We start from the raw sequence: 72,089 nt of genomic DNA, 5'->3' as shown, positions 1-72,089 counted from the left end.
TATTAGATGCGTGTCGGGTAAGTGGGCTTTTGGTCTCTTGACATGCAGTCTAGTACTGGACTTTCATTTTGAGTGATTCACCTTTACCCTTTTTACACTTTGGCCCTTAGGGAGGTCTGGAGCGCCTCACGGAGATGGCAATGAGGTTAGTGACCGGTAGATTTAGCATTTAACGACTTCATTACTTGAGAAGATCCTTTTACTGACATGTATTTTCTGCATTAATTTATAGATGCATTGTTGAAAAAAATGTTGTGTCGAGCGTAGGAATATATGTACTCCATGGCCCTGAAGAAGGATATGATTACCTGAAATGCGTTGGAAATATTTTTACCATCATTGGAGTGTGTTAGGAGATACACAAACATTTGTGACTAATTGTTTCATGTACAGATTTCTTTTGATGAAGACGGAAAAAAGCATATGAACACACAACAGTGTATTGTAGTTTCTTTTTTTTGGATTATTTATATTTCTTTCGAGTTATGTTTGTGATGTAAATGCTAGGTTGGCATTCAAAATCCAGTTCTAATAATACTTGTTTATATGGAACCTGGACCTGTGTGTGAAATTTATTACAGACAGGGCAATTTAGCTGTATTCAAATGTTAATTATCTTCATTATTGAATGTGACAATACTAGGCTACTTAAATTCTTATCACAAAATAGTTTTTGGACAAATTACAATGGTTTAGCCTATAGGCTTCAACAATTACAATTGTGAGGGTATCGATACACCGGGGGTTCATACCTTCTAGGAGTGCATTCAGGGGTGCTGGTTGGCAACAACCAGCTATTGGGTTGATTGTCTGTTTTCCGGTCTCAGGTGGCATTGAGACCTCTTTCCCCCACATGCACCTGAAGTATTAAAGATTGCTCATCTGAAAGATGAATTGCCAATTATACTTTAACCAATCGGTCTGTAACATGTAGTGCCCCCCACCCTTTGCTTTTACCCTATACTGCGTTCTATTTAACCTGGAGTAGTGTGGTGGGGTTCCGTATTGGCGTCATCATGTAGGTGCTCAGAGGGTAGGCACTGTCCCCTGGGGAGGTGATAATGGTTGTCATTAGTTGGGTTTCTGTATTTGTCTGTGTGTTACATGCATGCATGTGCACAGGCATTTGTACTCTCCAATGAGCCACGTGTTCCCATGCCTCCAAGTTTCCAAGTCCCGGTCTAGGGCTTACATTCTGAATATAAAACTGTCATGGGTGGACCCGGGATAGTTTGCATAGACAGAGGTGATGATTCCCTAGGCATTGCATACCATCTGCACGTTGATGGAATGCCAGTGCTTGCGGTTGCGATAAATATGCTCAGTGCCCCTAGGTTGACATAAGGCCAAATGGGTTCAATCAATGGCACCAAGCACTTTGGGGAAGTGTGCCACCCCGTTAAAATCCTGGACCACGGCCTGCCTTTCTGCGCGTGTTCTGGGCATGTTTATGTGCCTGTGGACTGAGGGGTGTGCAGACATGCTTCCAGTGTGCTGGTGTGCTTCAGAGTCCCGTTCCTCATCCAGGAGTGCCAGGGCCCAGAGAGATGGTGTGGAGACAATCTTTACATTTGGTGAACAAAGAGGCTTAAGATGATATTTCTTCAAGTCCAAAGAATCTGGACTGGACATACATGCACATGCATGCTCTGGGGCCTGGGAGCGGGGCGTGGTGGGAGCAAACTGCAGCTGCTCACACACCATTAAGGGAAGGGATCTCCCAGACCTGGTAGCATGGGTGGGCACCTGAGGATTGGGAAAGCTATTTGTGGGGTACCCCCTTTGGAAAAAAGTTGAGACACCCCCCCTGAAATTTATTTTGGGGTACCCCCTTTGTAAAAGAGTTGTGGTACCCCCCTTGAAAAGGTTTTTTGAGGAACCCCTCTAAACATTTTGGGGAACCCCCCTTATGAAAATGTTTTTGAGGGACCCCTCTTAGAAAATGTATTTTGGATTACGTTTTAAAGGTTTTTTGAAAAATCTTTAAAGTCACTTTTGGGAGACCACTCTTAGAAAAATGATTTTTTTTTGTTATTGTTTGAACAGCTTTCAGAAACAACTTTAATCGCTTGTGGGGGACACCCATTAGAATTTTTTTTGGGGGGGCAATCAATGTTTTTTCAGTGTTAATATAGTAGGGGTAGAAGAAGTAAAGGGATGTCGGATGATCAACTCGAGACAATGACTGTCGAGTTTAAGTGGGAAAATACCTTGAGACGAGGAGCATCGAGTTATTAAAAAATGTACTTGAGACGAGGAGCATCAAGCAATTAAGGGCTGTGAGAGGAGGAACGTCACAGTAGAGTAGGCCCAGTTTCGTGCATTTTAAAGAACGGTCAGAAGGAATCGCACCTGGAGCCCTATGTACGGGTGACATACGTGATGAACTCTGTTTAAAAACAGGTTTAAAGAGTTTGATTCACATCACAATTGGGATATTTATTAGGGGCAGAAGAGAGCCTTGATGAGCATAGGCGATGGATGATATATATGTGTCTGGCCAGTATTTTTATGTTTGTCACAAAATTGTATGTATGTGTTGTATTTTGTGTTCTTTGTGTGCACTGTACATTTGTTCATGATTTGGGATTAAGAAAAATGCATTTTTATTGAATCTGAAAAAATTGGCATCAAGCCACAAATTAAAAGTGATCAATTATGGAGAAAATAAGAGATACATTTAAACTATGGATAGAAATCCACAGGTGTGCATTGTTTAAAAATGTGGCAAACGCAATGTTAAGTGAGAGAAAGTAGAGAATATGTGAAAAAGTGGCCATCTTTGAACTTGTGTAAAAACTAAAATCCTGTAAATACATTGTTAATTCTTGTATTTGCCAAAAGTAGACAAGCTGAGCTGCTTAATTAACCTCACACAACACAAATCTGCACTAGCTTTGTTAGGAACAAAGAGCAGATAAGACTTGTCAACATTTTTTAAAAAACTGAGCAAGGCGTTGTAATTATGCCAGAGCATTCCTTTCTTGCTTAAAGAAAGGAATGGAGATACATACAGGGCTTAAAGGTAACTCTTGTGGAAAAGAGATTTATTTTTGGAAGTGCGTAGCTTGACAGTTGGCCAAGATAAGATCCACACTAATGACCTTCGTATTTAGATGAGATAATTGATGTTCTCAGCGAACGGTCTTTTGAATGGAATGTGGTTCAGACTGTGTGCAACACAGTGCTTAAGAATTACAGAAGCGTTTTTTGAATTATTAGAGGTTGACTAATTATGTGGTTAAACAATGATGGAAGTATCATGTTGTTTGAACATTTTTACATTAACTGTGTCTCATTGTGAGGACAGTGTTTGGTTACAGCCAACGTAGATAATTTATTTTCACAGCAAACAATCTTTTGAGCAGAATGTGATTTAGACTGTGTACGCACGGCAGATATGACAGTGAATAAAATGATACAGAAACATATGTCAGGAAGGCTATTGTCTGAAAACGGAGCAAGTTAACTCTGTAAGTGTTTGCGATGTTGAAAAAGCTGATGTTTTAAATTAAAGGGCTGGAAAGCTTGGTTTGCTTTATATTGTCAGAACATTGTTTTAGACGTGTGTGGGCTGTGTCCCAAATATGAGAGAAGTATTTTTGGTCATGTTAACTAGCTGAACATAAATGCTTTTTTAAAAAGTGCATTTTGAGAAAAGCCCACAGGTTAGTTTGTTTTATGTGTAGCAAAGAAAATTGTGCAAATTAGAAAAAAATGAGGCATTTATTTGTGCGAACAAAAATTGGTTTTTATTTGCACCATGACTGGGAGGTAAGAATAGATAAATATTGCACTGCAAGGGTATCATAAAGTGTAAAGACATGCAAAGTTAAAACAGTGCATTGAATATATTTGAAATACAGTAGACAGGTGTCAAGTGAGGGGGTACCATATATTATGTCTACAAATTTTGAAGACATTTGGAGATAAAATCGGGAAGAATTTATATAAAATCACACAAGTTGAGAGGAGTGTAGCCGAGATTTGAAATCTGTTTTTGTGTGCAAAATGCAGCAAAAAGCATGCCAAAATGTTAGTGAAGGTCATTGGATTAAGCACAGCAAATATCTATTGGAAGGGAAAAGGATAAATGGATCAATAAGCCATTTTTGCTAGGTGACAAAATGTGATAAATATATGTGGGAATGAAATCTTTATATTTTAAGCATAAGGGAAGCAGTGAATATTGAAAGAAAGCATGCAGTAGAATGCACATGAGAAGGAGTGCATACAGATGCATACAAATGGAAAGACATTCATGCAGATGTATGTAATGGGAGATGTATGTAGATGCACTGACATGAGAAAAAAACAGACACACCCACGCACACATGAAGACACATGTACAAAGGTACACATGATTTTATGGAAGTGTAGGTAATCTGTGCACCATGGACAATGCATTTAAGAATGCACACGCACACATGCAAGCAAACACCTATGAATGGACAGAATGTTTTTTTTTAACAGTTAAAATGATAGCTGGCATAGAGAATAGCTGCATATTTTTATTTAGGTGGTCTATCTCCAATGCATATTTTTATTTAGAAATACTGAGATTCTTGCAGTAGGCAAGTGAAAATGCGGAACAGCAATTATCTTTTACTGCGGTCAGTCATAAGTAAAGACTGGTGTAAGTAGAGATGAAAGCATTGTGGGAACACGTGGGAGTGGTGCTGAAATTGCAGGAGAAGAATGTAGCAGTATCGTACATTCTGGGCGGTCTTGAGGAAAAGTTAAAATTGACTAATGATAAAGAAAGTTGGGAATGCAGCACTTAGTATGTGTATTGCGGGCAAATAAGTATTAAGCAGGCTTTTGTAAACAATAGCTTGCACCCATGCAGATGTGGCAGAGCGCACAGTGTACACAGGAATAGAGCCTTGTCTATGGACAGGGTGATTTAAAATGAAGACTAGATTGACAAGCGTGACATTAGTTGGGGACAAAAATATGTCCAATCAAGGAGGGATAAACCATTCAAGAGAAGAGAGTTGCTAGTACATATCATCCCTAGGGGAGAGGTGTTCTTAGACAGACAAAGCAGTAAGGTGGTCGGATTTAGGCCTTCCTATATCTTGGGCATCAGGATCATTGATGAGGCTAAATCAACCTCAAAAAGCAATCCCATGGGGGGACTGTCATGATCACTGCTTCCAAGGAGCCAGGACCAGCCCAACGTCCTTGGAAGCAGGCCCCTAACCCTAATCCTAGGCACCAGCCGGTCCCCACGGGGACCTTTTGGACCTTGTCCTGGCGCCGGTGGCACCAGGCTCATCAGAATCATCGGTCCCGGTACTGGAAGCGCCGGGCTCATAATATGTGTGCAGATGTTTGGGTGGACTTACCTGCAGCAGACCATGCTGCTTACTTACCAGCCACTTAAAAGTCCTCTGTAAACAGGAACTACTTTCTTACCTGGGTGGGGCAGCTCCATTCCCTGGATTCAGCATGGGAAAAGCTTCTGGAACTGGAACTCTTTTCTTACCTAGGCGGGGCCATGGAGGAAGAAGCCTCATCACTCCAAGGCTATTTAAACCACACCCGATGGATGAAACTTGCTTCGCGTTATTCTGCATCTGCAGCAGAACGCTCACCGATTCTGTTCCAGCCTTTCTTCTTCAATCTGCAAGAATCATACTCACCATTCCAGTATCCAGTCGACAGCAGCATCTGCAGAGACAAGAAACAGCAGGTTAGCAAGGCAGTCTTAACTCGCAGTGCTTACTCACCTGATCCATCGGCTGCGTTCATTTCGGCACGCTGTACTTTCGCCTGTGAAGACAAAAGCATTGTCATTACTTACCGGCACTCCGTGAACTCTGGAATTCTCACGCTGCATCGCCGCCTGCGGAGATAAAAGCATTGTATTTACTTACGGGCCTTCCGCGGACTCCGGCGCTGCAAACAAGCTTCTGAAAGACAAAAGGAGAGACATTAGACAGGTATTTACTTACGCCCCTCGCGCTCTTCACAATAGAACGCCTGCAAATACTCCGGTGCCTCTTCAGCACGAACTACGCTGCAAGGGAAAGAACAGCTAGCGTGCTTGCATTTACTCACGCATTTCCAGGCGCTTTATTTCATCTTCCTCACGAGTCCTGCAAGCAAAAGGGGAGAAAAGCATCATACGAAGTCCTGTTCAATGTTAACGTGCCTTGCACCTAAAGACTCTAAAGACTATAAAGACTAAAAAGGTGTCTGGAAACTCACCGCTCGTGCGATTAACGATGGTAAAGGTCCTCTGAGTCCAAGAGGCCTATGTTTCACCAGTGAAGGAACTGGCAACAGCGCCCTGCATCAGACGCAGATGGAGAGTCCAGCATTCACCTATCTAAGGTGAGCACGTTGACCTGGGGGCCCTACGGAGAAGCTTGGGAGAGAGAGGAAGAGAGACATTAAACAACCCAGACCATTAACCCCTATATTCTTTCATCTGCAGAAACCTCACCCTACGAGTCCGTCACACAGTGCGAAGAGGTTCAACCCCAGAAGCCCATCGAGTCCTGCACATCACCTTTCGAGTCACAGACACCTTTCTGCCATGACCTGCGCCTCCGTGGGAATCAGGTGAGCGTTACAGGGACTCACCACCTTATATGTGCAGGTTAAGGTTGCAGTTAGGCAGAAGGCGATGCAGAGCCATTGTCCCCGTTATGAGCTAACAGACAATGGTAGATGAGATGAATATGAGTTCAAGATTTCACAGCTTCCTTTGTTCGAAAAAGGAGGGGCACAATAGGAGACCTCCTTTAAATTGGATGTGCGGTATGTCAGAGCATCTTGCACGCATCTGTAGAAGCCATGGATTTGTGCAAGACATGGGCAATTCTCAAGAGGGGCACTGCACGCCCCCGAGTGTATAGCTAAAAAATCAAGGAGGGGTTTTAATGAATGAGAGAAGGAACATTCAGTAGATTCCAATTCAAAGATGCTCAAACTATATTGAGGAATTTCCTTTTTTGACATATGCAAATGGAACTGATATGATAAATGTGCACATGCAGAGACTCATATTAGGGTGGGCCTCATGCTCATCACAGGGAGATTTTTGGACCCAGTAATAAGGGGTCACTCCACCTTCAACTAAAAATGACAGCCGTCGAGTATTCCATTATGAGGGTTGACAGTACGGTGATGAGATGATTTTATGATGTAATGTATTAAACATGTAGTGGTTTTTCTGATAAGGATAATTGAGGATGTTTATTTAAGACTATAAATGTCGTTTTTTACCAGTCTCTTGAGGAGAGTGTGTTATGATGAACGGTTTGTTATATTTGTAACGGGCACTTGCCAAAGTTTTGAGGAAAGAAGTGGATAACAGAAGCCTAAGCATGATGATGTTGTTTAGGTGATTAAGGAAAAGCGTGTTTTGTTTTGGGAATGCACCACTTGAATGTGGGTGCGTCCATAATGGCATGTGCAGGGCAAAAGGCCAAATGAGATGTTTCTTGAAGAAACCAGTGTTTTTTTATTGTTGTAGCAAAAGCACAGTATTGTAGATAACGGTGTGCAGTCATAATGTCGACATCAATAATGTCGACAGTCAAAATGTCGACAAATTAATGTCGAAAAACAATAATGTCGACAAACAAAAATGTCGACATTTTTCGATATTTTTTCGAAATTTAATTTAGTGTATGCATAAATAAATAAATAAATATATATATGATGTGTTGAGTATGAGGGGTGGTTGGGGGGATGTGGGGGGGGTGGCAGGGGGGTGTTGGGTGAGGGGGGGTTGGGGGGGACCCCCCCATAGTAAATACAATTTTTATTTATTTAATTATTGAATAAATAAATAAATAAATAAATAATTGGTCTGTGTTGAGTATGAGGGGTGAAAGGGTGGTTGGGGGGGTGTGGGGGGGTGGCAGGGGGGTGTTGGGTGAGGGGGGGTTGGGGGGGACCCCCCCCCATAGTAAATGATCCTTTTTTAGGTTATTTATTTATTGAATAAATAAATAAATAAATAAATAAATAATTGGTATGTGTTGAGTATGAGGGGTGAAAGGGTGGTTGGGGGGTGTGGGGGGGGGGGTGGCAGGGGGGTGTTGGGTGAGGTGTTGATAGTTTTAAGGGTTTATAGTCATAATGTCAAAAAAAAAAAATGTCGACATTTTTTTTTCGAAAAAATGACTTTTTACATTATAAGTATAGGATGTCGACATTATTATTTTCGACATTTTTCTTTCGACATTTTTGTCTGTCGACATTTTTTTTTCGACATTATGACTATAAACCAGAGATAACTGTGTTACTTAGTGGAGAAATGGTGAGAGTATTGATGAATTACTCTCAGGCCACAGATAAGAGGGGGAACAGATGACCTCCATAAAATTGGAAGCAGCCATAGAGAACAACACCAATGAAGGTTGAAGGCTAAAGTGTTGAAAAAATTGTGCTGTGTAATATAAAAGAAATGATGTAACTAATAAAGAACAAAGAAAGGGGTATGGTTGACCAACATTGAGTTAACTATACCAAAAAAGCTGTGTACAGGGACAATTCAAAAGAATATGCGAGGGTAAGTAAAATACAATTATTTTAAGTGCATGTAATAATATTGATTTATGTTACAGATGAAAATCATGGGCCTTGCGGGAACATAGGAGGAATGCCTGCATGGCCTTAATAGGGGAAGAGACAGTATATTATGACACAGGTAAGTGTTAGTGTTTAGTGTTTAGTGTTTAGTTAGTGTTAGGCCCATAGTGTCTTCAATTATGTAGCCATTTTTACCCAGGATAGGTGCAATTGGGGGTAAATAAGAGTAGCATATAGATTAAAGTATGGCCACTTCAGACAACGCAGGACATAGAAGACGTCAAATGAAAGGTGGGTAACCTTTTATACATTTTAATAGTTGGTAGGATGCCAACAAGGGTAGGGTTTAAACATATATAGAAAAATGTTTAGAAATGGTAAACGATGTCTTATGTTACAATATGAAGGCACGTAGTCCGAATTGGTGCCATAGTCTAGACAATCAGGGGTAGACTAGATTAGTGTAGTGGGGTAAGGATGAGATAATGTGCAGCAAAAAGGTTATATTTTGTCTCATCAGCATGAAAACAAAGCACAGAAGAAAATGAACATGGTCCAACGCTATCGAATGGAAAATGACGAAGGAAAGGTGAATCATTTACAGCAGAGCAGGAAGCATTTACAGCAGAGCAGGAAGCATTTTAAGCATTGCACGACGCACATGCAGCAAAGCAGAGAAAAATACTAAGTATTAGCCCTAGCGTTATACAGGGTTAATGAGAAGTATAATCATATGTGCACCAATAGGTTAGGGACAGCCCATGAGTTAAATGGCTTGAAAAAAGTTAGAAACAAATCTAGAAAAAAATCATTGTTAGCAGTAAGGAGAACGTTTAGGTCAGGAAGAAACTTGACCTCCTTGCCAGTACCCAAATTAAGTTTGTCTCTATTTTGATTCTCAACAGAGAACAGGGATCCACGTGAAATGAAGTCCTCTTCTTCTACAGATGTGCGTAGGAGATGGGAAGACGACGACATGCCTTTTTTAGAATTATTGTTTAAATGTTGTGAGCACCTCTACATCTGAGAATGTCGATCCTGAGGGACAATGAACAAGTCCCCTGAAGGGACAGAGATAATGTGAATAAAAAGAAAGCCCTGAAAACATAAGGGCATAAATAGGAAAGACAAATGTATTGATTGCCTAAAAATATAGACACAACTGAATATGTTTATTGTAAACAAACCAGGTCACAGCAATTAGACAAGCATGCAATAAAGTAAAGGTGAAGAAGTACAAAAAAAGGAGAGAACTAGTAGCTTTGGTATACAAAGAACCAAAATGTTTAAATTTAGTCTTTCTAGGAGGCAGGGATGTTCAAAAAGTATTGTCTAAATGAAGTATGTTTAGAAGGCAGGAGAATTTTGTCAGGACAATTAAAAAGGTTTTTAAGGGGTTGGGTTGAAAGAATAAATGTGTGATGATAGAGACATATTTATTTTTCACGAGATTGAAAGCAACTGACCCTGTAAGTAGAGAGAAATCACTGAGGAACCCAACCAAAATGCCCAGAAAAGTCACCATTGTTCGTAATTTGTTTCTGCAAGACTCCCCCTTCCTTGTGTTATCTAGCTAAATGCCCCCTCTTGTTACTTTTAAATGGAAATGTGAATTATGAATACAAGTGCGCTGTGAAAAAGAAAAAAAAGATACACTAAAATTTGACATGATTGGCCTTTGTATTAAAGGGCCCAAGGACTTGCTGCAAGGCAACCCAAAAAAGGACAAAAGATGGTCCGTGGATGCCAAACCGAGATGAGTCGGTTGGAAGATGTACCAGAGAAAAGAAAAAACAGAACTTTGAAAAAATGGAAAATCGGCATGGGGAAGAGAATGGAGGCAAGGAAAAATGTCTTGGGGTGGGAGTGATGGAATAAATGTGTAGTATAAGTCACATGTATGCACTGTATGGAGAAAGGGCTGGTGGGTTACCTCAAGGAGTGACTGTCTCTTAAAAATCTCATAGTGGCTGCAAAATTATCTGAGGCATATAGTTAGTTTAAAGTTAATTGGGCAAAGGAGGTGGGGCTCAGATAAAAGTAAATAAAGGTAGTTTTTAGGGACACATTTATGTTTAGACTAGGAGAGTATAATGTATTAGTACTGACGTTGTAGAAATGTGTTAGGATACCTCTCTGGTTGAAGTAAATTGTCTTTTTAAAAAATGGGTGATTAAATCAGAGATGTGTAGGTACATTGAAAATTGAGGAGGGTGGACGTGGGTGTAGTGATATGTATTGAGTAGATGACTAAATACAATTCAGAGGGGTCAGTATTCAGGAGCTTGTTAAACCCCCGATGCCCCTCAAACTGAATGCATTGGAGATAGACCACCTTCCTCTCAAATCAAATGCTGTTTGTGCTGGCCGTGCTGCAGGAGACCGGATCTGTACAGCTGAAGATGATCATAGTGCCAGTACAGAGGAATTAGGAACTGGAGTTGGACCCCACCCTCGCCTGTCATCAGCAGCACAAAACGGGTAAGGAGGCGATATGAATATTACTTAACTACTACGTAGAAAGACACTCTGTGGTGCAAGCGACTTGAGCATGAGACTGTGGGGCTGTGCCCTTTGATCGTGCTCACAACAGCTAAGTGCCAATAATGACAGATTCAAATGAAGGCACATCCTTGGACTCCATCACAACCATTGATGGCAAAATGAGACAAAGCTAAACCATATGAGGACGAAAGACACCCTCAGATGCACGCAGAAGAATAATGCAACCACATCATATGAGAACCCAGGACCATATGCTTCAAGAGAAAAGTACAACTGTTCCCTTCCTTCCCATCCTAGCGACCGTCCCACGGCTTGTCCCGATACCCAGTTGATAGCCAAGGATCTAGGAGAAGAGATCGAAGATGAGGCAAGAGGGGGAATAAGAGCCAATCAGAGTTTTACATCAATCATCGTGATCTCAGACACACTAGATGGACAGCTCAAATTAACGCCTAAAGAGTGTGAAAAACGAGAATGCTGGCCTCGAGCAGCACTACCGACCACGTCAGAAAGTGCTCATACAATGCTAAACATTAGTCCTCTACCCCGAGATGAAGAACCGACACAGAACAAGCTGGACAAGATGCCCGCACACAACGACCTGCATATAACGGACATAGAAGATCTGAGAAGAGACAAGATAAGGTCTGATGCTAAGGTATACTTTCCCCATGTTCAAGTCGAAATAAAACCAATTAATCAACATATTGATCCTCATGAGATCCAAACAGGTAAGACAGAACTGACAATAAAAAGGAAGGAGAAGGTTAGGAAAGCGAGAGATCTTTGGATGAAACTACAAGATAAAATATGATTAAAAGAGACGCAAAAATCCAACGATGGAATCCTACAACCCACTTGGGTTGCGCGTCTTTCATTAGACATAACAGAACTGAACTCAATAATGAGTCCCCATGAAAAATCTAAGGAATTGATGTACAAACAAAGTGAAGATAAGAAGGTGCCTCATTGTCACCCATCAACACCAGCATATAAGCAGCTAAATCAGAATTTTTCATTCACAATTAAAGATTCACTACGCGATCTGGAAAGAAAAGCTGATTAACTAGTAAGACCCCAAAAAGAAGATGGATCCATAACATATGAGCAAAGACAACAGGCCATTTCGAATAGCCCAGAATTCAATCCATTGATGGACGCAATTGGGGATCATCCATGCACATGACTCCCAAAAATAATGCTAGAACTGCAAAATCTCTTGATAACCACGACTTCCCAATCATTGATACCATACCTTAAACTCCATGAGGTGAACGTTGATGCAATAAAAGATCGGGTGACTTTGATAGCGCTCATGCACACCAAACAGATTTGTATTGAAAATGTTATCATACAAATACAACAGCGACTTGAAGAAGAGGCTGAGACAAGCCGTAACTGGCAAATGAGACTGGCTGATATCGACAGTGCAGATCGAGCAGAGAGACTAAATGCCACAACAGCACTGATGTCATTAATGAAAGAGATGTATAAAATCATAAATAAATTGACCGAATCACAAAAGTCCAACAAACATGATCAACACCAAGAACAAAGACATCCAAACAATGAGATACGGAAGAATAAACCAGATAGTCACCAACAATTGGATGGTTCACAAAGACAGACACAGGCTGAGCTCCAATCATAGACCTTCCAAATATTCACAAAGCAAACTATTTTAAAACCTCCGACAAAGACAAAGAACAATGGGAAAAAGACAACAAAGCGGAACAATGGTTCACGTGCCTTTTTAAGGAAACTTGCTCTACCGCAAAATATACATAAGGCAAAGACGCAACAGACGAATCGAGGCGTTATACAACCTCAGCAGCCAGATCACAGACACTCAAAAATAAGTGTAAACGAGACGCAAAAAGAGGAAGATGTCAGAATACAAGCAGAATGAATGGACCTCTCAATATATGAAGTAGAGACTGATTCAGACGTATGGGCACAAGGACAAGAAATCACTGACACAGAAATGATCGTATTGGATCAATATCCTGAAAAGCAGGCATCAGGGGAGGAAACTACAATGCTGACATGTGAAGAACTCTCGGACAATGAGCTAGAGTGCCTTGAGACTTCACCAAGGGTAAGATCTAATGAAAGAAATCTACACCATCGAGAAATGAGAAGGAAATCAAAAGAGACGGAAACACCTTCAAAGCTCAATAATAAAAGCATTATTAATTCATGAAGAGAGACTCTTTGCTTATCTTCACTTAAGAACGCCAACCTTTATATATCCCACAAAGGTACAAGAAAAATATTTGATAACATTGAGTCAATCAAACCAAGCAAAATCCCCGGTGATCTTAAACCGAACCACTACACTACGATTATTAGGGGCTTTCCAAGAACTAAAACACATATGAACACAAGATATCAAATTGGTTACATTTATAGATGAAGAACTTCTTGACACAACATAAATCGAACTAACAATCAAGAGTGCAATGCTAGAAATTCTAAAAATTGCTAACCAATTTGAATGCATAGGATTTAGATGTATTACGAAATCGCCCTCATAAAAGTTATTTAAAAGATCAGCGAACTACGGCAGGTATAATGCCGATTTTATAACAAACTGCACGGATCGAAATTTCAAAATGGCATCCGCAGCGTGGTGACGTTCATTATGCTAACGCGCGGATGATGTCATCACGCTGCGGCACGCAAATAAATAGCGGCCATCTTGGCTTACTAAATGAGCAGCTCCAGCCTTCTGAAACTGAATCCAGTGCCATTCGATGATAGGTGAAATCCAGGTATTTGAATCTGCAACTCTAATAACATTAGACTTTAGGATTCAACTCCTAGAACCTTCATTTGTACAGTTAAAATGATGCTAGGACTCTAAGTTACAACAAACAAAGAGCCCTGGCAGCATTAGTCTAATTTCTGAAACCAACAGCCATAAATCCATTTTAAACTGTAGGTTTTCTGTTACTACCAACAGGGACTGCTCATTATTATATATGAAGGACATTCTTCAATAAGATTAGAATTCTTTCTGCACAGAAATCAAGTTGATCTATCTACAGAAATAACTAACAAGAATTGACGAGTAAGAACCACCTTTTGCTTTATTTTTGAATCTTTATATAGATACACATACATACTGGTTATATTTTGAAGAATGCACATGATAACTAATAGATTGGTTACACATATAACTGGAATACAAATTTGAAGCATATTATGAATATGCATACTAAAACTATGTTGTTGATCAAAAACCAACTAAAATCATGTCTTGAAAACTATACTTTTCATTTTTTTGTTCACAATGCTATGTATATATATTTTTTGTGCAGATAATTTTTCAATCACAGCTCACTTCCTGAAGAACCACTGCTCTCTAGGTGGGGAAACACATGACGAAGGTCTAAAAATATGACAATTACTTTTTTGTTTAATTTCATCTGTGAAAAGAACAGACTTTCTAATAATTGACATCAAATAAATATCTTTTTTGGAGCGCCTGTCAAACAGTGTTTGAACCCTTTCTTTTTGGGATTTAGATGTATAAAGGACCAGAAACTTTCACTAAAACACATGTAAGCTCGGATGAACCAAATATCAGAATTCAGAGGATCTTCTATCATGAATGAACAGCGAGAAGTATCTATACAGACTGCATAGACACTGAGGTTTCCTATCTATCTACAAAAGAGAAATGCAAAAGGAATCAGAGCTATAGGTCAAGAACGGGAGGATGTAACTGTCCTTACAGGAATACAGGTGCAAAACCCATTACCCAACACCAATAACAATTAATAGGGGCCAAACAACACAAGATTAAATTGGTCTCGTAGAATACAAGAAGCTTTGAACACCTATTTGAACAGACACACTCAAACCTAGTAGATAGCGATATAATATGCCTACAGGAGACGTGGATGTCACAGCCTCCCGTTTGTGAAGAATATAATGTCTTTATTAATCCAGCCGACGTACAACAAAAAGGGAGACCTTCCTCAGGACAACTGATGCTTATGTAGATAGATTTGCCATGGGTATCAATTGAATCAAGAAATGTGAACCAATGGATCCAATATACATTAGTGCAAAGAGAAGATGGACTGTTTGCCCTAACAAATCAGCCTAGAGATATTCCCACTTTGGTTGTATTCAATTTATATTGGAACACTGCAGCGATCAATAAATTGACCTTTATTGACAATGTGATGACAGAGCTGGATGGGATAATTGAAACATACAACAAGATTGATATAGTGATCTGTGGTGATCTGTACATCCACTTAATGGATCAAAATTGCAATCCCAAAGAACACCATCTTTTAACAGGCAAAGAGAAATTGTGGATCAAAGAAATGGAGAAGAGTAACCTCAGCATTGCAGGTAACTTCCGCAACCAAAAAGAAAAAAAATCCAGACATGGACACAGCACTCACCAGAGGCTATCTTGGATTACATTTTCACATCTTCAAATATACAGAAAACCCAAAGAAAGATGGAAATTATCCAAACTCCTCATAGTGACCATCATATGCTAACCCTGAATTGGATGAGACAAGGAATGATCAGACATAAGCAAACCTTACCATCTTTAGAATTTAAAACGCAGCAAATGAGATTAAGAATGACCCCGTGCCAGATGGACGTCTTGGTAGGAGACCTTCAACACTCTGAGAAAAACTCAATGGGGAAGCTAATATACCAATGGCTACTAGCCCCCTACCAGAGAGGAAAGAATAAGGGACGATCCCTAAGCACCTTCACAAACATCAGTATGACCCACAAATTAAGGAAAAAAAAGAGAACTAAGGATAGCATGCAGACTACTACATAGAAACAATAATCCAACAAATCGACAGGTAACCAAAATAAAGAAAATCGATGTCGGAACTGGATAAAGATGCATCAAAGTACACCATTACAGAATGATGCAGAACTCATGTTTAACTGCCACAATAACAGAAATACAAGTGACCTCTGGGCCATTTTGAATGCCCCGTATACGATACAGAACCATCTTGTACAAAATGTGATAGAAAAACATTGGATAGAGTATTTCACTGACCTATATGGCAAAAGGCCTAATGCAGTGGATGGCACCCAACCAAGTACAACAAAGTGGTATATCTCCAGGTCAAAAGAGCACATCATGCAAATGATTACCAAGCTCAAAACGTAACGGGCACCTGGGCCTGACGGCCTGACAAATGAAGATATCAAGAAATCCCCAGAGGTGTGGGCAGCTATTATGGTTCAATTCTTATCCATGATAAATGAACATAACAAAATACCATCAACATGGAGATCGGCAACCTTAATCCCGATCTACAAGCAAGGACCAAAAGAAAATCCGGCAAACTACAGGTGTATAGCCTTGCAAGATCCTCTCAGAAAAATCTTTGCCACCATATTGTTAAGAGATCTAACTGCATGGGCTATCGAAGAAAAACACTTTACAAAGAGACAAACAGGCTTTGTCCCACAAGTCAGTACAAATGTGAACCTCTTCCTTCCAAATCTGGTTAAACAAGAAGCAATGCTCAAAAAATCAACAGTGTGGATGGCATTCGTGGACCTCCAACTAGCTTTTGACACCATAAATTGTTAGCTTTTGGAAAATGTTCCTTTGATCCAATTACAACCTTCTATAAAAGTAAAGTGATCCCAGCACTTGTGTATGGATGCGAAACTTTGATAAAATTGCAACCAACGATTTGGCCAAAACTAGAGACCATCTTCTGGATCAAAATAATGAATTTACCATCGAGCTTTCCTATTGCATGAATATGGTTCGAATTGGCAATCCAGTCGATAAAGTTGATAGTAGTATGGAAAGAATTGAGCCTATATCGCAAGATCATTTTAAACAAAAGGATCCCAGCAATGGAAATACTGAGATCAACAAACAAAGCGACATGTGTTAAAATTCTACATGACTGGAACCATGAGATGATGAAACTCCTTGAACAATAATAAATCACAACAGAGATGCTGATCCAACGGCCACAAACCGTAAAGAAAAAACTGAAGTGGAATAATTGGACCAAGACAATCGCTGTGAAAACAACATATAAAGAAAACCTGTCCTGCGACATAGAAGTAAGAGCTATTACACAACTACTGGCGTATCTGAAGCTCTTTCCAGATGCAAGAATACGAGCTCTTTATATGAAGTTCTGCCTCAACCTACTCCCTACTAGATCAAGATTGACGATAATCAACCAGCAAGAGCATGAGAACCAAGAATGTAGGTTCTGTAAATGTGAAGGAACCATTGAAACTCTACCGCACATCGTTATGGTATGTCCAAAACTACAGGAAGAAAGAGCACTCTGTAGATCATATTTCAATATCAGCAACAAAATACTCAGCCCAGAAGATCGATGGGCACAAATACTTTTGGGTCAAGATAAAAAGCAGATATTTCTAATCATACATTTTTGGGAAAAGATCATGAAATTAGCAATAAACTGAACCTATAATCCCTAACTGACAAATTGTGAAAATATCTAAGTATGGTTTTCAGAGAAATATGGATAAGTGAAATATTATAAGAAATGTTCATGAAATGAAAAGTTTATGTATATACAAAACATTTTTTTTTTAAATGCTGTTCACTTGTTCGGTTGATCAATGATTTTAATATTGTAAAAAAATAAGTAATGTAGTGCTGTTTAGAAATGCACTTTGAAAGGAGATCTATTTTATGAGATCAGAATGCCTTCCAAAGTGGAGAATATATAAGGTAGTGCATGTTTATGATAAATTATCAAACAATCTAGATTTGAAATTGAGTAGGGACTAAGCTAGGGGCAAACATAGGTTTGCCAGGCACTTCATAACTGATCAGCCATTTTGGGGGAGGGACAAAGTCAGGCAAACTCTGAGATAATGCTGGGCATACAAATAGTGGATTTATGTAAAACCATGCTGCAATGAAGAAAGAATTACCTCATGGTAGTTCAGTGAGAATTCAGTAGTCAAGGACATGGTGTCTGGGCTTCCTCTCTCTAATCTTGACAGTGACGAGCCATGGGAGCGAGGTATCATTCAAAAGAAGATAGCAAGTTGTGCATGCAGCTGTTTCAGTTAGCAGAGAGGGCACAGCGGATGCCCATATCTGGGCTTCTGGGACAGGAAACCATGATGCTGTTGCTAAAACTATCTTAGGATTGATGTCAGTAATGTTCCCAATTTAAAGGTCAGATACATTTCACCCAATACTAATCAGTTGCAGGCGTAAGTGTGATATGTGAGCTTAGTGAATTGACAGCTCAGTCAGCCGACACTAGAGGAGGAAGGGGCTTGTCTTGGAGTTCCTCAGCCTATGACAATGTTCTGCATCATAGATAGGGAGCTGAGCCAACCAAGAAGGGTATATAAGAAGGGATATTTTATAACTTTTGAGGGAGTTGTTATGTTTTGTTATGTTATTTTGCACTTATATAGCGTCTTATATACCATTGGTATGGTCTGAAGGCACTGGTAGGTTGAACGCCCTTGGGAACCAAAGTTCAGGTCAGTAGAGAGAGTAGTGACTGTCAAAAAGTGCGTGTGAGCACCGGGTATGTGTGCAGCTCATGCAGTATTCGTGTAATAGCTGCTACTTAGTGGTAGGTGTGGTGGTTGAGAGATCAGGAGAATGTGTTCGTTCTGGCAGGATTTATCCAGAACGGATGTGGCTGCGTTATGCCTGAGGAGAACGCCTGGCTGGGGGTGTGAAACCAGCAGTGTTTACATAGAATGATGTGGAGTACTCGGAGGATGTTGGTATGAGAACAGTTATACCGAATGGTGTCATAGTATCTCTGTGTTCTAGTTGAGTGGTGATGTAAAGGAGAGAGTAAGCGTGGTGGTGTGATATGATGGGTTATATGCTCTTTCAAACGTTCTCTGCATTCCAAACCAGACTATATACGTCATGCGATTCTATGCGCTCCAGGCACTCGTTCGCTCCAGGTACTCGTCTGCTTTATGCCCACACACGTACTATGCATTCATCTGTTTCACGCACTCACCCCCTCTACGCACTCACCCCCTCTATGCACTCACCCCCTCTGAGCACTCACACCCTCTGCGCACTCACCTCCTCTGCGAATTCACCCCCTCTGCGAACTCACCCCCTCTGCGAACTCACCCCCTCTGTGCACTCACCACCTCTGCGCACTCACCCCATCTTCGCACTCGTCCCCTCTACGCACTCGTCCCCTCTACGTTGCAGAGATGTCTTGGCGTGCTGTAAACTGTGTCCTGCCGTGCTGAAAAAGAATCAAACTCATGTCTTTGAAAATCCTGCTTCCAGTGTCCTGATGTGTTTCAGAGTCCCTTTCCTCATCCATCCAGGAGTGCCAGGGCCCAAAGAGATAGTGTTGAGACAATCTTTACAACAGCATCAAATCACTGTGCGCTTTTCAGCACCAGGTGGGTGTCGAATCAGAGTGGCAGTGCTAGATCCCATGATGCAGCAGTATACAGCAGTGCCATACACCTGTAAGTCAAATAGCTGGGGCAGCGGGCAATGTCAGGGTCATGAAACTCAGCAGCCTTGGGTACAGAGAATCGACACTAGCTTTTGGAAGTGAATAGCTTGGCAAGACTGTTACAGTGGGTCTTGTAGCTGCATGTGACTGAGCTCAAAAAAGCTGGAAACTAGGTGGGGTTGTCAATTTGGAAATAATGGGAAGCTTGGCGGGTCTCAGATGTGGAGACGGCAGAGCTTAAACATCAGCATCAAGTGAACCTGGAGATGCAAAGAGGGTGAGCATTGAGGACAAGATTGATTCTGGCAGTTCCATCGCAGCATCCTGGACTGTGTCAAAAGTGCTCAAACTGGTGTTGAGACAGTTTGGCAAACAGGGAGGACCTGAGGTCACTTCCTTGATTTTGCAATTACTGTGATTCCCAATTCAGGGGCTCTAGGACAAGGTGAGTCCTTCTTACTCTTCACTTCCAGTCCAGGGAGTTTTGCTGGCACCTGCAGGAATTCCTTCACCTCCAGTGTTTCCAATGCAACTAGCAGAGTGGCAGGCCTTATTCCACAGCAGTCGGTCCACAAATTCTTTGAGGATGCTTAGGGGAAATATCTATCCTCTGCCTTGGATGCAATCTGTCTTCAACTCACCCCTGGAATACTTGAGAATGGAATTAATTCCCAAAAGTGGTCCAATGAATTCTTCGGTACCTGTTGAATCTTCAAGATGAAGCAAGGAAGGAGTGTGAAACCCCTTCCATAAAATGGTAAAATGCTACAGAGGAATGGACAAAAGCAAAGCAAGCTTGCTGTAAGGAGTTAAATCCCTGTCACTGTAATTATAATTATAATTACAATTATAATTATAATTGGTTATCAATAATGTGCATAATACCCAGAGGTTTCTAAGCACAGACACGTGGATCAAACCTATGTTGCTCCACATCGCCATGCTTCCAAGGCGATCTCATTGCCCCTGAGCAATCCAAATGGGAAAACAGGTGACCCATGCATCCTTGCATCACTTATTTCACAGGAAATGCAGAGGACAAGAATGAAGGAGCGCCCCCTCAGAAAGTAAAGATGGCAAACAATACTCAGTAACTCTCTTCCATCCCTGGCTACTCTGACCCTGTCCCTTTCCAGAGCCAGCAACTTCAAAATCCCTTTGGTGTTCAACACCCTGCTATGAGGCTGCCCTTTTTTGTTATGTGTGTCGCTTTGAAGAGTGGCTACCAGGAGCTCTCCTGATGAGAGATCCTGGGGTTAAGGGAATGGGCTACGCTTCACCCAAGAAAATAAAAGGAGCAGAGCTACTTTTGCTATGTGTCTCACTTGCTGATGTTTGAAGTGGAGACAGGCAGTCTAGCATAGCCTTCACATAGCAGATGTGAACTCAGGGGATTGACACTTGTATGATACCAATTTAATGTGGCTTTAATATGTGCAGACTCTGATCAGTCACCATATGTGAGGAATTGCCATCTGGCAAGGGTGCAAAGCCCTGGCTTTTTTTATTTTTACTTCATAAAATGATGTGGGTGATTCCTTCTCCAAGCGATACATCTGCTAACCAGATCCCCTTTGTCGCAACTCCATGTCAAAATCAATATTGCACTTTTTCCCCGATGTATCAGTAGTCTGATCCACAGAACCAGCTCTGCTCGTGGTGCAGAGCATGTTCAAAGGTCACACTCGACCGCTGTAGTGTCAGCAAAGTCACTGACACACATAGGTGACATTTAAGATTTGCCCTCTGCACCCAAACTACAATGATCGTAGGTAACCCATGCTGGTGGCAGGGTAACCTCTAAGAATGAGATATGACTGAGTTTAGGAATGGTACACTGCGATACATATGATCGTGGCCACCACATCCCAACTGATATTGCACATGTGTCAGCTCCTGTAAGTCAGCTCTGCTGTGAAAGTGTTTGTGTATTGGGTCAGATGTGCTGATACTGCCACACTGCACTACAAAAACCTTGAGGACCCAGACTCTCTTCGATTCTCTTTGTGAGGGCCGGTAAACCCATCCCCCAGAGACAGCTGCACATCATGCAGTTGTCCTGGGAACAGGTACCCATTCAGAAAGAGCCTCCTCACATAAGGGTGCTGCATATCCAAAGGTTGTTGTTGTCAGTAGGAGGGAAGGGGGCGGCAGAAGGATAGGACTGCTATGAACACTAGAAGAAGCCTGCCACCATCTTGTTTCTCACTGTCTCTCTTTCCCTTTCCTGTCTCCTCCACTTCCTCTGGAGGAAACCACTTTGGGTGTAGGATCAAAAGGGATAAAACCACACCCGCAAGGAGCAGGGTTTGGTCCCCTAGAGCAGACTAGCTTTAGACCAATTACCTGAGGACTTGTGCCTTTAAAAGGAGTCTCACACTGCTTCAGCAGAATTCACTCAGTTCCTCAAGGATCCTTTAAGGCCAAAGAGACTTTCTGAACATTCTACCCTGGACTTCCTTGGGATAGTTGCAGTGTCCATAGCGCTCCATCAGAGGTGAAGAATGACCCGTCCAAGACAGAAAGAAAATCTGTGCCCTAACCACTCCCATGGAACATCGTCAGTGACTCGTGCTGTGGACCAGGACCATCCATTCTGCAATTGATCTTCTGTGCCAGAAGAGCAGACCCTGAACTGAAGTATCGTGTCCTTGAGTCCTTTGCGAAAGCCTCACAGCAACAAAGGACCAGAATAGCTGAAGCTCCCAGTTTTATCGCACTGACACAATGGCTCCAGGTTCCCTGCATCCTGAACAATAGGGAAGGTGCGGTTGCTGGTGTCTGCGTTCCTCCCACCAGTAGAACTTTTCAACTTCATCTGAACCAGCTCAACACTGCATTTTGTCCTCACAGAGCACACCACCCAAAGTGTCTGCTCAATGCCGGAATCCATACAGAATCCCTTGAGGGTCACTTGTCGCTTTTGACCAAGGGTTACAACCATGGCTCAGCCCAGCTATCACGAGAACTGCTGCCTCATTGACTCCACATCGGTACACCATTGATCACAAATTCAATGACCATCACCCGACGACTCGAACCGCTGGAGCATCACTCACTGACATCTCCCAGAGGTCAAAGCCAAACTCAGCCTGGCCAACTGTGAAGCATTCTTGGGACCACTCTGACTGGCATAATTGAACTGCCGCCATTCGACTGCACAGAGCACTAGCATTCGGCCCTACTCTATGCCTGCTTGCTGACAGTGCCTCCACAATCCGATGTCCAGTCAAAGGGTCGAATGAAAAGGACCGAAATACAATTGGTTCTAGTCAAAAAGACTTAAAACAAAAAAATCAAATGCTTTTTTAAAAATGTTTTTTTTGTTTGCTTGGTATAGATAAAATGTGTTGTGTTTGGCCAAAAAACAGGGGTTGGGGGTGGACTCCCCCCCCCCAAAAAAAAAACATTTACATTCAATTTTTTTGTTTTAGGTCCTTTTGACTCAAACCAATTGTATTTCGGTCCTTTTGATTCGACCCTTTCACCTATAACCCACAATACTACATTCCTAACTGAGCCTGATCAGCTGGCATCAACGTTCAGATATGGGTCAGATGTGTCAGCCTGCCAAGAACTGAATCAAGCTACTGTGACACTGAACTGTGCCCATGGTCCACTTGGGCCCTAGAGATTGGTTAGGTCACGATTGCTCCTGTTTTCAACCCAATATCCTTTTTATGGTAGTACCGTACCTACCAGCTCCAGAACTACAATCAGAGAGCTACTTTCTCCAGTCCGTTGCATCTTTCCTGTTCTTTCCTTTGGGGTGGGTGGCCATAGTGGAGAACACATATTGAGAGAGGACAAACAAATGGCAAATGTCAGTCCATACCTTCACCAAGTGATCTTTCGTCAAATGTTACATCATTAGACAGTGTCAGTCTTTTTAGTTAACAAACACTACTTTGCTCTCTGGAACCTTTAATTTGAGTCTCTTCATTATGAAAACTAAAAAGGGACAGAGGGTGGAGGAAGACGGCAGTGGGGGGACCCGGCCACCAGGAGGCATGGAACACGGGCTTTCATTAGAGGTGCAAGCCCATGTTCCTTGCCATCTGATTAGCTGGCAGCCCCCAACAGGGTTCTAATTATGGTGATAAGCGCAGTGCAGATGCATGCTAACATAAACATGGATTATTTACGTTTGACTGCATTGACCATGCAGTGACCTCTTTGAATGAGCAGGTGTGTGTGGGGTAGACTGATTGCAACTATAACGGTTAAATGGCAGAAGGCTAGAGGAACGTCAGACATGAGTATTATTGACACACAGTGCACCATCAACATAAGAAAACAACCTTTGAGAATGCTAAGAGTTTGTGTAGGCATGTGAACGGCACTTGCCAGGCACTGCCACAGTGGTATTAACTGGCCCTGGTGGTAGCAGGTGCAAAATGGTTTGAGTACCTGGGCATCTAATATCAGTGCCTGGCAAATACCTAATACTTATGCACAAGCCAAAACTGTTGACCTTCCCAATGCTTGTTTTTAATAGAACTTCAATAAAGGACACACATAGTGTTTATAAATCGAGGGACTGAAGGCAGATCTGTTTGGGATTCATTACAAGTTTGCAGGAATCCTGGCGGTAAATCCGCCAGGATACCGGCAAACTGTATTACCATTACCGGCACTCGGTCCGGTGGTATTACTGCCAGATTACGAGTGCTGGCAGCGGTTGTAAATCCCCATTCCATTTAAACCCATTCGATTCCATGGGATGATTTGCCGGTATTACTGGCACATGTAATAATGGTGCTGGTAATACTGGCGATTTTTGCCAGTAAGGCACCTGACATACCTCCAGCTCTTTGCACTAGATTTGCAACTAAATGTAAACAATTCTAGTGCTAAATTATGGCAAAATAAATGAATAATAAAAACAAGCCTAAATTCCAGTGTTCAATAGCAAAAGAATGTTTAGAAATAGTTCAATCTTTTGGATATTAGAGGTGAAAATTAATTCAAGGAGAACAGAACAAGACAGTCATGATCGGATGGTGAAGAAATCTCAATTGAATACCTCTGAAACTTTGGTGTTTGATAGGAAGTTTGGTAAATTTTCAGCAATACCAATGATTAAATACCATCACCAGATAGTGGTACCGCATCTTTTGCATGGAGTGGAATTGGGTATTCTGTCAGATAGCTGGGGTAGAATTGAGTCAGTGATATGGAAAAGGCTGCTTCCCCCTCAAAGGGGGACGCTGATATCAGTAATCAGACAAGAGGTGGGCTTAGTGCCTCCTATGGAATAGCCTCCCCCTCCCTCTGTGTCTTGAGAAGGACCTTCTTAAGTTCCGTAAGCACCTCAAGACTTTCCTCTTTTCCTCCTCCTTCTCTTTTTCCTCCTCTGCTCATCTTACAGTTGCTGTGATTGGTGTCTTGGTCCTTTATGTATCCTGGGGGCCCCTGACCACTCACGCCAAATCTCTCCAGCTTCTGTCTACCTTCAGCACTTGCCTCGGCACACCCTCCGCACTGGAGACACACACTTTCCCATCCAATGCGGCTCCTGGCTGCATAGCACTTACCATACCTTGCATTTCATCTGTGGCTCACCCTCAAGCACGGACATCCCAGCACCTACCCAACTGCCCTTTCCTTGCTGCACTTACATGTTCTGAATACTCACAAGGCATAGTAGGTTCGGCCGTCCCTCCTCCACTGTATTTTGTATATTTCAATTGTACTGCAATCCCATCTTTCTCCCTGTTACCCTGTGGGAACTTTGAAATGGAATGTATTTGCTGTATAAGCACCTAACAAGCAAACAATAAGCTAAACTAAACTAAACTATTTTGAGCTTTGTATATCATGCAATAAGTCTTTTATTTCTGTGATGAGTAAGTTAACATCCCTTATTGGTTCAAATAGTTTAAATACCCTCTTGCCACCTCCTGTTGGGGAGATGGATTTAGCTACTTTGCATTTTGTCATTTCCCCGGGTTATAGGGTGATGTACCTTTTATGTTTGTATACCCAGTGACCCTATATTACTCCACTAATATGCCAATGATACTCACTTAGGCATCAACATGAATCTTATTCAAGAGATATCATGCCCAGAGACGTTTTTATGGGAGGGCAAGAGGGGCACTTGCACAGGGCCCTCACCTTGAAGGGGGGCCCCACAAGGCTAGCTGATCTCAAGAAGCAAGATTCTATTCTATTATTCACCAGTCTTAAATAGCACACATCAGGATATTTTATGGGGTGCTGCTGAAGCTCTAAACCCATTGCCTTTCTGTTTTGGCAAGTACATTCTGCCTTGATCAATTCATCATGTATTGCTTTCTGTGTTCACTGTGTTATACATAGTTTGTGTCTTCCTTACAGCACAACTCTGTAGCATTATTTCCTTCCTGTGGGAATTATGTTGATTATGTGCAATAGGCAATGGTGAAATGCATATTGATAAATTGAGTGCCACAATGGTTCAGAAGTTAGCTGTGAAACACCCATTGCAAAGATATGTGTTCATATGCAAAGTTAGAATATCACATTCCAGCAAGGCTGGCTAAGACTTTCCTATGTCTGAAGTTTATAAACCTGCCTGCATATGTACTTGGTTTTGCAGAGCAATATCTGCTATTATCAGCAATGTACCTGCACCAGATATGGGTTGCTATGAAAACGAACATATCATCCGAATGGTGAAGGTCTAGAAATAGGTTTATTCAGATGGGGTGTTGTAAAACCTAGTCAATTGCCTCCAACGATGGTATAAACTGTTAGTCCAAGAGGTGAATAAGTATCCAAATTCAAGACTATGGAACAAAAGCATTCATACTTGTATCCTGAATATGCCAGCAGACGATACAGTGATCCTGGTCAAATCATCTAATATATCTTACATTACTGTGCTGTCTTCTGTGAGGTTTGCCTTCTTGCATGCTGCTGGTATCGATTAGCCCATTACTTGATCTTTCTTCTTATGTAGGCAATTTGGGTGGAAGTGTTGGTAGACAGAAGAGAGCGAACCATATGTTGCAGTCCTCAGGCAAGCATATTTTAAGGTCTGCTTGTTTGACACAAAAAACGGTTTGCTTTTTGGTAAAAGTCAAACCTTTTTACGCACATTTATAAATGAAAATGTCTCAAGCCATTGTTTTGGAAGTATTTAAAGCTTTAAAATACAAATAACAAACCCAGATTAAATTTGTTAAATCACATCGATTGGTATGCTGGTTCTTATATACTTCCCTCGATGATGGAGAGAATGAAGCTAGAATCATTCCCATTTTTCATAACAACCTTCTATAATATATTGTGTAAAAATGGTCCTGTTTAGTAATGTGATTTGGGTATTTTCCAAGTCTGTTTTTTTATAAAATGAGATTGTTTTAGTTCATGGTAAGAACTGGAAAAGAAAGTGTTCAAATGCAGAAATTGCAGAGTTGGCACAAATCCCAGCTTCACCCCTTCACTCCTTAACCAATGTGTGATCCTGGGCATCTCATTTAATCTTGTATTGCCTAACCTCTCAATATTGCCAGTCCCTAAACCTTTAAAAATTGTCAGCCCTTCAGAGTGATTACCTTTTCATGGTATGATCTTCATAAAAGTCTTATTCATGGTTTCAATGTGTTAATAGTGATTCTAAGTGATCCGACCGCGGCTGATTTAGCCGCGGCCGGCAAGTTCGCATGAGAAAGGTGCTAACTACCAAAAGTTTGCACCTTTCTCATACGAATACACTTACATACTACGGGGGCTGCAGGGGTTTCCTCCACAACTCCTGCTCACTATACTATAAAGTATAGTGAGTGGGGTGTTGACGGGGACACCCCTGCAGCCCCCGTTTTTGTATTTCTTTATTTATGCGGGTGTGCTCCGGGGGGTGTCCTCGCAACACCCTGCTCACTATACCACACAGGATAGTGAGCGGGGTGTTTCGGGGGACACCCCCGCAGCCCCCGCAGTCTTTTTTTTATTTTTACTTACCTGCAATGCTACCACCAAAGGTTCAAACTTTTGGTGTTCAAACCTTTGTTGGAAGCATTTTTCGGTCGTATTGTACAGTCGGACCATTCTTTTCGGTCCAATCGTACAATACCTTAATAGTGAGCATATTTATATTGCACACCACAGGCATGTGTCCCATTGATATCTAATGGCAACACTATTTGAGAACCATATCCTACTTCTAATCTCAGCATGGCTGGTAGCTTTTAATCTGCCTCTACTATCTATGCTACGGTGTGTGTAGCATTCTCCTTCCTTCCAATTGGCGGTCTCTATCCATGCATGAGCAGTTTTGCATTCTGTGAGGCAGCTAATGTGAGTTCTCTGTCTATTATGGGCTACATGTACCTGTTTCCATACGGTCCTTCCTTAATACTACAGTCTCCATACCTTCCTGGATGTTATTGATAAGAAAAGTATCCTGTATGCACCCCCTGCCTCTCCAGCACTATCTGAAATGTCGTTAGGCCTAGTACGATCGTCGCTTGTTTTCTTCCTCTCCCTCCTTTCTCCTCCCCTCTCCCTCACCTCGTGTAATTCTCCGGCTCTACCAGAAATGTCGTCAGGCCAAGAACAGTAGTCGCCTGTCTTTTCCCTTTTCCCTCCTATCTGTGTCTTGGCACTTGCACTATCTGAAATGTCGCTGGGCCACGTAAGATAGTTAATTAAACATTCTTGTTGTTCATTGTCTGTAAGAATATTTTGTATTTTCCCTTGTTCCCTCTCATGTCATGAAGTGCTTTGAAACACATTGTGTATAGGCGCTATATAAATAAACTATCATATCATATCATAACAGTAACCTCTTCGTCGACTGCTAATGTTGGTCTTCAAATGCTACTTGTTTAACATTCTGAATGAAGAGGGTAAGGGGACTTAAAGGGAGTAAACATGCTTATTATGCTGCGAGACAGCATATCAACCTACAGGTTGTGAGCGTGACGGGTGGGGGACGTGGCCAGTTTTCTTGATCCCTTAATTCCTTTGGTTTGGTGGAGGGGGGGCCCCAAAGATGTCCTTGCCCAGGGCCCCAAAAGTGCTTAAAATGGCCCTGATCATGCCTCAGTATTGCCTCAACACCATCAAATCATGGATAAGGAGCACCTATCTGAAATTTTGTCCCATCAAAACTGAATATATCCTACCCATCTAAAGAAGAGTCCACCCAAGCGTGGCTGAATGACATACACCTGATGGCTTCACACCTCTGTTGGCCCACGTGCCAAATCTCTTGAGGTCATTAACAACAACAATCTCCTTTGAGCAACATATAATCAGAAAAGCCCTAAACTGCCTATTATCATTAAGCACTCCTCCAGACAATAAAAAACCTTCTGCTCACCTGAGGGTTTCAGAACCACTGTCAAGGCCTTAGGCATCTTATGCCTCTGTGAAAGAATGCCACCTGGTGAGGATAGGATAGCCTGAGACTTTCTGATTTGCATTACATAAAATGATGCAGGTAATTCTGTTTCTGAAAGGTAGTTCTGCTAATCAGATCAACTTTCATAAATGCTCCATGCTACAATTATGGAGCAAACATGTGCCTTTGTTAAAATATGTCTCATGACACCAGCAGCACCAGCTCTGCAGTGGCATGGAGCAGGTTCAAATATCACATATGCATTTCTGGAAGCTGCTGGAATACAAAGTGGCAGCAGGCAGATGTGTTTTTACCTGTCTGCACCTTTGGCACCAATTATTAGAATGGGTTAACCTACACAACCTGTTGGCATATTAAACTGTAACTATTCAAATATTAAACTATTAATATAATAGTGGATATTTACACTGTAAATATAAATCATGACTAGTTGTGGCATATAACTGCTATGATCACACATTTATACAGTCAAAGCAATTTGATATCATACCAATGCCAGTACTATAAGCAGGGTCCAACTATGACAGAGTAATGTGTATTAGCTGTCAGGCCTTAATGTCTACACAGCTGTACCTTTTGACCCTCTTACAGGAAGGGTATCCCCTTCCTCGAAGGTCCAAGTATTCTCATGGTGGTAGGTGCTTCAAAGGCAGCACTGACATAACAAAGCCTCTGACCACTGGAGTTCCATTGAAGTAAACAGACACAGGAGGGGGCAGAGTTAGAGTAGCCAGAGGAGAGAGAGAGGCTGCGAAATAGGTTCAAACTCAATGGTTTCTGTTAGAGCTCTTTGCAACTTCATGTCCTCCCATTTCATGCATGACAAAGCACTCTGGGTATGATGTCAGAAGGCAAAGGGTACTTGTTACAACAGCCGAGATTGGTCCCTTACTTGCTTTGGACCAATCCCCTTTGACAATTGTTCTTTTTAAGGAGGAGGACATGCCCTCCTTCTTTGATTAATCTTTGAACTCTGAAGCCAATAAGAAGGATTTATTGAAACTCTGTTGGGTTTAGAGTCTACTCCAAAGTCATCTGCCAGAGAGGTAAATCCAGAAGATATAAGTAGCAGAGACAAGCTCTGTCACCTTACCATCCTCATGGAAAATTGGAGGTTAACTCTGTAGACCAAGTCCTTTGTGCTGGCTACACTGGAACTAGATACATGGAGGTGAAGGACCCTCTGTAGCTGCTAGCCATCTTCATGCAGTGGAAGCACATAACTGAAGCACTCATCTTGACCCAGATTTGGCCTGCAAGCTACCCAGAACCCCAGAAGCCGTGTGGAACCCAATTTCACTGCCACAAGACATCTTTGAGCTAGATTGGCTGCACTAGGTGCACTTCGAGCCTGCAGAGGATCTGCAGTGCTGCTTTGGTACTCTATGCAACTTTGAACCTCTCGCTGCACTTTGAGTTATCCTGATGCAGGCTCGACCCATTGAAAAGGACTGACTCATGTCGACCCGTTTGTGGGCTTGACATCATGAGAGCTAGTGATTTGAGTGCTGACTTGACTTCAGGAAGCCATCAAATCACCTCTCTCAAATGCCAACTCAACACAGCATAGCCAACGTCTTGCCTCCAGCTCCATCACTGCCCCAAACTGCTGGAAGCCATCGCCTCGACTGGCTCGAACACCGAAGCCAACAGGAGCCCGCTCCTTTGAACCAACTTAATGCCTGGCAGTTGGATTGCTTTGACTGTGATGAAAGGGCCAAGATGCCTGTCTAAATGATGCCAAGCACTGAAGACAAGAATGAAAGGTACTGTAAGGAGACCCTGTTTCCCTGTTGCACCTTTTGAGACCATAGTGATTTATTAGCTCCTTTCTCTACTTTTGGCATTTGTAGAAACAATAAAACAATTGCACAGTTAAACACAGTCCGACTTAGTGTTGTATCTTGGTTCGCGATGTGTAAGTGGGCTGTCAATTGTAAGGGAGCTGCATTCATATGACGCTGCAAGTGATACGTGAATTCGTAGGTAATGTCCTTAATCTTGGAGTGATCTACAATTTCATAGAGGGATAGTGAATGTGATTATACGATTGTCAGAATGCATTTTCTATCTAATGGTTGTGGGAATGGCATTCTTTTCCTTAAGGTCTTTCAATGGGCTATTCCTTCCATCCCCCCTAATCTGGTGTCAGGACTCCCTTTACTTATGCCTTTATGGACATTTTGATTCAAAGTACACAGCGTCATGGATCTCTTTATCTTACAATATCTCTGTAATGCCTCATTACCTTAACTACATGTCCCAGAATGCACCATTGGAACTCCCAATATCAATATGAGCCATACTGCAAGCTTGGCTGCCAAACTAAATTACTGTAATGTTTCTAAATACACCCAATTACAAGAGGCAGAATGATGGTGTTAGCCCCCGTATTTAGGGTACACAGAACACCACTGGGATTTTTGAGGAGTCTTTCAGAGGGTTTGATCCCCAGTCAATGGCTAGTGGTGACTGAAAATGAGAGCTAACTATGACCAATGACTCATGAACAATGAGAGCTAACTATTGTAACTGCCTTAAGATTCCCAAATTCAAACTTCAAAAAACGGGTGGGTCTAGTTTCCCAGTCTTATTAGCAAAAACGTGGAATTCACTGCCTGCACCGCTAGGGTACATATGTAACACTATATGACTGCTACTCCTATTCTTCGACTATTACTCTAAATACTTCAGTATGTATCTCTCCTGCCAAGCACGTTCTTGATATGTAACACAAGTTAACTGCCAGCCTACTCCTTCTGTACTCTACTACCCTCATGCATGTAACTCCTGTATGTTGTCACCTTCATGTTTGTAACACGTGTTGTATATATAAGTAAAATCGCACAGATACCCTTGGGTTAGGTGCGTTGTATAAACTAAATAAACTAAACTGAAATGTTCAGCCCATGTTGAGCCCTGCGCAAAGCCATTAGCTTGCCTGTATAAGGGCCTCGATTTATACTCAGATCCTCCCTGTATTGTTTCAATCCCATCACACAAAATCCATAAGGGGAATGTTAGGGCTCATGCTCCCACTTTACGGATTTCAGTATCATTTTAGAACTGCAGCATGAACTGAAATGTTGTCATCTTTGTGGGATGCTCCCAGGTAATACAAACTAAGCCTATGTCACTGTTCATAGGATCATGCCCAGGGCCTGTGGGGTTTTGAGGGCAATCACAAATCATCTTGGGGGGGCATATAATCACTCATAATTCTTCATGGATAGTAGTACTCACACACACAATTTCTAGTGAAATGACAATATCATCACACAGACTTTGGGGGCTTCAATATCATCACACAACATTTCCATGTTGAACTCAACAGGATCACATGTGGGAAATTAAATAACATGAAGCACTATTTCTGGGTATCATCTCAAACCCCATCCTTTTAGGGTGTTAGGTATCTCTCTCTCTCTCTCTTTCTCTCTCTCTCTCTCTCTCTCTCACTCTCTCTCTCTCTCTCTCTCTCTTTCTATCTCTCCCTCTCTCTCTCTCTTTCTATCTCTCCCTCTCTCTCTCTGTCTCTCACTCTCTCTCTCTTTCTATCTCTCTCTTTCTCTCTCTCTCTCTCTCTCTCTCTCTCTCTCTCTCTCTCTCACCCCACCCCCCCCCCCACACACAGGGAGATGAGGAGATCAACCACACGGTATACGCTTCTGAATGATTGAAAGTTGCTGAGGAATAATGTCTGTCAAGTGTCAGCACTGCCTTCATGCGACTGACACTGCCCGCAACCGAAAAGCCTGTCAGAGGAAGAGGCCTGTCCCTTTTACTCCCACAGCTGACAATGTTGCCAAATGGTAGGAGCGCGGTACTTAAGACCACCACAACATCAGCAACAGGCCAGTCAAGGAAGCATACAGCCAGTGCTCGCTCCATCCCACCACCCAAGAGATCAGCCCACTGATTCTGCAAATAGGAGAGGGGGCGGGCACTTGCTAGTATTTCTGTGGATCAAATTTAATAAAGCAATGCATACTTTGTGTCTCTACCAGTCACCAGTATAAACCTACGCATGTATATACATCAACAGCATAATCATTTTCGAGCAGGAAATGTGTAAATCCATCATGTAACGTCACGATAGTGCTTCACTCAATCACCATCTTCCTCATTTGTGTCACGATCTGTTTCCTGCACATTGCCATCCCGCACTTAGATACTCTTCAATTAGACGCTCTGCATCCTGCATGCACCTGTCAATCAGCAGATAAAACAAGCACACTGTTCACTTAGCGGCCCACCTCATGAACTTTCAATTGCATTTTCAAAACACTTGTGAATCTTAACGACACCTTAGTAAATGTTCAGAACACTGCTGTAGAGGAAATTGCCTTTTATGTCTGACACGTTTGCCCTTAAGCTGGATTTTTTCTGACCTGGCTAACTCAGCACGGTATCAGAGGCAGCAAGATTCAGCAACGCGGAATGCGGTTCCAGATGGCCCCTTTCTCCCTGAAGCTGTGCATGATGAATGCATAATTATACAAGGAAAGGTCTGAACAAATACACTCTGAGTTGGAATTTCAGGTGCAGACTCTGACAAGTGATGGTTGACCTGTGCATTTGTTATCTGAAAGAAAGCAGAGTTACAAACATCCCAGCATCACAGCTTCATTGGTGCAATGTATGCCAAGGCTATGACAGCCATATCATAGAAGAAAAGAAAACGTCTACCTTAGGCCAGCGGTCTGCAACCTTTGATCTCCAGACGGTTTGGACTACTACTCCCATCATCCCTAACCAGCATATTCAATAGCCAAATATCTAAGGATTTGTAGTCCGAAATATCTGGAGACCCAAAAGTTGCAGGCCTCTGAACTAGGCCGACGATTGTTCTGTGTGTTGGCAGGAAAAGCCTGGGATGATTGAGATGTCAAAAAGTAAAATCCATCTAGGAAGGTGGAAAAGGGCCAGACAACGTACTGTCGTCTGGTATTTACAGTCCGTGCACAGGCTGGTTTGGACTCACCACTCACATCAAGAGCGAAATTCTGCACCCAAAGGTGGAGGGTGTCCTCTGAGACCACTTCAGCAAATGTCCTTCGTCTTCCTAAATCCAGCAGCTGCTCCTGAGAAAAAACGCACGGATTGAGACCAACTAAAGGTGGTTCTAAATTTAAGCTTTTTCAGAAGGCTGACCCAAACTCTATTATACCAGACCTGCATTTGCCATGTGTCACCAGAGGCCTAGCTTCAGGGGAGGTGCATGGGGTTTTCCACGCCTCCCATATTCAGCCAGTTGTAGGATTAACAGTGTCAAGTCCCGGTTGAAGAAGTGAGTTGGGACCAGAGCAATACAAGGGTTCCCTGGTGGGCTTTGAATGACAGTTCTATTCTGTGGTTTTCCTTCGAGCTCTGATTTACAGACTTTTCAGCAGATAAGGGTGGCTCAGCAGGCTGCCATTAATGCCAAATGAGTCTTCGGGCACATTCCTCTGGTAACTCATCCATGTGCAAGGTTCCAAATCATCAGGAAAAGTGCTAATGTCAGGATTAATGTGATGGTCCATGTACAAAAGCTCAGAGCAAATGATGGGTTAATTTGCAAAAGAAACGTTAAACTTAAAGGGCCTCATCAAGAGTTGGGCGGTAGCCCTTAAAGGTGGCGGTAACGCAATTACCGCTGCATTTAAGGTCTGGCCTGATCACTAGTTGGGTGCTAAATTGGCTGTGTTACCTCCTGATTTTTGCTGGAGGTGAAAATCCCTTTTAGCACCCTGTCTTCAGTGCTATTTACCGCAAGTGGTAATAACGGCCACAGCCCCATTGGGTCCAATGGACCCAATGGGGAATGGGGATTTACTGTTACCACCCAACCCCATGATCCAGTGCTAATAGCGCCAGACTGGGAGGCGCTAATACAATTACAGTTGGACAGTATTACTGCCGCAATACCGCCCAACTCTTGATGAGGCCCTAAGTCTTTTAAAAATGTAGAAACCTGGCTACTTGTTTCACAACCCAAACTGCACATTTTATTCAGACAATGCAAAACAACATGCTGCCTGCTCGCCTCAAATAATGAAAACATCAACTGACCTTTATTGATTATACAATCCACCCATCCCTAGATATGCCAGTGTCACTTGTGCATAGGGCATCGAACGCTGCCTCCTTTTCTTGCCTTCTGTCACTTGCAGTTCTGCATCTATAATTAAAGAGCAAGCAAAACTATGAATATTAAAATGCAAAGTATGCAGAACTCACACCCGGCATGGGGCATCATTAGGTCTCCGGTTTAGATCTCTTGACGCTCTAGAGCCATTGTCACGTACAGGCCCTTATTAAGCCAATTAAACATATCTGTGCGCTTCCCCTTGATGTGGAAATACTACGGACAACTGAGTTTGTCCAATGTCACACGTGATGAATCTGTCCTGTCTAGATTTAGTGTTTTCTTTCCATGGTTCTGGACTTATAGTTGAGAAATATAGATGTATACAATTTGGCCATGGCACAATTGTTTGCGGCCGAATTGACCGTGGCCAATTCGGCCGCAAAGACAATTTTTACTGTGCCCAAATTGAGCCAAATTTAAACCGCCCACCGCCCCAAAACACTCCCCACCCACCCCTACTTACCTTTTTCACATCGGCTTTGTTTCCGACCCTGCAGTGTTGTATCCGTCCCTACTAGGTGGGTCAGATCTGACGCCGCAGGATCCGCTTTCCTTTCTTTTTTTTTCCCGTCCTCGCCTCCAAACCCGCAGAAGCAGGGGACACCCCCGCTACTCCTGAAGGCCATCACTACCAAACGACCGAATGGAACTGGACGAATTTGGCCAGATTTTCCATGAGGTTGTTTGTAAACGATCAATTTGGGTACTACAGAGAAATATACAGTACAGGTACACAAATGCAAAGAAACAAACACGGCAAGGGTATGGGGTTGGGTTATGTGTTTTACTAATCTACAACCAGCATAAAAAGTTGGTATGAACTGGTGGGAAGGCGACTACGAGTGTGAGCATGGAAACTGCTGTTTAATGAACAGCTAGGGCTGGGTGGAGGTGTCAGACTTCATTGTGCCACTTAGCAGCATGTATTATGTGCCCGGTTGCCCTTGGGCCTGGCCTGCGCTATATAAATAAATTAAACACAAATAGCATGTTGGTCAGGTCTTATTACTTGATGGAATAATTGTTTCATTGTCCTCAGAACCGCTGTATTCAGCCTGCCAACCTTTACATCTGTGACTTGGAATACACACTCACCCACACTTACTCACACTGACTGCAGAAAGCCCTCAGCCAAACAAACCATGTTGCCATCATTGTCTTGCATGTTATGTGCAAGTATCATTCTATTTTTACAATTTTGTCGGGTTCTCAAGTAGTTAATCTTAGCAAATATTATAGTTTGCTGATTTGCATGCATAAGCAGAGTTGTTCTCTTACATCCTTTTAGGGTGAAGATCCGTGTACTTTGTTGGATTGCAATTTCAAATGTAATCTTTCTTTATTATCAAATAAATCAGCTTGATTTGCGACTTGGTTCTTTTCAATTCAGCATATTGAACATATTTCCCTAGTGTGCAATTTTTGAAAGACAAATGATGCAGAACGCAGTGTACGTTCATGTAAAACGAAAGATGGAATGGGAGATGTATTCTGCTAATTGAACGACAAACTCTAGAACCAAGAAGCATTGGTTAATATCCTATCATGCCCAGGTGTCCAAAGTATTTATTTCTGGGCAAATCACTTTACATCACAGTGCCTTGGTTTCCTTTGCTGCCAACATTGTTATCACCTTGAAGTGATCACTTAGGTTTGCACTACACAAAAAGACTCACTCATGTCTGGTTTAGGAGATTGCAATAATGATCTTTGATATAGTGAATGCTATATGGTGAGGTTGCTCTTATGCCATGTGTAGCAACATCTAGTGAGAGCCATGGTCCTCTACCTCAATGTTTATTGGGTGCATGTAGGATGTGGGAGGCTGGGAGTGCAAAAGAGAAGGTATTTTTCTGGAGGCATTGATGGATGCCATTATGAAAATCTAGGGCATTACAATGAAGGCCATGAAGGCATAAGAGTCATCATAAAATATAGCTATAGTTTTGTTATAATAATAAACTGTTGGGACCCAAGTCACTGTGTTCTCCATTTAGTTAGGTGCATCATATAGCTTGTTGAGAAAAACTTAGAAGTATATCCCCCAATATCATTGGCTGAAATATGTGCATTTGCGCACATGGTTCAGGCATTATTTAAAAGTGCATCCCGAATTCACAAACAGGATGCACTTTTAAAAGCCCTGAAACGAGGTGCATCCCGCCTGCCCTTTAAAAGGAACCACAGGGGGAGATGCATATCATGGCAAGGTCATTTCTGACCCTAGCATGATTTGTTTTGGAAGTGTGACAGCCGCGGGTTAAACAGCGACTGTCACACTATCATTTCCATTCCCCAAAAGGGGATGGAAAAACTTTTTTTTCTTTCTGGTCATTTCACCGAGACAAGCGCCTTAATGACCTGTCCGGGCGAAATACGCTCCCAGCAAGCACATGGTTGCTGGGAGCCTGTCATACATTAGTGTCTGAGCATTCGAAGGGTCCAGACAGAGCATCTTTGCGCCACTGTCCAGCCCCTCCTGAAATGAGCAGGCCACCTTTATGATATGATATATGATATGATATCATATCATATGTTATTTTATTTATATCGCACACATACACAAGTGTTTCAAGGCGTGTTTCAAGGCGCAGCAAGGCAAGGGAGGGGGTACAGGAGAGGATAAAACTATGATCTTAATAGGCCCAGTGACATTGATAACGCGCAAGTGCAGGGGAGAGGGAAGGGGACAGTGCGAGGGGCAGGGGATGAGTGGAAAGTGCACAACACACAATCAAAAACAACAAAAGGTAGTGTGGCCATCGGGTGTCAAGTGCATGACTTAAGCGCAGACAACGTGTGTCAAATAAATGCAGGTGAGGGGACTGTAGGGTTGCAGATACAAGCCCAAGTGTAAGGATTGTCAGAGGCAGTGCAGGTAAGTTGTGGGGTGGGAAAGAGATCTGGGCCCAAAATCAGAGGGTAGCCAGATGCCCAATGCAGTAACAGACAGAGATCAGCAGGGTACAGAAAGAGAAAAGGCAGAAGCAAAGAGGAACGCCTTGGGGTGCTTCTGGAACCGGAGATGGTTCTCCTCAAGTTTCAGAGAGGCAGGGAGGCTGTTCCAGAGGGAGGTAACAGCCGATGAAAGAGATCTACCGCCAATTCGTTGCTTGGAGAAGCGACTGACCCTGAGGGATTTGGAGGTGGAGGAGCGAAGAGCTCGGGGAGGAAGGTATTTAAGAAGAGAGAGTTGGAGGTATTGAGGACCCAGGACCCAGAAGGCCTTGTGGAAAATGCAGAGCATCTTGAACTTAATCCTCACAGCCACTGGGAGCCAATGTAGAGATTTCAGTGCTGGAGAGATACGATCCCTGGAATTGAGGCCAAGGACAAGTCCCGCAGTCCTGTTCTAGATGAGTTGCAGAGGACAGAGAGTAGAAGCAGGCAGATTTAAAAAGAGGCTGCTGCATTAGTCCAGCCTGGAGAGAACCACTGCTCTGGAGACAATGAACTTCTGGGGGAAGAAGAAGAAAGGAAGAATACCTCTGAGGAGGTACAGTTGGTAGTTTGACTTCATAGAAACATCAGAGATCTGGGGAGAAAAGGAGAGTGTGGAGTTGAAGATGACCCAAAGGATCCTAGCCTCACAGGTGGGAGCAGGAAGTGGGCCGAGGGAGGCTGGCAAGAGAGTGACAGGAAAGGAGCGTGCAGGTGTACCAATGAGGAGAATCTCTGTCTTACTGATATTAATGCAGAGATCGTTGGCGGCACACCACTCCTGGATAGCAGAGAGACAGTCAGAGATGAGAGAGGGAGAAGAGGTGGCAGAGGGGAGCCTGAACACAAGCTGAGTGTCATCCGCATAGCACTGAAAGTTGGAGCAGAGAGCGGTAATGCAGTGGGCAAGAGGTGCAGGTATTGGTTGAAAAGCCACAGAGAGAGGTTAGACCCCTGGGGAACACCACAGGTAGAGAGTGAGATAGAGGAAAGGAAGAACCCAAGTTGGACCTGGGAGGGTCGGTCAGAGAGGAAAGAGGTCACCCAGGCTAGAGCCTGATCAGTGATAACCAGGTTATCATGGAGATGGCATGGCTGACCGTGTCGAAGGCAGAAGAGAGATTGAGTAAAATGAGGACACTGGGGAGATTAGAATCGAGGTTATAGAGCAGGTCTTCACAGATGTTCAAGAAAGCGGTTTCCCCCCATGGAGACAGAAAAGGTGGGGGCCAGGCAGCAGGAGTGCTTTTGGATGGAGGATGGGAGAGGTGCTTTTTGCAGGGAGAGCCTTGCACACAGACACGGAAAGAGGGAAGCCAACAGTGGTATGAATGGAGAAATAGGAGGAATTGATGGTGTATTGCAGGCAGACAGAAGGCCATGCTAGTAGATATGATGTCCAATGTCACATTCACAAAGAACACGACAGAACACGGAGTGAAAGTACACAGACTTTCAGGCACGCTCATATTTAGAAATGCTGACATCCAGGAAGAGACATTCTTAGTAATGTAACCCTAGGGATTTGTATACGTCATTGCACATCGTCATTGCACAGTATAACCAGAGGTGAAGAAAGGTGAGTTTTTAGATGTTGATGGAGTTCGATGAGATCGAGAGAGGCGTTTTGATGTGGCAGTAATGCAGCCTTGGCAGACCAGCTTGGGAGAGATCGAGAGCTTGGCAAAGGTTTGAGGCAGTTCGAGTGACCTGACTGGCTTGTTGCAGAGTAGCGGGAGAGGAGAGACCTGGCAGAGAGAGCAAGAGAGGGGAGAGATGGACATACAAATGGGAAGTATGGTTTATGGCCTAAACTGATTGATTGATAAGGGCAGACACTCACACAAAGAGCTTTGGGTTAGGGAGAAGGGGAAATCAGACAGGGATTGTCTGAGAGAGAGAGAGTGAAGTATGGTGTGGAATGGAGAGGAATTCTGAATGCTGGCACTTGCCATATGTATATTGCATTAGACATGATAGATCCAGCTAATCACAGGCTTGCATTAGAAACCTGTATGACTTATAGTTATCCACTGCATGGTAGATTTGCACCAAAAGTATGAAAGGTGCAAATTCGAGGTTTGTATAGTTTTGGTAGTTTTTGCATCATGCATTGTTATGTATGAATAAATGTATTCTATTGTTATAATTGAATCAATGTTTTCTTTGTGTCTTATGTTATTGTGTCTGATATGAGTATGTTAGGAGTATCTAGAAGTAACACAGTGCACAAAAGCCCTGAGATATGAAAGCAGGGGGGGCATAGTGATCCACACACCCCTAGGAGATTGACTAGGGTTGTCTAGGATTGGCTAGAGTTGTCTAAGGGGGTCATTATGAGTTGGGTGGTAAGGGATACTGGGCACCGGTAAGGAGACTGGTGCCGGTAATCCCTTACCGCCCAATTCTGAGGTGCCTTAGCAGGAATCGTAAAGGACGTGTGGTCAGACCACACGTCCTTTACGATTCCCGCTAAGGAACCAGGGCACTAATAACGGGCCTGTTATTTGCAGGCCCGTTATTAGCGCCTTCCCCATTCCCATTGAGCCCTATGGGGGCTCAAATGGGAATGGGGAATGGTTGGTTTAATGGGGACTTACTGGGTCCGCACAGGTCGGAATGTCCCGGTAAGTCCCCATTCAACCTGACCGGTGCCGGATCTGGTATTGGAGGCAACCATGGCACAAATAGCGCCATGGCTACCTCCAATCTCGGAATGAGGGCCTAAGACCGGTGCATGGTTGCCCAAAGGGGGCTAGACCATGATAGGAATTGTTTGAGGACTAACAGGCCCATTAACTCTTTCATTTCAGACCTTCCCACAAGGAGTCCCTCCCATCATCCCACATGTGGAAACACCAATTTGCTGCCATACCATTTACTTTCTGAAAACTGTGCACTTTTATTTTCTAAACGCTTTAACTCAATATGCATAATGAGACCTTACTGGATTTTACAATAATCCCAGTAACCGGAGTAACCAGAGTGAAATGTACATACATTGCCTTATCACTGGAAGTCAACAGACATAGGACAGAAAGACCTCGAACCAGGTTTGGCTCTCACCCACGCAGTGGCTGTGAAAGCTTGAGAGCTATGCAGTTTGATGAACAGAACTGGCAAACCCTATTGGCCTTGCCATGTTTGCATGAGGCACTCTCCGGGACAAAATCTGGTCCACCTGATCACTCTTCAGTAGTTGTGCCATTCAAAGCCTATAGCCAGAGTGCTTTGTCCTCCCAGTGAAAAACCTCAACCCAACACTTGCAGTTTTCTATGGCAGGCAGTATAAACCACACAGCCATAGTGCCTCTTACTGCCGGGCGATCTGTATCCCAAATTTCTGTGACATGGAAATTGGGCCCCATTACAAATGTGGCAGTGTGGGAAAAACAGTGGTTATGCAGCGTTACCTCTGTTACTGTCACAATTCCGCCCCGCAATACTACAACTTTGAATTATCACCAACAGTAATTCTGCCAAAATCTCCATGGAGTCATATGGACTCCAAACAATTGAGACTCACGCGGCCTGCCACTACTTGTAATTCTGCTGTAAATCGGCAGGACCAAGTGGCATTAACAGTAATTACGCTTGGCAGTTTTTTGAAGATTTAACACTGAAATATTGCCCAACTTGTAATGAGGCCCATTGCATTTTGGTAAATGTAAGAGGCAGCATATCCATGATCATTTTCTCTCACTGATGTTTTCATACTGCATTTAGTTTTAGGAGGTCAGATAAAATTGCATTAGGTCAATCTGAAAGAGGCGTATGTGCCACCAATTAGGTACAATGGCAATAAATGAAGCCTACGTCATAACGAGGTCACTCTATAGACGGCATACACATAGGCTGTATTTTTTGGTATGTTGCGTTATGTTATTTTGTACTATTTATTCTATGATATGTTATGTTACAAGGCTTCTATATGGTCCAAATCACCATCCTATGGGTCTTCACTTAAAGGAATGCCTGAAAGACAGACGGCCTCTTTATTGTTGCCGGTCCGGAAACAATGGTGCCGGTAAGCTTACTGGCACTGTTGTTTATGGACCGGCAAAGTACAAGTCTGCCTGCCGGAGCCACTGTGCCCTACAGGTATGACCCTGCCGGGCACAGCGACCACGGTAGGCAGACTTTCATGGAAACACTGGCACGTTAGCAAGGGTGCAGGTGTTTCTGTGGTCCCCATTCCCATCGAGTCCAGTAGGAGTCTAAGGGAATGGGGACTTACAATTTACCGGCGCCTGACTTCCCGGACCACTGGGGTTGGAATCCCCTGTTGTTACCGGGATGTCAGGCGCCAGTAAATCATTCTGAGTCCGGCAGCACCCCGCTGGTAGCACTGGCAGGGTTACCGCCGGACTCGGAATGAGGCCCAGTATCATGATAATGCAGCCACCATATGGCCACAACCATTGCCAGAGATAGGAGAGAAAGGAAGGGTTGCTGGGAATCCGAATATCTGATTTGCATCACAACTGGCAATGCCTGGGGCATGCATAGCACTGATCGTTGTTTTTGAGAATCACACACATTCCACCAATGAGGGCTCTTTATTGTTTACAATCGTTAGGCCTATCAGGAGTTACGACTTAGCAAGGCACTAGGTTCTGCAAGGCATTGATCTGAGTTGTTTCCATTACATACTGTAACACAAGGTACACGCACTGGTAGGTCCGTTTCTCCAATAGGAGCTAGTTTTCAAGATGACATTCCTGGAGCCGGAAAGGTACAAGATGATCACCCGGCAATGCAACTATTAACCAAAGAAAGATCTTAACGTGTTGACAGGCTTTTCCTCTGAGACAGGTATCTCTGGACAATACAGTGATGCATTCATCTTTTTAGTAGTGCTGTATCAAATTCCCTTTGCAAAATTCAGGACAGATTCGAAGTTAATAGATGTATAAAGTTGCGAAACGCCTTGTAGACAGTTCTCAAAAATGTTGAGCCAGGCTTTCTTCATTGGAATTTCATGAAATGTAAGAAGAAGACAAATATATTAATGTATGCATTACTGCAACTGCTGACTCGGTTATTGGAAATATATCATTGTCTTGAGAAAAATGTCAAATGGAAAGTATTATCAGTTACATCTTTACCCTGTAGGATTTTAAACCATCTCCTTAACAGGCCTGGCTCGATTTCAATTTCTAAACTATTAATAGTAGCAGGCACAGTTCTTGCTGATGGCATATATTTGCCCATTTGTATCTGCAGCATAACATTACTAGGAAAGAAATATATTTCTAATTATTTTAATGGGAAATCTCTGAAAAATAATGTCTTTGAAGGTTCAATAAATTAGCAGGTTCAGTCTGAAAAACTGAAGTAAAAATGTTAAGTGAATGTGAGGAATTGTGCTGGCTTCTTTTACATGTTTATTAAATAATATGATGTGGCTAATTCCATCTCAGAAAGGGGGGTCTCCTAACCAGACCATCTTTCCTCAAGCTCCAACCCAAAAGTATAGTGACACTTGTGCCCTGCTGCATCCGTTTCCTGATCTGCAGCACTTGCTCTCCAGTGGCACAGAGTAGTTTCCAAGGTTGCTAGTGTGCTTTTGACAGCCGCTGTGACAGCCAAGTCACTGTAGTGCAAAAGCTGGATTTACAATCAGCACCTCTGTTCCACAGCCACATAATGATGATAAACTATGATCCTGATGGCAGTTTAATAGTTAAACATAAGCCATACCTGAGCTTGGGGTTTGGTGGCTGTTAGTTCACGTAATTATTAAAGCCATATTATATTTAAAGCATACACATGTCAACACTGCAGGCCCATGGCAGCCATAGACAGGCTGTGTGTATTCTCCCTAGACAGGCTTTTTCTGCTGCAACCAGCAGGACAATAGCCAGTGGGAGCAGCCTCTCTTTGATCATTTGTGAAGGTAGGAAACACCTCTCTCCAGCCGAGGAAACAGGCATCAGAGGTTGCACCCTAAACAAAAGGATTAGACTCATGCCAGGGTGTTGCATACCAAAGGGCAGTTGATGCTATAAATATGAGAAGGAGGTAGGGCTAGTAGGGCCATAGGGAGTTCAGCATAGTTGGGAAAGGATTTCATCGTGCTTTTCTCTGAATGTCTACTTCCTGTCTCTTTAGCAGAATTCACTTTGGATATCATGCTATGCGGCAAAGACCACTTGTCTCAAGGACCGGAATTGAACCTCCCAAAGCTGGCTTGCTTTCCTCTAATCCTGTGTGGCATTTGCCTATAAATGAGGGGGTATCTAACCCCTTCTTTGATTCACATTTGGAGCATCCAGGACTTAAGGAAGAATTCATCTGGATACTGTTGGCAGCACTGTATTCTCCAAAGCCCTCTTCCAGAGGCAGAGGCCCGCTCTACTTCCTACCCACACCCTGTGAACAGTGGGGTGAACCGCTGATGGATCAAGACCTGTCTCTCTGCCAGTTACACTGGTAACCAGCACTTCACTGGTTGAAAAGGGCTCCTGCACATGTTAGGAGGCCTTCTTGCGATTGGGAGAACAAGGACAAAGACTCATCTTGTCTATCAGTACCTTGATTAAGATTCACAGCAACTGAAGAAGTAAAGCAGCCGGTCTTCTGCATTTCTATTACATCAAACCACATCAAACCATTGTTCACTGTGTTCAGATGCATTCAAACCAATAGCACCCATGGTGCTGATTTTGGCACGTTTTGAACCTCTTTGAACTATTGTTGATGCTCAGCAAAACAGTTGACATCCACATCAGCTGACCATGTTGATTGCCCTGGTTTGAACAATAAGCTTGGTGCTGCAGAATTCTTTAAAACGATACATTTCCAACATTCCTTGAACCACCAGAATCTGCTTCACGGACTCAAGTTCAAATGCTGAACTGACTCTGGTAGTGCCTTCAACCTTCTTCCTTCGAACACTGCGTCAAACCACAATGAGTGACAGTTTGAGCCCAACTCAACGCTTGCCGCCTGTCTGGATCACTGCATCTTGCATACATCTGAACCCTGTTTGACCCACTCTCACAACAATAAGAAGCCTAGTTTGGCGCCATTGAACCACCAAGTACTAAGAATGGAAATGTTGGAAGCTCAGAGCCCTCTGTTCCATTTGTTGGGACACAAGAGACTGGTTAAGCCTGCTTGTGCACCTTTTCCCACCACAAAGCATATCCTTTTAAACACATTGTTGGAGATTTGTATTCATAATGCTTGAATTCTTATGCCCTGACTTTCTCTGTCTTCCGTTACTGGTGATAGGAGGTGTTTGTGTGGTGTTTTGTAGTACAGTTTGTATTGCACATTAGTGTGTTTAATGAAAGTGTATCTGTGTTTATAGAACCTTGATTGGACATTCCTTTATTGTGGACTGATGTACCATTGCTGTTTGGGTTCCTACTGTATCACATTCACACCCCTCTTAAGAGTACAGCAAAAAGCAAAGGAGGTATACCTCTTTTTTGTGCATGGTTTATCTTTATGGTTGGGATTACTGTTATTTTGTAGAGGTTTTGTAGAGGGTTAAGTGTGTGATTTAGCCACTATTAATCCTTGCACTTATGCGGAGCAGTAGACATTTCGTTGCAGTGAATTTATGGTTGTCTAAAAAGGTTTAATAGCATTACAGAAGCCTTAGATATTCTGTGAAAGATGTCAGTTAAAGGGATATTATGGTTACAATATAGAGGGGCCTCATTATGAGTTTGCCGGTGTGGAAATAATCTACTGGTAATTCAGTTTACTGGCATGTTTCTGCACTGCCAAACTACAAGTTTGCTGGTGGGATGGCTGGAATTACCTCCAGCCAAGAGCTGGAGGTAATTCCATCATGTTACTGGCAAATCCCCCCATTGAGTCCCCCATGGGTATTTGCCGCCCTTACCGCTACTTCTCTGAGGCACTGACTGGACATTGCCAACAATTGACTTGCACCACTCACTCCTACAGATCGCTTTCTGGGAGTACTTCCCTGTATATCCATCGTGACTGTATCAGAATCGGCCATTGAACCATGCAAAGAGGATATCCTAGAAGTTATCAAAAAAATCAAAAACTCACGAGCGCCCGGCCCAGACGGGATTACCAACTTTGAACTCAAAGCGCACCCCAAAGAATGAGCTGCCTTTATCAGCACGATTTTTCAATGCTGTGCAGCATCAAATTCTGTGCCTAAATCGTGGACCACAGCAACGATAATTCCCATCTACAAAAAGGGAGACATAAAGGACCCTATGAACGTTCGGCCGATAGCGCTGCTCGACTGCATAGGTAACGTTTTTGGTTCCCTACTTCTCAAGAAATGTCAAACCTGGGCCGCTTCAGCCAATTGCAATGACCATCTGCAATCAGGCTTACAGAAAAACGCCGGGACATCAGCCAACATATTAATCTACAGAATACTGAAAATCAGAGCCCTACAACTTGATCAACGGTTATTTGTCGCGTTTGTCGATTTCACGCAGGCTTTCGACCACATTGAGAGATACCGCCTTTGGTCGAAACTGAGAGACTGGAATTGTCCTGTAGACATATTGGCTCCCATACAAGCCTTGCATAATAACACTTCGATGAGGGTGCATCTAAATCGTGAAGGTAACCTATCTGACGAAATTCCGATCACAATGGGAGTCAAGCAGGGATGCCCATTAGCATCAGCTCTATTTTTAGCCTATATAGGCGATCTACAAGAAAGCACAACCACTATGCATGCTTTCCCACCAAAAATTGGAAACTCCACGATAGAACAACTCCTATACGCTGACAACCTCACGTTATTCGACCAGACACCGGTAGGCCTGCAACGACAACTTACCGGTCTACAAGAGTACACAAGTGAAAACTTTTTGGAAATTAATAGAAGTAAAACCAAGGTATTGATCCTGTAAAAGAGGAAAAAGAAAATCGAAAACCTAAAATGGTTTCTCGGCGATACAAAAATCGAAATTGTCCAGAACTTCAAGTACCTGGGGGTACAACTTGACAGCTCAAAAAGTGAAATCACCATGCAAACAGTGTTGTTTAAGAAGATCAAAAAATTAGCCGCTCAGGCCAAGACAATCGACCGTAAATATGGGAAATTTTCATTACAGCCAACACTCAACTTCTATAAAATGAAAGTGGTGCCCGCTGTAACATATGGCACTGAGGCCATGCCAACCATCCCAAAAAACATCTGGCCCAAATTGGAAGCTTCATTTTGGAAATCAGTGCTCAAGCTCCCGAACTCTACCTCAGGAGTGGCGATAAGACGTGAGCTGAGCCTCCAGTCCATGGAATGCACAGTGAATTGCAACACCCTAATGCTATACAGAAAGTGCAGAATGGTCGATGGCAACGAAATCTACAAAATGATTAAGCGTGAGATGGATGTAGACAAATCCGAGATGTTAACAACCTGGCAAAAAAACAACACCTTGCTCTTGAACACCACTGCCTCAGACGAAGAGGACCTCATCCATAATCCATGCAGAATTCTGCGAAAATTGAAGGAAGCAGACTGGGCAAAGACGACCGAATTAGCTGCGACCCAAAGACTCACTGCTCATCTCCCTGGAAACACAAAAAAATTGAACGAGTTGCAAAACTTCATAAAGAAATTTCCAAACAGACGTGTACGCAATCTGATATTAAGAGCACGACTAAGGGGCCGATTCATGGAACAAACGTGCGCCGAAAATCTACGCGCAAGCAGGCGCAAGCAGGCGCAAGCGGAAAAAAACAGGCGCACGCGCACGCGTGCGATTCATGGAAGTCCCTGCGCGTGTTCACCGCGGGATGTGCGCCAAACCCGTGCATGGCGCACAAGTCACTGCAACATCGCGAAAGGCGTGCGCGACGCGCACAGTGAAAGCGCACAACCTCAGCGCACACACCAGAAAGTGGGCGGGACATGGGGCGTAACGCGCGGAATGGGGAACAACACGCGAAAATAAGGGCGTAACTGGGGATGTACTGCAGGGAAGCAGACGGAACGCCCACACGCACTCGAACCACACGTATTCATGGAATCGAATAGGGCAAAGCCACGCACAGCCAAAGACACGCACAAGCTGAAACACGGCCGCCACACGAAGGCAGGCGGTAGAGTCCCAGCGCATCAAAAAAGTGGCGTGCGGGAAGTTAAATACGCGATTGAGCGGGGTACGTGGATTTCAGGGGTGCGCGAGAAATTCTACACGTGATTGGCCTGGGTACGTGTATTACAGGGGTGCGCGAGAAAATCTACACGCGATTGGCCTGGCTACGTGGATTCCAGGGGTGCGCGAGAAATTCTACACGTGATTGGCCTGGGTACGTGTATTACAGGGGTGCGCGAGAAAATCTACACGCGATTGGCCTGGGTACGTGGATTTCAGGGGTGCGCGAGAAATGCTACACGCGATTGGCCTGGGTACATGTATTACAGGGGTGCGCGAGAAAATCTACACGCGATTGGCCTGGGTACGTGGATTACAGGGGTGCGCGAGAAAATCTACACGCGATTGGCCTGGGTACGTGTATTACAGGGGTGCGCGGGAAATCCTACACGCGATTGGGCCTGTGCGAGTGGGGCAGTGTATTATGTGGGTGTGCGGGAAGTTGAAGAGGTGAATTGCCAGTGTGGGTCCTCCCAGGTCTCCCCTCTACCCCCTCCACGACCTATGCAGGCAGCCCACACCACAGGGGACTACCCTGCACCCCTGGTCATGTCCCGCAGGCAGCCCATCCACCATGGGCATGCCCCCCAGCCAAGCCACATGTCCCCTTGCACCCCCACCCCCCAGCACTGTGGGGCACCTGCCAGCAGGCCCCCAACCATGTCCCACTCATGTCCCCTTGCACCCCCAGCAGGCCCCCACTCATGTCCCCTTGCACCCCCACCCCCCAGCACTGTGGGGCACCTGCCAGCAGGCCCCCAACCATGTCCCACTCATGTCCCCTTGCACCCCCACCCCCCTGCAGGCCCCCACTCATGTCCCCTTGCACCCCCACCCCCCAGCACTGTGGGGCACCTGCCAGCAGGCCCCCAACCATGTCCCACTCATGTCCCCTTGCACCCCCACCCCCCAGCAGGCCCCCACTCATGTCCCCTTGCACCCGCACCCCCCAGCACTGTGGGGCACCTGCCAGCAGGCCCCCAACCATGTCCCACTCATGTCCCCTTGCACCCCCACCCACCAGCACTGTGGGGCACCTGCCAGCAGGCCCCCAACCATGTCCCCTTGCACCCCCACCCCCCAGCAGGCCCCCACTCATGTCCCCCTGCACCCCCACCCCCCAGCACTGTGGGGCACCTGCCAGCAGGCCCCCAACCATGTCCCACTCATGTCCCCTTGCACCCCCAGCAGGCCCCCACTCATGTCCCCTTGCACCCCCACCCCCCAGCACTGTGGGGCACCTGCCAGCAGGCCCCCAACCATGTCCCACTCATGTCCCCTTGCACCCCCAGCAGGCCCCCACTCATGTCCCCTTGCACCCCCACCCCCCAGCACTGTGGGGCACCTGCTAGCAGGCCCCCAACCATGTCCCACTCATGTCCCCTTGCACCCCCACCCACCAGCACTGTGGGGCACCTGCCAGCAGGCCCCCAACCATGTCCCCTTGCACCCCCACCCCCCAGCAGGCCCCCACTCATGTCCCCCTGCACCCCCACCCCCCAGCACTGTGGGGCACCTGCCAGCAGGCCCCCAACCATGTCCCACTCATGTCCCCTTGCACCCCCAGCAGGCCCCCACTCATGTCCCCTTGCACCCCCACCCCCCAGCACTGTGGGGCACCTGCCAGCAGGCCCCCAACCATGTCCCACTCATGTCCCCTTGCACCCCCACCCCCCAGCAGGCCCCCACTCATGTCCCCTTGCACCCCCACCCCCCAGCACTGTGGGGCACCTGCCAGCAGGCCCCCAACCATGTCCCACTCATGTCCCCTTGCACCCCCACCCACCAGCTCTGTGGGGCACCTGCCAGCAGGCCCCCAACCATGTCCCCTTGCACCCCCACCCCCCAGCACTGTGGGGCACCTGCCAGCAGGCCCCCAACCATGTCCCCTTGCACCCCCACCCCCCAGAAGGCCCCCAACCATGTCTCCCACCACCCCCACCCCTCCAGTCACCAGGGGCAGCCTCCACCAGGCCCCCACCCATGTCTCCCACCACCCCCACCCCTCCAGTCACCAGGGGCAGCCTCCACAAGGCCCCCACCCATGTCTCCCACCACCCCCACCACCCAGTCACCAGGGGCAGCCTCCACCAGGCCCCCACCCATGTCTCACACCACCCCCACCCCTCCAGTCACCAGGGGCAGCCTCCACCAGGCCCCCACCCATGTCTCCCACCACCCCCACCCCTCCAGTCACCAGGGGCAGCCTCCACCAGGCCCCCACCCATGTCTCCCACCAGCCCCACCCCTCCAGTCACCAGGGGCAGCCTCCACAAGGCCCCCACCCATGTCTCCCACCACCCCCACCACCCAGTCACCAGGAGCAGCCTCCACAAGGCCCCCACCCATGTCTCACACCAGCCCCACCCCTCCAGTCACCAGGGGCAGCCTCCACCAGGCCCCCACCCATGTCTCCCACCACCCTCACCCCTCCAGTCACCAGGGGCAGCCTCCACCAGGTCCCCACCCATGTCTCCCACCACCCCCACCCCTCCAGTCACCAGGGGCAGCCTCCACCAGGCCCCCACCCATGTCTCCCACCACCCCCACCCCTCCAGTCACCAGGGGCAGCCTCCACCAGGCCCCCACCCATGTCTCCCACCAGCCCCACCCCTCCAGTCACCAGGGGCAGCCTCCACAAGGCCCCCTCCCATGTCTCCCACCACCCCCACCACCCAGTCACCAGGGGCAGCCTCCACCAGGCCCCCACCCATGTCTCCCACCACCCCCACCCCTCCAGTCACCAGGGGCAGCCTCCACCAGGCCCCCACCCATGTCTCCCACCAGCCCCACCCCTCCAGTCACCAGGGGCAGCCTCCACAAGGCCCCCACCCATGTCCCACTCATGTCCCCTTGCACCCCACCCCCCAGCAGGCCCCCACTCATGTCCCCTTGCACCCCCACCCCCCAGCACTGTGGGGCACCTGCCACCAGGCCCCCAACCATGTCCCCTTGCACCCCCACCCCCCAGCAGGCCCCCACTCATGTCCCCCTGCACCCCCACCCCCCAGCACCGTGGGGCACCTGCCAGCAGGCCCCCAACCATGTCCCACTCATGTCCCCTTGCACCCCCACCCCCCAGCACTGTGGGGCACCTGCCAGCAGGCCCCCAACCATGTCCCCTTGCACCCCCACCCCCCAGCAGGCCCCCAACCATGTCTCCCACCACCCCCACCCCTCCAGTCACCAGGGGCAGCCTCCACCAGGCCCCCACCCATGTCTCCCACCACCCCCACCCCTCCAGTCACCAGGGGCAGCCTCCACAAGGCCCCCACCCATGTCTCCCACCACCCCCACCACCCAGTCACCAGGGGCAGCCTCCACCAGGCCCCCACCCATGTCTCCCACCAGCCCCACCCCTCCAGTCACCAGGGGCAGCCTCCACAAGGCCCCCACCCATGTCTCCCACCACCCCCACCACCCAGTCACCAGGGGCAGCCTCCACAAGGCCCCCACCCATGTCTCACACCACCCCCACCCCTCCAGTCACCAGGGGCAGCCTCCACCAGGCCCCCACCCATGTCTCCCACCACCCCCACCCCTCCAGTCACCAGGGGCAGCCTCCACCAGGCCCCCACCCATGTCTCCCACCACCCCCACCCCTCCAGTCACCAGGGGCAGCCTCCACCAGGCCCCCACCCATGTCTCCCACCACCCCCACCCCTCCAGTCACCAGGGGCAGCCTCCACCAGGCCCCCACCCATGTCTCCCACCAGCCCCACCCCTCCAGTCACCAGGGGCAGCCTCCACAAGGCCCCCACCCATGTCTCCCACCACCCCCACCACCCAGTCACCAGGGGCAGCCTCCACCAGGCCCCCACCCATGTCTCCCACCACCCCCACCCCTCCAGTCACCAGGGGCAGCCTCCACCAGGCCCCCACCCATGTCTCCCACCAGCCCCACCCCTCCAGTCACCAGGGGCAGCCTCCACAAGGCCCCCACCCATGTCCCACTCATGTCCCCTTGCACCCCCACCCCCCAGCAGGCCCCCACTCATGTCCCCTTGCACCCCCACCCACCAGCACTGTGGGGCACCTGCCACCAGGCCCCCAACCATGTCCCCTTGCACCCCCACCCCCCAGCAGGCCCCCACTCATGTCCCCCTGCACCCGCACCCCCCAGCACTGTGGGGCACCTGCCAGCAGGCCCCCAACCATGTCCCACTCATGTCCCCTTGCACCCCCACCCCCCAGCACTGTGGGGCACCTGCCAGCAGGCCCCCAACCATGTCCCCTTGCACCCCCACCCCCCAGCAGGCCCCCAACCATGTCTCCCACCACCCCCACCCCTCCAGTCACCAGGGGCAGCCTCCACCAGGCCCCCACCCATGTCTCCCACCACCCCCACCCCTCCAGTCACCAGGGGCAGCCTCCACAAGGCCCCCACCCATGTCTCCCACCACCCCCACCACCCAGTCACCAGGGGCAGCCTCCACCAGGCCCCCACCCATGTCTCCCACCACCCCCACCCCCCCAGTCACCAGGGGCAGCCTCCACCAGGCCCCCACCCATGTCTCCCACCAGCCCCACCCCTCCAGTCACCAGGGGCAGCCTCCACAAGGCCCCCACCCATGTCTCCCACCACCCCCACCACCCAGTCACCAGGGGCAGCCTCCACCAGGCCCCCACCCATGTCTCACACCACCCCCACCCCTCCAGTCACCAGGGGCAGCCTCCACCAGGCCCCCACCCATGTCTCCCACCACCCCCACCCCTCCAGTCACCAGGGGCAGCCTCCACCAGGCCCCCACCCATGTCTCCCACCAGCCCCACCCCTCCAGTCACCAGGGGCAGCCTCCACAAGGCCCCCACCCATGTCTCCCACCACCCCCACCACCCAGTCACCAGGGGCAGCCTCCACAAGGCCCCCACCCATGTCTCACACCACCCCCACCCCTCCAGTCACCAGGGGCCGCCTCCACCAGGCCCCCACCCATGTCTCCCACCATCCCCACCCCTCCAGTCACCAGGGGCAGCCTCCACCAGGCCCCCACCCATGTCTCCCACCACCCCCACCCCTCCAGTCACCAGTGGCAGCCTCCACCAGGCCCCCACCCATGTCTCCCACCACCCCCACCCCTCCAGTCACCAGGGGCAGCCTCCACCAGGCCCCCACCCATGTCTCCCACCAGCCCCACCCCTCCAGTCACCAGGGGCAGCCTCCACCAGGCCCCCACCCATGTCTCCCACCACCCCCACCCCTCCAGTCACCAGGGGCAGCCTCCACCAGGCCCCCACCCATGTCTCCCACCACCCCCACCCCTCCAGTCACCAGGGGCAGCCTCCACCAGGCCCCCACCCATGTCTCCCACCAGCCCCACCCCTCCAGTCACCAGGGGCAGCCTCCACCAGTCCCCCACCCATGTCTCCCACCAGCCCCACCCCTCCAGTCACCAGGGGCAGCCTCCACAAGGCCCCCACCCATGTCTCCCACCACCCCCACCACCCAGTCACCAGGGGCAGCCTCCACCAGGCCCCCACCCATGTCTCCCACCACCCCCACCCCTCCAGTCACCAGGGGCAGCCTCCACCAGGCCCCCACCCATGTCTCCCACCAGCCCCACCCCTCCAGTCACCAGGGGCAGCCTCCACAAGGCCCCCACCCATGTCTCCCACCACCCCCACCCCTCCAGTCACCAGGGGCAGCCTCCACCAGGCCCCCACCCATGTCTCCCACCAGCCCCACCCCTCCAGTCACCAGGGGCAGCCTCCACAAGGCCCCCACCCATGTCTCCCACCACCCCCACCACCCAGTCACCAGGGGCAGCCTCCACCAGGCCCCCACCCATGTCTCCCACCACCCCCACCCCTCCAGTCACCAGGGGCAGCCTCCACCAGGCCCCCACCCATGTCTCCCACCAGCCCCACCCCTCCAGTCACCAGGGGCAGCCTCCACAAGGCCCCCACCCATGTCCCACTCATGTCCCCTTGCACCCCCACCCCCCAGCAGGCCCCCACTCATGTCCCCTTGCACCCCCACCCCCCAGCAATGTGGGGCACCTGCCAGCAGGCCCCCAACCATGTCCCCTTGCACCCCCACCCCCCAGCAGGCCCCCACTCATGTCCCCCTGCCCCCAGGTCCTGACGAAACGCAATCATGGCAGTAATGGGCAGCATACCCAGCACAAACACCCAGCCAAGGATTGCATCCACCCACATAGTAGATGCAATTACATGATACAACCCCAATGGCAAGTATGTAAATGAACACATGTCCCTCACACACACATACACAATGGGTGCAAGTGAATGTCAAAACCCATATCATGACATGCATGAAACCAATGAGAAAATACCACAAATGTAAGTAATAAATATATGTATTAAAGATGAAAATGAAGTAAAGAAATAAAACACACAACAATGGGGATGACAAAACAAATGGTCCATGTCCGAGAACAAATAGAAAAAATCAAAAAACAAAGGAATCCAAAAACGAATGTAGTCCAAAGCAAAATAATGGGGGGAAAAATAAGGAAAAACCATTGCCTCATGGTGAACACAAATATAAATCCAACAAATTTTTTCCAAACATCAAACTATGTACAAGAATATCCCAGGGTCCATGAGCCCAACACCATAAATTAAACCTACTACTACTAACTAATAATAAAAATATATACAGAAAAGTGGCCATTGTCCGAGCGGTCCAAATACAACTTAAAAAATAAAGGAAACCTAACACTAACTAACTAAAGAACTATATACAATGGCAGCGGGCAAGTCCTGCGGCTCACTCTGTGATGTTGCCGGCCAGGGCATCCTCGAACTCCATGTCGATGTCCCGGAGGCGGGACTCTGTCCTGGCCCCGAGGTCTCGCAGGGACAACCCCGTGTCCACCTCAAACTCCCTGCGAGCTTCCTCGAGGCACTCAGCCCGCCTCAACGCCCGACGCATGGAGAACTCCGCCCTGACCATGGTGAGCCGCTCCTCTTCCGCCCGCTGCCGCTCCGCACCTATCCGCTGGACCAACTGTTCCCACACGGAAGACACTGCCATCCCAGGGTTCTCCTGTCCTCTGGCCGATGCCTGCCCCTCTGATCTTGATGGCCCTGAGCCATGATGCCTCCCACGTCGAGCCTGCTGCTGCCTCCGACGCCACTGCCTCTGCCAGCACGACGGCATCCAGGCTGATGGAATCCACCGATGCCGTCGTGCACGTGCCCTGCCAGATGATGCCGGCACATCCTCCATCTGCAGGGGGACAGTTGCTGGTGTGTCCACCCCTGCTGGACCTTCGACTCCCGACTGTGGCAGGGATGGGGTCCCCACCGAGCTGGCTGCGTTGGTCGGGGCAGGTCCACAGGGGGCCCTGGTGGCATCTGGGCCGGAAGACGGCATGGAGCACGACTGGCGCATAGCCTCCACAGAGGAGGAGAGGGTCGCCAGAAGGCCACACACATGTAGGAAACCCCCGACCATGGCGGCTCCCAAATGGTTCACGTACACACGGTGCTCTTCGTGATGATGTGCATGCTCCTCCCGGGAAGCATGCATCTCATCACGAATGCCAGCCGTGCGCAACGCGACACCAATCAGGACCCTCTCCACACGGCCAGGGGTCCCCTCGTCCGCAGGTAGAGGAGTGTCAGATGACATGGACATCTCCCCTACCTGCGGACGGGCCTGGGATGGGGCATCCCTGCTGGTGCATGGTGGTGCAGTCACAGTGTCAGGGACAGTGACATGCACAGGCACCTCCACGGCGACCTGTGCTGCCCCCTGGCCCTGGACTGCACCACTTGCACCAGCGGGGATGCCCCCACCAGGCCCCATGTGTGGCTCAGTAGCGGCCTCCTCCCCCTCTGTGGAAACCACCAACCTGGATGTCTCCACGCCGTCTTCCGCCGGTGCAAGCCCCTGTGGGGGCTCACCCACCCCTTCCGCTGCAGCCGTGGTGGCATCCCCGCCGCTCTGCTCCACAGCGCCTTCTCCGCCCTCTTCTTCACTTGCCACTGTGTAGAGGGAGACATAGAACACAAGCATCAGGGTACTGTACAATGGTCCCCTAGACAGGAAGCAACAGCAGATGAGTGGCACTGTCATACATCACTTCCATCATGTCCCTCCACAACACATGGGTCAGTGCAGGCAAAACACATACAGTAACAGGCATGGCGCATGCCATGGACATTGGCATACATGACCAAGGGACTCATGATTCATACAATGTTGGTTTTAAACTCACATGCATCATGGGTCTTGCCATCACATGCACACACCTCACCGTAGTTCCATCCATCTGGCCTCGTACACCACAGACGCAGTGGATACAAGGATGACTAGGCTGCATCAGTGAATCTGAACATTGTCACAGACATGTGTCATGCATCCATGGCAGTTACAAGTCACAGACACGCAGTTCAGACACACACACATGGGCACCATACATGTACATGGGACCAGCACCCATCCCTCACCCCCACCCATGTCCAGGAACAGAGACTGCCATGCTTCCATGTGTCCATTCCGCACAGAGCCCCCCATGTTGCAATAGAACACATGCACCAACCATGTGGTTCACACATCACTGTACTCACATGCCTGACCATGATGTCCCTGCACACATACATACGTACATGGCCTATGTCACACATACAGGCAGGTATCAGACAACCAGCACACTGCAACATGCCCTGTCTCACACAGTAATGCTTGGCCACTTACCGGCCAACTCCAGATGGGTCTGCCTCCGAAGGATCTGGGCGTGGAGCGCTGGGTCTACGCGTTCCAGGACCCTCATCTGGATGTCACTCAGGCATGCCCGGCCCCCCTCCGCGAGGCGCCGGGCCTTATTGAGGGTCCTGGACCTCAAGTCCTCCCAGCGCTTCTTGATGTGCTTGATGTCGCGGGTTGCCACCCCCTCCGCGTTGATGGCAACCACTACATCGTCCCAGATCCTCTCCCGTCCTTCCTTGTTGGCGCATGGTCTTCCGAAGAGGGCATCATAATGCCCCAGGACATGCTCCACCAGGACACCAACTTCCTTCTCACTGAAGCTGGTGGCCCTCTGCCTCTCTGGCTGGGGGTCGCCACTGGTCTCAGATGGTGCTTGCCCCGACATGGCGACCCCCGAGGCAGGCGTGGGTGGGCAACTGGGTCCTGGGGCTGGGCTGTGGAGCGATGGTATCCCAGTCGGGAGTCTACTGTTCCAGCAGGGGTCGACACAGCAACTGGACCCCTGCAGATGGCTGATGTGCAGGCACCAAATGGCAGGGCACCGTGGCAGCAGGCAGGCAGGCAGGCAGGCAGCAGCAGATGGCACGTGGGAGGCTGCTCGGGGCACTGGGGGGCAGTGATTCGGCCTTCTGGGCAGGAGCGTGGTCTTCCGTGTGTATTCGCGTGGCCAGCTTGATACGGAGTGATTTGGCACGTGAAAAATCTGCACGTCAGCGTGTAATCCGAGGAAAGGCCCGTAGCGCGTAAGCGCGTCTGCACGCATACGCATTTTCATTGGACCAAAGGCCCTCAGCGCGTGAGCGCGTCTGTGACGTGTCGTGCGAGGGTGTATCCCTCATTGCACGTGATGACAGAACACACGTGGATTTCAACCAATCGCGTGTGAAAGTTCACGCCACCCCGGAACACACGTACCCAGGCTAATCGCATGTGGAACTACCGGCACACCCGGAAAAACACGTACCCAGGCTAATCGCGTGTGGAAAACTGCACGTCCGCGTGTAATGCGCGTAATCGCGCGTGAAAAACTGCACGTCCGCGTGTAATGCGCGTAATCGCGCATGAAAAACTGCACGTCCGCATGTGACGTGACGCGCGCGTGCGTTTCCCTCAGCACGGGTTAAAGGTGAGCGGGCCCAGCAGTTCGCTGTACGTGCCTTCCGTGGAGACCGACATGTGTTGCTGCTTCCAGTTGTTTCGCGCGCCATCTACTTCACAGCTCTCAAGGACGTATCTCTTCTTTTGGCGGGGGTATTGGCTACGCGTGTTTTTCTGCATCGCGCTAGTCAGACGGTGAGTCGCAAACGCTCCTTTTCCCACTGCGGGTGCCCCTGTGTATTGCACCCATTTTCGATGTCATCGTAGCCTGCGTGTCCCACACGTACGCGTTATTCGTGTTACTGGGTGCCACCGCGTACTGCGGGAGGTCAAATCCACGCACGTAGGCTGCAGGGTTGCGTGCACGGTTTTACTGCAGTTTTGGGGTGCCTGAGCGTTGCGTGACCCGTCACCACATCACCGGGGTCACATACAGCCTTGCAGGTGCAGGGGGGCTGTTAACATCTTGCTTCCCACCCCCTTCACCCCAATTGCCCAGGACAATTGTGGTGTACACCTCCCATTGGCACCACTCCATCTGTGCCAGCACTATTACATCTGTGCCATGGTTGGGAGGCCACCAAAGGTGAGGGGCGCCTCAGCTGGGCGTACTCCTCGTGGCGGGCGTGGTCGGGGACGTGGCCGTGGTGACCAGGGAGTAGGGGGACTCCAGGGTGTCCAGGGCAGCCACAGAGGGGGAAGAGGCAGGGGTGCGCCACTTGAGCACAATGTTGTGCCATGTGTCGGTGCAGCCATGCCACCACCCCCTGTGGTTCCGGGGGATGCAGCTCCTGCATCTGGCACTGGCACCCGTATGACCCAGCAGTCCGTTCCATCGACTGCCACGGGCCCAAGGGTAGCGGTAGCTGCAGGTGCAGCTGTGGACACCGCCACCCAGGCTCAGGGTCTGCCAGCGCAGGCTGCGTTGGCACTTGAAGAGCCCTTGGTAGATCTCCAACAGGCCAGGGGGGAAACCATAGGGGCACGCCGGGCTGCTCAGACCAAGACACGTGTCCCTGGGGCAGTCATGTCATCTGCTTCCCCGAACAGCCGGGTGTTGGCAAGTGCAGGGGCAGATGCACCCAACAGCACCCCGGTTGTGAGTCTGCCAACCAGGACCGTTGCGGTCAATGACCATGCCACAGCTGATGTTGCTGCGCAGGGTCCATTAGTGGGCACCCAGCTGCCACTGACACAAGTCAGGCCTTTGGTCATCCCTCCACCTGCCACTCCCTCGGCTCAATCCACCGAACTCACTGGCCATACTGGTCAGGGCGGCATTAGCCAGCCAGGGTCTGCGCCACAGTCCAAGAGGAGGAAGGTTGCACCTGCAGCACAGGCTGGGACCCCACACACAGCCACGACCTCCTGCACGTCGAGGAAGAAGCCTTTCTGTAAGCAGGAACTGGACTTCCTTGTGGACTATGTGCGGGGACACAGCCGTGACATGCTAGTGGGTGCCAATAGTCAGACTACGGCTGCCCAACGTGACACCCACTGGAAGCATGTTGCGGAACATGTCAGTTCATTCGGCCATGAGGTGCGCACGGCGCAGGAGTGCAAAAAGCGCTGGAATGACATCAAGCGCAGCACTAAGGCTAAGCGTGCCTCAAATTACAACTTGACTCTGGTGACTGGCGGTGGGCCTGCACCAGAGGAGGAAGAACTCACTCCGCATGAGGCTCTCGTTGCGGAGTTCATACCACCAGAATTGGTCGAAGGTGTGGGAGAGATGCTGGACTTTGATGCCCAGTCCAGTGAGTGTTGAAGCGTAGTTGTTGAGGACGTGTGTGTTTCACTTGTGGGATGTGTTGTGCATGATTGCTGCTACATGTGACGTGTACATGGTTCTGATGTGTAAGTAATGCAATGCTACCGTCATGCATGTCTCCTCTGCCTGCATGCGGGACTCCATGTGGGCATGCTCCCTTGCCCCTCCTCCACCACTCTGCACCCCAGTTCCACCTTTGCACTGGTCTGCTACATTCTTGCCAATGTGTAGTTTCTTGTTCATGTGTCCTGTGTAGATGCTAACTTCCAGCTTAGAAACTGCCAGACATATGCCGTGTGGTACAGCCTTAGTACTCGATGCAGGGTATCCCACTTGTACTGTGCATGGGTCAGATGTCCCGCAGGGACATGAGTGCCCATTCATGCTCCATGTGCATTGCACGCATGCCCCTATGTGTCCTTGACTGGATGATCACTGTAATATGAGTCCTTGGTTACATACATTGCCTGCCATATTATCGGCCTCCCCATGTCAACTGTGGCTCAGTCCTGCGTTGCACACATGTTTAGGCAATGACAATCTGTGTGGCTCACAGGCCTCAGCCTATTCAATGGCCAATGACTCTGTCCAACTCTTGTCGTGTCTTCTTCACACGTGGCTGGCCTCCGGATCTTCCATCATGTGTCCTGCCCACTGTCCCAGCATCATTAGCAGTGTTGTAATTTGATTCACATTAAGCTGTTGATGCCAGTCAACACTGCTTGTCAATACACAGGTGTATGGGCAGCCTTTTGATACCATGCTAGGCATCCCTGCTTTGGTACTGGGGTGGAGGGGTGCTTGGCTGCTAGACATGGTACACATTGAATACACAATGCACGTGATGTCTGAATTTGACATTGCACTGCCTTCACATTTCCTGGCACACACCATGGAGTGCTTGTACATGTAGGTAGTGCGTGGCGTACACATTTTCAGCACTGCATAGACCCACTTCCATGCAAACTGCCACCTTTCAACAGGTCTGATCACAGTGGCTATTCTAAGTAGACCCAGCATGCATGCCAGGTCATATGTTGTGTGTCACATGTCTGCCGGATGCCTTTGCTGTCGGTGTGTGTGTGTGTTGTGTGCTTCTGACATGTGTAGTGACCTTTTCCTCTCTATTTTTCAGGTGAAGACGCAATGGATGCAGAGGATGGTGTTGTCATGCCAGACACAGGGTTGGTAAGACCACATCATCCCGGCACTAGTGGGGGTCGTGGGGTGGTAGGCCACGAAACCCCCCAAGTGCTGCAGTCCATCCTGTCTCTGGCTGCCTATGAGTCCAGCCTTGATGACGACTCTGACGTCCATGTTGAGTTGGATGACCATCAAGTCCATGTGTCAGGGGTGAGTGATTCTGATGTGGACACTCCTCTGTCTGCGACACCTGCACTGAGGGATCAGACAGTCTTGGTTCCTCCGCCCGTGGTGGATCGGGACGCAGGGTCACCCTCCACACCAGTCACTGATGTGCCTGGGACATCACGTCGACGGGGGCATGTAGTCGTGCAGCCGCAGGCGGTGCCAACACAGCGAGGACCTCCGGTCCTTGGGTCCCGCAGGGGTCAAGCCCGGCAACGCGGTCACCGCGCGCAACCGCTGTATACTGAGTGGGAGCAAGACATGACTGGCAATTCCGAACGGCAGGGGGCAGCAATGGAGAACATCGCTGAGAGCATGGAGCGTGTGGCCCGATCTGTGCTCCCCCCTGCTAGGCAGGTGCTTCTCCAGCAGCAGGCGGCAGGGTCCACGGCCCGCTCGCTCAGGCTGGGCATGGCGGCCTCAGACAGGGCACGCCAGGCTGAAATGTCGTCTCTGCGTCAAGCAATTGCTGCTCACACAGAGGCGCACATGGATGCCCTGAGGGAGGAGTATGCCTCCCTCAGATCCACTCTGGGTGTCCTTATGATGTCCCAGAGGCAGCAGGCAGAGGAGAGGTTTGCACAGCTTGAGCGCACCATCTCGGCTGAGCTACAGGCTTGCCGGGAGGTGCAGCGGTTGTCCAGCCAGGCCTTGCAGGAGGAACTCCGTGTTACACGTGCTACCTTGCAAGAGGAAGCACGTGTATCACGTGAGGTTCTGCATGCAGACCTATGTAACATCGCCACACAGAACCAGGCTCACCTGTCCGGCAGACTTGCTGCCGACGAGGGGCAAGCTGCGGCTAGGCGTGGCCAGGCTACTGTGCCACGTCCTCCTTTCCAGGATGAGCCAGACTCGGACGACCATCTATCTCCCACATAGGTCGTGCTGTGCAGGCGTTGAGCCCATGGAGGTATTTTTTTTTGGCTCAGCATCATCGCATGTGGATGTTGAGCAGCACACTGTACCTCCCCCCTCCTGGGTGCCTCCCCTCCCCCCCGGGTCGTATGTGGCCATTTTTGATTTTTCTTTTAGTTTAGTTAGTTAAGTTTCTGTTTGATAGTTAGTTTAAATAGGTAATGTAGGTTTTCCATAGTTAGTGTAATTAGTTAATAGTTGAGTTAGTTTAAAATTTGTAGTCTATTGTGCTTTCATGTGACAGTGCGGTGCCTTGTGGTTTTTGAAGGCATCCACTGTCTGTTCCAGCTGGGCCCTTCATGGTTGTCTTGTGTATGTGTTTGCTGCTTGGGTTCCTTGACTCACATATGCCACTCCTGCCTCCCTTATCCATGGGCTCGCAAGGATGGTTCGGTGTTACAGAATTTTACACAAGGGCTTTGGACTGTCATATCTGTGGCATGTCTGGTGCTTTGTGACTTGTGTTGACACCCCTAGTGGGGATGATTTAGGTGTAATTGTCCACTGTTCAGCTTTTGCTAGATGGGGTGTGTCATGATTAATGTGGACATTGATTGCTATGCATTGTGTATTATGTCTCATATCTTTCCTGTACACGTGCCTGTTGCAATTCATGCTGTAGATAGTGTTCCACACTTTGGAAGTCAAAGACGGACTGATGGTGTGATTTGTGATGTGACTCTCTGACATGGTCAAGTAATGAGATGCCTGATGAGACACACACAGATCACTTTGATGCATTAATCATTTGTTTCATGCACTTTCTGCAGGGGGATGAGGCACCAGAGCACCTTTGCCAGCAGACATGGCCCATTGGACGACGGAATTCCTGACCCGTTTGTTGGTGCCCACATGCACATGTGTGCACAAGCAGAGCCACAGTGATTGCAGACCCACATCCTAGAACTGCTGACATGTTCCAAGGAACTCCAGGCAAGGTGAGCATCACAGGGGGGCCACGACACAGCAAAGCTTGCACCAGGCGAGTTGCACATGCAGGCTTAGTCACAGCACTGAGGGTGAGCTTAGATGAATATTGGTGTTGAAGCACACAATGCAGCTCAGATGTGTTTGTGGACTGATGGCTGTTGATAGTAGGGTTGTCTGGGACACATGCAGGGGCAGTGGCACATACCCTGCGGTACACCAAGGTTCATTGAGGCACTTGTATCAACCATGTAGCCTTCCGAGACATGGAAAGGGGCAGCTCACAGGGACATACAGCAAGGGACATACTTGGGTGCAGTGCATGTCTATTCCACGTACTTCATGATAAATGCACTGCCAACTTTGTTTTGGTCATGGTGGTACGCAACTTGCTCTGTAGTCATGGCTTGCCATATGGGTCTGTCTGCTTACCCAGGGAACATTGCATGTTGTGTGAATTGTGACACATTGGTGTTCCATTTGCCACGCACCCACCAGCGCCTGACTTACTGCATTGACTGTGTATGACCTGTCACAGGGGTGATGTTATATATGGGTACGAACCATCGAGCACTGATTGTCTGTTTGTAGAGTAGTTTGTTGCTATGGGGCATGTTTTGTGTTGTGTTTTCGTGTAATTGGCACATACAGGTTGTTGACTGTGTCTCTCTTTGCAGCATTGCAGTGCTCCTGTAACCGGCCATGAGAGTGCGCAGGCAGGAGGCCAGCACTCAAAACCAGAGCTAAGTGTCTTGTTGTTTTCCTTACAAACTGCCCTGCATAGGCTTGCTGGGGAGTGTACTGATGCACGGATGTATGTGTGGTCCTATTTGGTATGTTTTTGTCCCTAATCACCCGTGATCCTATGCAATTATGAAACCTGTACCCTCTACCCGGTGTTCCTGCTTCCCGTGCCTATCCAAGCAACGTTCCCTGACCCTCTTTCCCCACTGGGGTTGCGGATGCCTGTGTAAGCCCCGAACTTGCAGGCGCCAAAACCCTAGAGGGGGTGGTTGGTTCGTACCACTCCTGAGCCTGGACTACAGAAGGCCATGACAATGATGTCCAAGTTTGTTTGGATTGTGTATGTGTTCATGCAGGTTGTACATTTTCGTGCATTCCCTAGTTTCATGTGTCATTCCTCCTCCCCTCACCTGCCACTCATTCCAGTCATCCAGTGTGTCTACACCTGTCCCGACTGCATATCCCTGAACCTCATTCCCCACCATGATCTCAGGGGCCTGTGTGAGTTTGACCTTGCAGGCACCCGGGACATGGTGTGGGTGGTTGTTTCATGAGACTCCCGCGCCTGGACAGGGGACCTGTGACAGTACACATCCATTCATGGTGCATCATCCTATGTCATGTACCACACATGTCTCACATCCTGTCGTGACATTGTTCTGCTGTGCTACCTTGGTTGTTGCATCATTGTGGTAGTACTTGGCGTTTGTGAGGTACTGCTACGTCAAGTCATCTACTGGAGGGTGTTTGGGTTCGTTTTCATGCCTTGGATTTTGTGATTTTGGAAATGAGTGTGGATTCTGAGGGTTCAGGCATCTTTTTACACACAAGGTGGGAGATGGACACGAAGGGTAAAGGTGATCCTGTGGCCAGGTGGAAATGAGGGTTGGAGGCTCCATGACCCAGGTGCAGTTGTTCAGCGGGTCATGGTTATTTGCGCGGGAGGGGGGGGTTGTTGTTGATAGTTGCATTGCCCTGCAGTGTGATGGGAACTCTGACATTGTAATGTTGTTGTCCTATGTACATGTTGTGTTCTGCTGATCAATGCCTGTTCATGTGTTGTGTTTTCCTTTCAGGTGCGAGGGGATAGTTGTGGTTTGACATGCTGGGGTGTACACATGGTGGATGTTCACATGTGATGTGTAGGGAACACTGATGGTCACTTGAGTGCACATGCATATGTGGAGTGCATGTCCCTGCAGAACCACACACTTGCACTTGGATGCACTCCATGTACTCCCACCCTTGCATATCCACGTGTACACTGTTTGCCTTCTGGTGCCCACTGTGTCCCGGCAGCACATGTTCTGTGACTGATTATGGTTCCAGTACATGCCAAATTTGATGTTTGATGTAGTCTGTCACTTAGATGTGATGCTCAGGGAGTGCATCACACGCAATGGCTGTTCACTTTGCTGTGCGCTGAGCAGTGTGATGCAGGAGTGGGACACTGCACACATGAGCTGCAGTGTTGATTTTGCAATGCATAATGTGCATATAGACAGGCATTCATTGTGATGTTACGTCTACGACTGTTGCAATGCATTTGGAAACGACTTATTTTGGGTGGGACATTTTGTTGGTCTGTCATTTCATCTGATTCCGGGTCAGGCATCATTGTCCGATGCCACTGTACATTTAGGACATGGCAATGTGTACCTTATTGTTACTGCGTCAGTGTATGGGTATTGCTTGCCATGTCATGTTGATGTTTGGGAGGGTTTGAGTGACATGATAGTGATGGCCATGGCCTGTTTTGCAGGTGTGTGTGATGCACACCTTGCATGTCCAGGTCATCCGCTTCTCAGAGCAACTAGCTGGGGGTAGGTTTCTCTCCGCAGCAGGGCCCTCCCCCTGGAACAGACTTCCTGCCTGACTTGAACTTGAGGGGAACCATCTCCAGTTCTGGAAGCACCTCAAGACCTTCCTCTTTGCTTCTGCTTACTCTCTGCCTCTCCCTTGCAGAATTCTTCACTGGAACTGCACAGGAGCTGCTACTGGGACACTCTCACCAACCTCGGTCCCTGGCCCAGCCACTGTCCACTTGCACTGCCACCCTGGCAACCCCTGCATTGCAGTACTATCTCTCTATCCCTACAGCCCTCCCTTCCCAGCACTTGTCTGCACTTATCTTTGCAGTTGCCACCAGGCGACCTATGTATTATTCTTTTGGCCTACTTCCCCTGTACTGGACTCCCCCCCACCCTTCCCCTTGCACTTTTCCCTTCCCTCTACCCCTGCACTTGCACAATCTCAATGACACCTGGCCTAGTAGTACCGTTCTCTGTGTTCCCTTGTCCCCCCCCCCTGCCTCATTGCGCCTTGGAATACTTGTGTATTGCCCATGTCATGTCACATGTCATATGTGTGCATTTTGGTTGCACAGGATAGCTTGTGTTTAAGTAGCTAGGGATGCAGACGATGTGGCACTTCCATGGCAACTATCTCAGGGTGGTAGGGTTGTGACAGTTGACTGTCACTTTGTCATCATCGATTGTCACCTGGTATGTGCCAGGCCTGTGTGCACTCCGCAGGGGTGGGAGTTTAGGTGAAAAATGTGGCCACAAGCTGGGTCCGGGCTTCCTCGCCACGTGCCCTGTCCCCTCCTATGGGCAGCGCCTGTGCCTGTGGTTGGGGATGTGGGGGCACCACCATGTCCATGCTGCCACAATGATCCTGCACACTACTGGTGGTGCATAGAGTAGTTGCCCACCAGAGAGGTCAAGGGAGCGGAAACGTGACTTGAGCACTCCGAATGTGCGCTCCACTATGCCCCTGGTTGCAATATGGGCGGCGTTGTATCTTACCTGATGTGGTGTGGTGGGGTTCCGGATTGGCGTCATCATGTGGTTGCTCAGAGGGTAGGCACTGTCCCCTGGGGAGGTGATAATAATTGAGATTATTAGGGTTTGGATATTTGTCTGTGTGTGACTTGCATGCATGTGCAAGGGCATTTGTACTGACCTAGGAGCCATGTGTCGCCATGCTGCCCAGCTTCCAGGGCCCGGCTCAGGGCGGACATTCTGTATATGAAACTGTCATGGGTGGAGCCAGGGTAGTTTGCATAGACAGAGGTGATGATTCCCTTTGCATCGCATACCACCTGTACATTGATGGAATGCCAGTGCTTGCGGTTTCGGTAGATGTGCTCAGTGGCCCTAGGTGGACGTAGGGCCACATGGGTGCAATCTATGGCACCGAGCACTTTGGGGAAGTGTGCCACCCTGAAAAAATCCAGGACAACGGCCTGCCTTTCTGCGGGTGTTCTGGGCATGTATATGTGCCTGCGGACTGAGGGGCGCGCTGTCATGATTGCCAGTACCTGGTGTAGGCAGCGTGACTGCGTGGCCTGTGAGACCCCCCCCACTATGGCAGTGGTCCGCTGAAACGACCCAGTGGCCAAAAAATGCAAGACATTGAGCAGCTTCTCCAAGGGGCTCAATGCTTGGGAGCAAAGGGTGGGGGATGTGAGGTCATCTTCCCACTCCCTGACCAGGTCTAGGATGATATGGGGTGGAAACCTATACCTGCCGTAGACCTGGACGTCAGGCATCCCAAAAAGGCTTGTCCTTGGTGCAAAAATGCGTGCCCTGGCTATTCTCCTCCTCCTGCGGTGTCCCACAATCAGTGCAGCAACAAATGGGGCATTCATCGTCGCTGTATATACGCGTTTGTTGTTTGCGCGCACTTTTATGCTGTGCGCGGGAGCGGGACGCCTCCGTGTGGGCAGACTCGTTGGTTTCCCGTATTCGGGTGTCATCGCGTGTGATCGGAGGGGAGCGAGCGTACACGCGATTGGCTTGGGTATGTGTGTTTCGGGGTGCGCGGGTAGTTCCACACGCCATTGGCCTGGGTACGTATGTTTCGGGGTGCGCGGGTAGTTCCACACGCCATTGGCCTGGGTACGTGTGTTTCGGGGTGCGCGGGTAGTTCCACACGCCATTGGCCTGGGTACGTGACGCCATTGGCCTGGGTACGTGTGTTCCGGGGTGCCGTGTACTTTCACACGCGATTGGTTGAAATCCACGTGTGTTCTGTCATCACGTGCAATGAGGGATACTCCCTCGCACGTCACGTCACAGACGCACTCACGCGCTGAGGGCCTTTGGTCCAATGAAAATGCGTATGCGTGCAGACGCGCTTACGCGCTAAGGGCCTTTCCTCGAATTACACGCTGACGTGCAGAATTTTCACGTGCCAAATCACTCCGTATCAAGCTGGCCACGCGTAAGCACACGGAACACCACGCTCCTGCCCAGAAGGCCGAACTACTGCCCCCCAGAGCCCCGAGCACGCTCCCACCTGCCATCTGCTGCTGCCTGACTGCCTGCTGCCCACGTGCCCTGCCATTTGCTGCCTGCACATCAGCCAGGGGTGCTGTTGGTGTGACCACCCCTGCTGGAACCAAAGACTCCCGACTGGGATTTCATCGCTCCACAGCCCAGCCCCAGGACCCAGTTGCCCACCCACTCCTGCCTCTGGGGTTGTCATGTCGGGGCAAACACCATCTGTGACCACTGACAACCCCCGGCCAGAGAGGCAGAGGGGCACCAGCTTCAGTGCCACCGAAGTTGGTGTCCTGGTGGAGCAAGTCCTGGGGCAGTATGATGCCCTCTTCGGAAGTTCCCGCGCCGACAAGGAAGGACGGACTCGAATCTGGACTGACATCGTGACTGCCATCAACGCGGAGGGGGTGGCAGTCCGTGACTTCCAACATGTCAAGAAGTGCTGGGAGGACTTCAGGTCCAGGACCCTGAACAAGGCCCGGCGCCTCTTGAAGGCAGCGGATGCCAAGGGGCGCCGGGGCCACTTGTCGGAGGAACAGATGAGGGTCCTGGAACACATATCCCCAGCGCTCCACGTCCAGGTCCTTGAGAGGCAGACCCGTCTGGAGTCGAGCGGTGAGTGTACATGCATCCTGATTGTGAGCAGTGCGTGTGGTGATTGTTCAGTAGTGTGCAGGTTGCACATCTGTTTGTATGGGGTCGAGTATGGGTGCGGGTGTACAGGTCCGTGGGGCTGACACATGCGAGGGCTGTAATGTGTGAGACATGGATGGTGCCTGTGTGTGTGGGCTTGCATGCCAAATGCAGTTGTGTGGGCACACAAGTTTGTATGAATGTGTATGTGAGTAGACATGTCCGTGATGTCACGCATGTATGTTGTTTTCAGCTGCATGTATCAGCGCTGTGTGCATGTGCATGTGTGTGTATTTGACAAGGGTGCAACAGTGATGCAACATGGATGCATGTGACAGCGGTATGTGGAAGCCTGATGGGCAGATGTGACATGGATGCCCGTCTGAACACTGCGACACTTGCCAGAGGTGTACACATGCATGCAAGTGTGGTGGTGTGTGTACATGTGTGGTGCACTTCCTGTGTTGCATGTGATGTCTGGCTCACCTTTGGCTGCTCATGCTGTTGTATGTGTATGGATGGTGTTGGCAGTTGCGATATGGCTGTGGTATGGCTCGTGTGTGCGAGTTGTAATGACATGTGTGTTGGGGATCGTGATGACATGTCTGAGGTTTGCCAATGCCACTCATGTACAACTGTCATGTGTGTATGTGTCCATTGTACATTGCCCTGATGCGTGTGTTTTGTTTCTCCCTGTCTGCAGCGTCAACTGATGAAGAGGGCGGAGAAGGTGCTGTGGAGCACAGCAGCGGGGATCCCACCGCCAGCCGGAGACGCAAGGCCCGGCTCCCCTCCCATGTTGTCATCTCGTCGGGGAGTGAGGAGTCCGGTGCCGCGTCCCAGGCCGCAGCTGCCGGGGGGAGGTCCAAGAGGCGGAGGTTGCAGTTGGACTCCTCGGCAGCAGAAGGGGCAGCTGGGACCCCACAGGGCCCAACGGGGGAAGATGGCACAGAGTCATCCAGGTTGGTGGGGGGTTTGGTGGAGGAGGAGGCCGTGCAAGCACCAGAGACGGGGTCTGGGGGTGGGGATCCCACTGGTGCTAGTGGTGCAGTGCAGGACCAGGGACAGGAGGCAGCACAGGCCGCCGCGGAGGTGCCTGTGTGCAATCCTGTCCCTTATCCTGTCCCTGCATCATCTTGCACCAGCAGGGATGCCTATGTCCAGACCAGTTTTCAGGCAGGGGATGAGCTGACGTCAACTGGCCTTCCTCTGCCTGCGGACGTGGCTATCCAGGCCCGGGTTGAGCCTGTCCTGGCTGGTGTGGCGTTGCGTCAACGGGCCATGCGAGGTGACCTGCAGTCTTTTCATGAAGAGACTGCACGTCATCTTGAATGGCTCGTTGACCACGTCAGCCTGCTGGGACAGGTCACCCAGGCCGGATTCCTCCGTCTGATGGGGCTTGCCACGACCCCCTCCTCAGCTGGACCCCCTACGCGCCAGTCGTACTCTGTGCCATCTTCCCACCCATCAGTCACCTGGGTGCCCTGTGGAGCTGCCTCTGACGGTGCGGCCAGGCTGGTGGAGGAGGCATCCCTGCCACAGTCGGGAGTCGGACGTCCAGCAGGGGTGGCCACGTCAACGACTGCACCCCAGCCGGCGGAGGATGTGCAGGCAGCAGGAGGCAGTGCAGGGGCAGAGGCACATCAGCAGCAGCACCATGGTGGGAGCCATGAAGGCTCGGGGCCTTCGACATCGGAGGGGCAGGCATCGGCCGGAGGGCAGGAGGACCCAGGACAAAAAGTGTCTTCCGTGTGGCAGCGGTTGGGCCACGCCATAGATGCGGAGCGGCAGCGGGCGGAAGAGGCACAGCTCTCAATGGTCAGGGCGGAGAACTCCATGCAGAGGGCCCTGAGGCGGGCCGAGTGCCTCGAGGCAATCCGCAGGGGTTTGGAGGTGGACACTTCAACGGCCCTGCGGACCCTCGGGGCCATGGAGGAGGACCGCCTCCGGGACATTGAGGAGGAGTTCGATGATGCCCTGGCCCGGCACATCCAGAAGTGAGCCGTGGAACTAGCCCGCTGCCCTTGTACATAGTTATGTAGGTAGTGTTAGGTTTCATTTTTGTTTTTGTTTCATTTGGACCTTTTGGACATTGGCCACATTTTTGTATATATTTTTTTGATTAGTTAGTGTAGTTAGATAGGTTTCCTTTATTTTGTTGGGATAATGGACCCTGGCTTCTTGCATTGTACATAGCTGTAGACTTGTACATACTTTCTTTTTTAACATTCTCCATGGATCAATGGCTTTTAGTTTTATTTCCCATTGGATTTTGTTTTGTGGACATGGACTTTGTACAACATTACTTTGGATTTCAATTTTTTTTTTTTTTTTAATTTTGAACGGACATGCTTCTTTTCATTTTTTTACATTCACATTTCTGTTTCTTCATTTTTGATTCTATTCATGTTTCCTTTAATACATTATTTTTTTGTTGAACTTCAATGTGTGGTATCTCATTGTTTTCATGCATTTCATGTTCTGTGTTTTGAGATTCACTGACACCCATTGGGTGTATGTGAGGGACATGTGTTTGTTTCGGAACTTGCAATTGGTGTTCTGTGATGTAATTGCAAATTATGAGTGGGTGGATGCAATACTCGGGTGGGTGTTTTGCATTTGGGGGCTGACCATAGAGACCAGGGTTCTGGATTGTGATGACATGTTGGGTGGGGAACATGAGTTGGGCATGGGTGGGGGCCTGGTGGAGGCTGCCCCTGCACTGCTGGGGGGTGCGGGTGCTGGGAGACATGCTTGGGGGCCTGGTGGAGGCTGCCCCTGGTGACTGGAGGGGTGGGGGTGGTGGGAGACATGGGTGTGGGCCTGGTGGAGGCTGCCCCTGGTGACTGGAGGGGTGGGGGTGGTGGGAGACATGGGTGGGGGCCTGGTGGAGGCTGCCCCTGGTGACTGGAGGGGTGGGGGTGGTGGGAGACATGGGTGGGGGCCTGGTGGAGGCTGCCCCTGGTGACTGGAGGGGTGGGGGTGGTGTGAGACATGGGTGGGGGCCTTGTGGAGGCTGCCCCTGGTGACTGGGTGGTGGGGGTGGTGGGAGACATGGGTGGGGGCCTTGTGGAGGCTGCCCCTGGTGACTGGAGGGGTGGGGGTGGTGGGAGACATGGGTGGGGGCCTGGTGGAGGCTGCCCCTGGTGACTGGAGGGGTGGGGGTGGTGGGAGACATGGGTGGGGGCCTGGTGGAGGCTGCCCCTGGTGACTGGAGGGGTGGGGGTGGTGGGAGACATGGGTGGGGGCCTGGTGGAGGCTGCCCCTGGTGACTGGAGGGGTGGGGGTGGTGTGAGACATGGGTGGGGGCCTTGTAGAGGCTGCCCCTGGTGACTGGGTGGTGGGGGTGGTGGGAGACATGGGTGGGGGCCTTGTGGAGGCTGCCCCTGGTGACTGGAGGGGTGGGGGTGGTGGGAGACATGGGTGGGGGCCTGGTGGAGGCTGCCCCTGGTGACTGGAGGGGTGGGGGTGGATGGAGACATGGTTGGGGGCCTGCTGGGGGGTGGGGGTGCAAGGGGACATGGTTGGGGGCCTGCTGGCAGGTGCCCCACAGTGCTGGGGGGTGGGGGTGCAAGGGGGACATGAGTGGGGGTCT

This window comes from Ambystoma mexicanum, chromosome 10, assembly GCF_040938575.1.
Source record: "Ambystoma mexicanum isolate Mex_15411 chromosome 10, UKY_AmexF1_1, whole genome shotgun sequence".
In the NCBI taxonomy this organism is placed as follows: domain Eukaryota; kingdom Metazoa; phylum Chordata; class Amphibia; order Caudata; family Ambystomatidae; genus Ambystoma; species Ambystoma mexicanum.
This window is presented reverse-complemented; position numbering follows the sequence as displayed.